At 37.9% G+C, this 70,247-nt stretch overlaps 1 protein-coding gene, 1 long non-coding RNA gene and 1 pseudogene across 3 annotated transcripts; 1 reads left to right on the top strand and 2 right to left on the bottom strand.

The window, feature by feature from the left end:
• Nucleotides 1-17,649: 17,649 nt before the first annotated feature.
• On the bottom strand, nt 17,650-21,301 carry LOC122064812. Its single transcript, XR_006135829.1, has 4 exons — nt 21,156-21,301; nt 20,915-21,011; nt 20,280-20,351; nt 17,650-17,775 (listed from the first exon to the last, which is right to left on the bottom strand). It is a non-coding gene; the product is annotated as an uncharacterized LOC122064812 (long non-coding RNA).
• Nucleotides 21,302-22,102: 801 nt separating this feature from the next.
• LOC122064807 lies at nt 22,103-33,099 on the top strand (annotated as a pseudogene).
• Nucleotides 33,100-58,686: 25,587 nt separating this feature from the next.
• LOC122064814 (putative disease resistance protein At1g58400) lies at nt 58,687-61,055 on the bottom strand. 2 transcript variants are annotated; one of them, XM_042628588.1, is made up of 3 exons: nt 60,574-61,055; nt 59,070-59,592; nt 58,687-58,973 (listed from the first exon to the last, which is right to left on the bottom strand). In XM_042628588.1, exons 1-3 carry the CDS (start codon nt 61,010-61,012, stop codon nt 58,937-58,939), a joined length of 999 nt encoding a protein of 332 aa, XP_042484522.1. In that variant the 5' UTR covers nt 61,013-61,055; the 3' UTR covers nt 58,687-58,936. The 2 variants fall into 2 exon arrangements, with proteins under 2 accessions (XP_042484522.1, XP_042484521.1); XM_042628587.1 differs by having other exon boundaries at nt 59,070-61,055.
• Between the last annotated feature and the right edge of the window lie 9,192 nt (nt 61,056-70,247).

Genomic DNA, 70,247 nt, shown 5'->3' with positions numbered 1-70,247 from the left:
GTAACCCTTGTAAGAGTGACTCTCTGGTCAAGTAGGGAAGCTCATATTATGATGCATCCCTCAGGCTAAGTAGAGAAACCTACTTGTGAGTCTCTCTCTAGCTTTCTCTCCTTTCTTTTACTTTATTTTTATTTCAGCATTTTTTTTTATTTACGTGGGTTGTTTATTTTCAGTTATTTATTTATTTAATTTTAATTGCGTGGCTTGCGTCTTTAAATTTTTAGATGACGAATGGTTAGGACGTTATTTTAGATACATATGTTTAGGACAGTAATTAGAATCAGATCACAACCATTAATCAGTTCACTTTCGCATTATTAAAAGAAAAAAAATAAAGTGGTTGCTCTCCATGTGCTCGACCCATAGCTACACTGATCCGTACGCTTACGGTTATATTTAAAATCTCAAACAGTTGCTCTTTAGAAAATCTTGGAAAATCCGGAATATGAGGCGTCCTCAGAGATCACAAGGGAGGTATCATTGGGTCATTTACAAAATTCCTGGGTGTTCAAACAAATTACGTTGCAGAATGTAGAGCTCTTATTGAAGAGATTTTGATGGCGAAGGACAAAAAGGCGATCTCCCTGTGGATTGAAACTGACTCTGCAGCAGTTGTACTGGCAGCTCAGACACGATCCATTCCGTGGTATATTTATCAGGACTAGATCTTGTGTATTTCTTTCCTTGAGTCTATCCCTTGGAAAGTTACTCATTGCTTTTGGGAAGCTAATGTTGTGGCAGACTATCTAGCCAGAGAGGCGCCTAAATCAGAGACTTCAAGCTACCCGGCAACTTTCCCGACGCACATACATTCTGAAATTGCCTTGGATGCATTATCTAGACCTAGATTTAGATTAATTTAATTGAGTTTTTTCTCCCTACTGATGGCCATGCCAAAGGTGGGGAAAAAATCTCTTTCGCTGATTTTTTATTTTCCCCTTTATTAATGAAAATTTTTCGAGCCTTTAGCGAAAAAAAATTTTCTCGGATTTTGTGGCTTTGCCCAGCTCCTTTCTCTATAAAAAAAACATCTTAGATGGGGTTTTTCCTGTTTGTGTTTTTGAATAAATTATTTGGCCTTTGTTGGTCAGAAAAGATTTAAAAAAAATTTAGCTCATCAAGTGTGTAATAAATTGACCTGATTATAGATATACATGAATCTTTTTTGTTGGATTTGTCTTTTAATATTTATGGGTTCATCACTCTAAAAGTTGTTTATAATCTTACTAAGATTGAGCATAGTTTTTTCTTTGCCATATGGTGAACATCATGGTGTGATTTAAAAGTCAAAAGTGCCACCTCCCCCTTCCCCTCCCATCCCCTCCCAACCCTCAGGTGGCCTAGATCCCCCGAGGTGAATGGATTCCCATTCACCATAGGTGCAGGGAACTCGGTCCATTATGATTTACACTTAAATTTGTATAAGAAAATATTTTTATTGATGGAAAGTGGCATTTCATGCATATTTCGTTTCATCACTAAAGAGAATAGGTTCTGAGCCCTTGTGAGAGGGCTTTGGCGCGTTCATATAAAACCTATCATCCTCCACCCATGGACTCCACAGACTCCTTCGAAGAGATCTCATTCAAATCCATTCCAATCTGGATCAATTTACCGTACCTCCCCTTCACCTCTGGACTAAAGATGCCCCCTCCGCCTGCTGATTTCTAATAAATGGACTTAGTCCAAGGAACACTTCTCTTTTGCAAATCAAGGTGAAAGTTCAGAGTTGGATATGTCTTGTATCCTATGATGGTTTACATAGTTATTATTTGGCTTATACTAGTAATTGGTGGGTATGGTTTGGGATCCATTACAAGTATAGGATAAAAATGTATTATCGGGGAATTAGTATTTTTAGATTCCATATATATTGTTTATATGGAGAAACCCTATCACTTTGTAACTGATCGTTTAGCATCTTTAGGCTCAAAAAGTCAATTTAGTTTATGCTTGTTGGAATATTGATCCTCCCTTATAAATATCTCGTCTTTTTTTGTTGTTGAAATTCAATTTAATTTATGCGTGTTGGAATATTGACCCTCCCTTATAAATATCTCTTGTCTTTTTTGTTGTTGAAAGTCAATTTTTTGGTTGTTGTTAAGAGTTTTGGGAAACTTGGTCCGTACGCTACTCATAATTTGACCGATAATTTGGCTTTTTCTTTTGTTTTTTTTTTTTCTTTTGACTTTCTTTCGTTTAATAATTAATATGTCCACTCTAAGGTCTTTGTCGTCATAAACAACAAAAAACACTTCTTTTCTGATAAGTACAATTGAAACCATTAGGAAGTTGCCGGTGATCATTACTTTTATTCATACCCTTGAGATCCCATTCCCTTGACAGCCAAGTTTTGTTCTTATAGAGATATACTCAATTGACCCTCCAGCATTAAGTCAATAGTGTCCTGACATGTGTGTTCTTTTACTTTAATGAGGTAGTTGAGCCTGCCTTTGGTAGAAGATATTTTCTGGAAGTCAAAGATGTCTTTCATTTTTAAGTAATTATAGTCCAATCATAGAACCCATCCAATCAGCATCTGATCTTGAAGCTGAAATCAATGGTGAGATATCAATTCAAGTTGATTCTACCAATTGGTTGATTCAAACGAGTGTGATTTCTTCCCATTTGTTTATAAATAATCATTATCCAAGTAAAAATATTTTAAGCCTAAGGCATGAAACATCCATTAATGTCAATCCCTTATCCATTTGAAGCTATTAGAGTGGGGGAATGGATAAGCCCACCCCGGATACAACAGTGTAGAGTAATGAGAGTCATCAGAGCACTTCACTGGGTGTTGGATTTGATAAGCTTATAGGAGTCATCCCACTGTGAACCCTTGTGGATCTTCATCTCCAAGTAAATAGAAAATTGGGTTAATATATTTCCATGTTATGGGGTTTGCCTTATCGAAAAATCCCGGCATGGTTAAGACCTAAGGGCGTGTGCTTTAGCTAACTTGGCTCAACCTTCTCTAATAAAGTTGTAAAGTAGTCATTAATCTCTACCAAAAAAAAAAAAAAAGCCACTAATGGTAGGTCGGAGCTTTGCTCCTAAAATTGGAGGAAAGAGCAACTGCTCTAACATGAACAATTGGACAAAAGAATTGTTCAATTGTTTAATTTGCAAGTAAAGGATTATCCGCATCCATTTAAATAGATAACCCTTTTGAAATCATTCTCCCTTTATGCATTAAAAAAATATCCCTATCTAAGTGGGATTATTGGCTTTTGACCATTGCCCAGAAGCCACGACCACAAAAATGTCAAAATATGCATCATTAATGCCGCAAATATGTATCGTGTAAATTCTCAGAAATTGTCGTTTTTCCTTATCAATTCAAATGATGATGAAGATGAATATTATATTTTCCATGAATGCGGAGTAATTGGAACTTTTTTTTTTTTTGCTAAGAGTCAGCAAATATATTATATTAATATAGGAGAAAGAATAAATTTACAATAAAAGAATTGTAAGCCATTGAACCCCTATTCCACCTTGAGCAATTGGAACTGGAAAACAAAGAAATGAAGAAGAAGAAGATTTGAGGAGATTTAATGACAAGAGTCCTTTGTAAAATTTTCCAAACTGAAAAATAAAAGAAAATTTGATTTTACGGAGAAAATTTTCCAGGCCAAAAAAAATGGAATCAATAACTGATAAAAATATGACTATGCACCTTATTCTACAAAAAAATAATAGTAAAAAATTAAAATATACCATATAAACAGTCACGCTAATAGGTCAGGCCAAGTCAGGCTTGTAAACATGTCAAGTCTATTGGGCGCTCGTCAAGCTTATGCGGTGCATCATTACTACCTATTTATAAACGAATTGTATCAGGCTGAAATTGACACCCCTAACGTGAGTTCCCCCACTACGAGGTCTATCATTTACAACAAATAAAATTGAGGACGTTTGATAAACCTACAATTTGACTTTTTTGTTGTCTGATTATTTATTGTGTGCACTCAATTTCCAAGTTCTTGGTCTTCATTCACAACCAATAACATGAAACCATTGGGAATGGTAATGATCATCTTCTCTAAAGCATCTCCATCTGTCTTTTTCTTTGTCTAATTTTTCTCCAAGCTTGATCTCTTTTTTTCAGTTTGATCATTTTGTTTTCAATCTCTTTGAAAGTATACACCAAAAATTAATTTCTTGAAACCACAAGAGAGGTGCTGAAGGGTCTTGTTGTCCATACCATGTCAGTGGTGGGAGCTGGCATCCATGCATGCTTTTAAACTTTCTCCTAAACAAGAGATTCAATACGCTTGTGGCCATTTATGCTTTGAACTTTCTCGTTGGGCTTGAAAGAGATCTTGGAATTTCTTAATAACTAGCTTCCTTCATTATCTTCTGATCAAGAAAGGTATAGTCTTGCCATCATCTATTGGATAAGGTCATGGGCTTTGAAAGTGCTTTAACACAAAGGAGACAATAGGGAGATTTCAACAACGCCTGCTGGAAAATTACAGTTCTGAGGTCTGACTAATCTCACTAAATCCAATTCAGTTGTCAACTCGAATCTCCTTAGTCTGAACTGTGAATTGCGAGAAATCATGTGAACCTTAGCCACCCCCTCCAACAGAGTGACAAGTTGCAGAAGATAACAGAGGAAGAAGTTGATTTGGGCTGGGGTTGGGGTCGGGTTGGCTGCAGATGGGTCTGGGGACAAAGATGGTGTGGAAAGGGGATTTACATGTTGGGGTGAGAGGGGATTGTGACAGGGTGGGTATTGGGGGAGGAAAAAGAGATGCAGTAGGGGATGGGTGGAGGTTGTTGTAGGAAAGAGGAGGGAAAGGGGGCCAGTGGTTGCACGAGGAAGAGGAGAGGGTGGGGGAGTGCGGTTGCACTGGGGGTGGAGTGGTGGTGGTAGTGGCTGCATGGGGAAGAGAGAGCATTGGGTGGGAGCAAAGGGGTTGAGTTGGGTGCAGAGAGCATGGCGGGGGCCAGTGGTCAAGCAATGAGAGCGTGAGAGGAAGTTGATGCGGGGAGGTGGTGATACCAGTGGTGGTAGTGGCGAGTTGTGCAAAGCCAACGGTGAGGAGATTGAGGGGTAAAATTGGAAATATGTTGGATTTAAAAAAAAAAAAAAAAAAGAAGAAAAAAGGAGCTCACAAGGTATCTCAAATGTCACTTTTGAAACTTGAGATACCCTTCTATCAAAAAAATAAAAATTGTGGTACCCTACTAGGTTTCTACAAAAGAAAAAAAAATCAGGGTGTTTTAGCATTTTGACAAGGTGAAATCAAAATTGAACTGAATAGGAATCAACCAAAATTAGAATCGCTTTGCATTCGATCTGTTTTTACCAGTTTCTATTAGTTTTTTAAATTCACAATAAATTTATATATAGTTTGTACTTTGTAGTGCTAGTTTTGGGAAATAGTAATGAAAACAATCTCGACTTTTCAAACCCTATTTATTCACGTGTTCCACATTATTTCCCAGTCTCCCCCACTTATCTTATCTCTCACTGCTATATATATATATATATATTTTTTTTTTTGCTAGAAAATCATGTATATTAAATATAAAGGAGAAAAAAATTACAAATTATAATACATCAAGAAGAGGAAGAGCAGAACAGCCCCAGCCTTTCAAAACAGGAAGAAAAGGGAAAGTACAAGTTCCACCTTCGACATTGCCATCAGTAGAACAAGACTAACCACAGACTCAACCAACGAAACACAGACAATAAAATCACCTAACTGGATCTAGAACGAGGACGACCAGATGCATCCATTTCTAGATCCATTTTCACCAGCGACAGCCGGACTGAGACCAACTAAGAGACTTCAAACCAAGCCGCTGATTTCGACAAGTGATTAGTGACAGAATTTGCTTCCCAATAGAAGTGAGTAAATTTCCAGTCCACCGCTTCCAAGAAAGACAAACAATTTAACCATCTTTGACAAGCTTTCCACGGATGTTTCCTCTTAACAAAAAGAATAACAACTGCAGCAAAGTCACACTCTATCCACAGGCGCTGGATTCTCAGATTTTGAGCAACCTCAATCCCAATCATCAACGCCAAAACCTCTGCCTCAAAATTCGTTTGCACACCAAGAAAATTTCTGAAGTAAGCAACTACCTCAGTCTTATCATTCCTAATAAGACCACCTGCTCTAGACTTCACTGGGTTACCAATTGAGCATTCGTCAGTATTTAGCTTCAACCAGCCAGCCTGAGGGGGACACCAAAAAATTTCAAAAATTTCTCAAGGTCTTCTCCTTACCCTTGAGAAGCCCAATCTTCTAGCACTCAATAGGTCCAAGACTGAGATGGCCGACCCTATGTGAATCAGAGATTGTAAACTTATTTCACTTCTTAGAGCACCAAAGCATTGCTCAACTGATTTGCTTGTATCATCAAACTTTCTTCCATTCCTTTCCAGCCAGAGAAAATAAGGAACCAGGATAAAACCCTTCAGCCAAACCCCCTAAAAAACAATATTCTTCACCTAGGCCTTCCACCACGCCACCAACCTCTCAATCCCATCAAATACATACCGATTTATTTGAAAACAGCCACAGAATTTCTGCCATAGAGAAATCGCTAAAGAAATAGTGGTTTTTGGATTCCTCTGCTCTACCACACAAAACACATCGTGAGGGAACTGCAACCCCTCGCTTTTTAGCATTGTCCTCCGTGGGAAATCTATTTTTCATCATTCTCCATCCAAAAACTGATTGCCTAGGTTGGAGTTGAGATTTCCAAATCAAAGAAAACCAACCTACCTTAGGCGAATCCCGTCTCATTTTCTCCTAAGCTGAGTTAATGGTAAATACTCCAGAAGAGGTTAAACCCCAGTGACACTCATCTTCCAAATCTGAAATAACAATATCATTTTGCTTGCACAAAAATATTTGCAATAAAATTAGAATCCACTTGGGGAAAATTCCACTCACAATGAGAAATTAAATCAGCAACCTTTGTGTGCATCGAATCAAATAGATTCGACTGAAGCCTCGAAAGCTCTTCAATTGATTTATTTCTCAACCAGTTATCCCTCCAAAAAATGATCTTTCGACCATTCCCAACAGTCCACTGCTCTTGAGACTCAAACCATCTCCAGACCTTCTTAACACTAGGCCATACCGATGAGGATAATTGACCTGTTTTCAGCGACCCATCTAACTTGAGGAAACGAGCACGAAGAAAATTGCTCATTAGCGAATTTTCATACTTTATTTGCCATGTTAATTTGGCCAAACAAGCAAAATTCACACCCTAATAGGTTTACAAACCTCTTCGCACTTCACTACTATCTTCTTCACTGTTTCTAAGTCTCCTGACCATATGAAATTGTGCATCCATTTTTCCACCATTTTAATAGAACTCTCTGGCTACCAATAAATCCCAAAATTGTGGATAGGGATACTAGAGATCATTGTGGATAGGGATACTAGAGATCATTGATCTCACTAGTTCCACCCTACTAGCCATTGATAGAAGCCTCCCCTTCCAACCCGAGAGCATTTTCTTGATTTTATCTATCAATGGAAGCAAATGATCCTTCCTTACTCTCCCTTTGAATAACTCCACCCCCAAATATTTTGTAAGGAGCCTCGCAGACTGAATACTCAATAATTTATTTATATATTGCTTCCTATGAGGAACCACAGTCCCAAATAAAAGGCTGTTTTTTTCTAGATTAAATGTTTGGCCTGAGAAAGCCTGATATTTAACTAGAAAATTATAGAGATTTTTCACATACTTAGCAGATGCATTCATAAAGATAAAATTATCGTATGCAAATAGTAGTTGAGAAGGAGTATAAACACCTCTCGGACCTGGAAGAGGCTTTATCTACCCTTTCTACACCAAACTCCTTAGACCTCTGCACAGCACTTCCTCCGCCAGAATAAACAATATGGGAGATAAAGGGTCACCCTGCCACAACCCGCGACCAACCTTAGAAAAACCCATTGGCCCATTGTTCACCAAAACTAATATTCTAGATGAAATCAAAAGGTGATGAACCCAAGAAATCCACACCGAAGAAAAGCCAGACTTTTCTAGGGTAGCAAAAAGAAAATCCTACGCCAATGAATTGTACGCCTTCTGAACATCCAGCTTCAGGCCCATGCCAGCACCTCTGACCATGGCATGCATCAGATTTGATAATTCAGATGCTAAACTGATGTTGGCTGAAATAATCTTCCCCTTCTGGAAGGCCCCCTATTCTTCATATATCAATCTAGGGAGTAAGAAAATAATTCTTGAAGGCATGATTTTTGTTAAAACTTTACAATAGAAATTTCCCATACATATAGGCCTAAACCTATCTAGAGAGGAGGCTCCCTCCACTTTAGGAATGAGATAAATAAAGTAATTATTAATCCCTTTAGGCAACTTCCCAATCATAAAGAAATTCTTCACAGCTTTACAAAAATCACCTTCTATTGTCTCTCAACAGTTTCTGAAAAAACTACCTGGGAAACCATCAGGACCTAGTGAGCTAGCAGGGTCCAACTCCCAGACAGCTTTTTTAATTTCTTCCCTTCCAAGAATAGCCTCCAAAGCTTCCACATCCTCCGCCATCAGCACCCTTGGAATGCAATTCAACAGCTCAGAATGAACTGAGATAGGAGAAGCTTCATGAAACTTTTGAAAAACGTCAGACACATAAGAAGCAATTCCTTGATGATCTGAGATCCATGAACCGTCTTCCTTTTTGAGAGATGAAATCTAGTTATTTGCCCTCCTCAGCTTCACTCACAGGTGAAAGAACTTAGTGTCACAATCACCATTTTTCATCGACCTCAGTTTAGCTTTCTCAGACCAGAGGTTTCCTTGCATCTGAATAGCCTTCAGTGGCACTGTCTTTCCATCAGCTTCCTTACTAAATAATTCATCTAACATTCCCACCATCTTTATCTCATCATGCACCCTCTGAAGCTCCAGTTTAGCTTTCTCTACCTCTAAATTCAAATTGGGAAAAGTTGCCTTTGCCCACACCTTTAACCTCTCTTTGACCTGCTTTAACTTATGAGCAAGAACAAAAACTGGGTCACCCCCTAGATGATCAGCCCAAGCCTCCTCTACAATTGATTGAAATTTAGCATTTTCCATCCAGAATCCATGAAACCAAAAAGGGATATTTTTTGGTTTAGGAACTGAATCAGAAAAAACTAATAATGAGGCATGATCAGATACCGATGACACCAAAACTCATTGCTGAATATTCTTAAAAACATCCAACCATTTTTCATTACAGAAACTCCAATCCAGAACTGCTGCCATGTGGCCCCTTCTCCTATTATTTGTCCATGTATATTTCTTTCCCTGTGAAGGAATAGAAAGCAACATGCAAACGTCGACCATGGCTTGAAACTCTGCAGCCAAACTAAGATTAAACACACTAGGCCCTCTCTTTTCATGAGAGAGAAAAGTAGCATTAAAATCCCCCATTACTGACCAAGGGACCAATACCGAAACATGCGTCTCCAAATCCAACCACAATTGGCGTCGAAAAACCTTAAAAGAACTGGCATGCACAAAAGACATACGCACCTTACTTCCAACCCATTCGAAAACAACTGAGATGTGCTGGTCAGACATCGCAGTGACTACAAGGCAAGGTATCCCAAACTTCCAAATAATCTATAAATTAGGGACTTTATCCTTTCTTTCATTATAAATAAAATCCACGACATATCTCAGCTTACTAAAAAATAAAGCAGGAAAATAACATACTGAGCCATTGGTTCAGCCAAGCATAATACATATGGAGCATGCTCCTTCAACATCGATGGTAAGGCTTCAGTACAAGCAGCCTTCCTGACACCGCGAATGTCCCAATATAGAACACGCATTGATCACTTGTTGGATGATTGGCCTTTGTCAAGACTTCTTTGTCTGACCTACTAGCTTCTTCTTTTGTTTGCCTCTTACCACCGTACCACCACCCACGTTTTCCCTCGCCGCGGCCGCCTTATCCACCTTATTAATTTCAGAACGAACAACCGACACCATGCCCCTTGTACACTCCACCACGGGCAAGGAAGAGACAACATGCTCCTCCCTAAACACAGCCATACCAGGGCGCAGAACACCGCTGATCCCATCTCCCCCACGTCCTCTTCCTTGCCCTACACCCAACCTCCTCGTCGAGCGAGAGGGGTAACGAGCCTCAGAGATTGCAGGAACCTCAGAGGCGTCCTCAGCATCAAGCCTGGAGCTCCCACCACCGTGTGGGTCTTTGTCGGGTCAGAAATCTGAACTGGACGATCCAAATGGTCATCTGGGAATGGGTCGGACTCATATCCAGACCCATTGTCGGAGTAAATAATTTTTTGACGAAAGACGTACACTTGAGACGTGCCTGGTTCAAGCCTCTCAACTTGCACTTCACCAACTCTCACAGCCAGGTCGGAGATATCGATCTCCACCAGGACTCTTGCAAAATAGCCTAAAAGGCCTTCCCTCGTATGCTTGTCTAGGGCCACGGGGCCCCTACTACCTTTGCTATTGAAAACAGTACATTATCATGCCAGTACTCAAGTGGCAGATCTAGAAAACGCATCCAAATTAATTTTGTAAAGGACTGCTTCTCATGGATGTTGAAATCGGGTTTCCAGTGCAGAAAACGAATCAGCTACTCTCCCACCCTGAGCGGACTCCTCCTTCACACCGCTGCCTTATCCCCTTCACACTGGAACTGGAAAATGACAAAACCCTTCCCTAGAGGATGCATTTTCACTCCTTGGCTAAGGTTCCATTTCTCTTGAGCCTCCACTCTCAGCATCTCCAAAGAAATCAGATGGAAACCAACCCAACCAATCAAGGCAAACCGAAAGTGTTGCCTCTTTGCTTCATAATCTTTCTGTTGTATAACAATTCGTTGGATATTCCTAGCCTGAATAGGTTCGGGAAGGGAATCAATCACTCGCCAATCTGCATTTCCTACCCCCTTCTCATATGAACTCCTCTGTCCTACTTCCTGATTATTCTCAGGGCCAACACGCCCTGGTCCAAGATCCAAAGCCTCTCTAGCACCCCCATCTGCATCCTCCGCGGCCAATGCACCACCCCCTTCCAGAGCACCAGACTTTCTCTCTCTTTCACTCATTTTTTTCCCGTCTTCAAAAAATATCTATCTCTCACTGCTATAAAAATAAAAAGAAATCCTAAAAAATCCCTTTTCACCTATGATTCTTTCCATTCATTTTCCTGTTTTCCATTTTTTCCTTCTTCACTCTCACATAATAAATAAGTTATTTCTTCCATTAGGAAGTAGGGTTTTTTTAATCCATTTTAGCATGACCCATAATTTTTCAATTTGTATTTAACATGTATATTATGGGAAAAAGAGCCCTATCAATCTAGCATAGAAAATGCCCGGAATGAGCCGGGTACAAAATGATCACGTTTACCACCCCCTCAAAACTACTATGCCTTGGAGATGCTCCCATGGACTCTTCCATTGGCTCGCACATCTGATTTTTCCTACACTAGATGGCAAGGTCCTTGCACCTTTTTTTTTTTTGGCTAAGAGATAATTGCATGTATTAAAATTATAATAAAAGAAAAAAAATAATGTACAAAAAGAACACTCTCAAAAGCTTAGCGACCTATGAGAGCTTGCCCACCTTCTGCATTGACACCAGCAGGGAAGCTAACCAAAGGACTCTAAACTCGAAAACAAACAACACAGCATATTATTAGAAGCAAAATCTCAGACGACACAAAGCATCCATTTATAAGTCCATCCTGACCAAGGCATGCCAGTGAAGAATTGGAGTGGAAATGGATAATTTCACAGCTGACTTAGCAAGGAAGTCTGCAACTTGATTTGCATCATGGTAGAAGTGAGTAATCTTCTAGACTGTAGCTTGAAGGTAATTATCTAGACTGTATCTTTGCCGAAGATCCACAGAACAATGCCTTTTTGAATCAAAGAGACCACAGAAACTGAGTCACATTCAATCCAAATGCGCTGGATTACTAGAGACATAGCTTGCTCTAGAATAAAAATAACCCCTGAAAACTTTGCCTCAAAATTGGTTGTCGCCCCAAGAGAGACTCTGAAATTTGCTATTATCTCTACTTGATCGTTTCTAAAAATTTCCCTAGCTCCAGCCCTTCCCGGATTGCCCAGCAAGCAACCATTTGCATTGAGTTTAATCCATCCAACCAGCGGGGGAAACTAGAAATCTTCAAAAAGGTCTCTAGGCCTGCGAAGAGGAAGAGTAATTCCAATTCTTCGAGCCCAAATAAGCTCAGAAATAGAAAGGACCTTACCCGTGTTAATCCTCAGAAATTTTATATATTTCATGTTTCACGTATAAATGCAACAATTATTGCTTATTAAATTGAGAAAAGTATTATGTTAGGGTAGTCTAGACATAGCTGGGTGTGAATAGACCCAAATGGGTATTTTCACGCCCGACTGTATTTGGGAATGGAAATGTTAGTCTGACAGTGTTCTTTTCGCCTTAAATTAACTATTATTGTATCAATTAATTGAATTAATAAATAGGTTAGTATTCGAGTGAGAGGTACTAGTTTCTTTTTCATTTTTTTTTTTTTTTTTTTTTTCTGTTCATATTCGATTTAGAACTGTCAATTTCTTAGTGCAAATCAAAATCAAACCAAAAAGAGAATCTTTGAAATCAAGATCCTCTCTAGCCATTGGACATTGGATTTTTTCATAACTTGATTTTTTGAACTCCTTCAAAAATAGATAAGAGCTGACGAATCGGAAATAATTAATAAGAATTAAAAATTTTAATTTTCTTATAAAACATACATATCACTAGGCATGGATCATACCATTGCTTCCACTTTGAATTCCTATGTTAATAGGAATAGGATTTCTCCTTATTCCCATGACAATAAAAAAGTGAGGCATCCGATGACTGAAAGAACCCGACACTCCGCATGATTACATGTTTTTTCCTTCCGACCTATCAGACTTCGAGGTTTGACCACCACCTTTGTTGCTCCTTACCCTTCTCTCCCCCACTTCTTTTCCTTTCTCTAACAAGGCAGCCTCTTTGTCAATAGTGTGTACACCCATATGAGCAACCTCCATTCTGCTCAATGGAAATTGCAGAGGGGCCAAATGCCCTTATTGGATGAGGTATGACCACCCCGTCCTACCAATCCTCTATGATTACCCCCTAGGAATGCCCCAGTTCTCTTCGCACAGGTGACAACCCTCACCGCACCCTGAGAAGAAGGTGCTACTACACGATTTTCCAGTTGCACAGCCAGACCAGGTGTTGGATCAACCTGGTTCAATTCCCCTACCTTCAAATTTTCAGACTGGTCTGATTCCAAACCAGCCTCAGAGCTGGAGTCAGAGCCGGATTGGTCCACCTCAGTGTCAGAGGAAACTTCTTCATACTCAGAATCGGAGGATTCCTTATTTGTTTCTTCCCTAACCTGCACCTCCTCACCAAGAGAAGCTTCCTTAATTGATTTCTCCCCTACATGATATACTCCCAAGTTACCCGAAGTGTGCAGAATAGATTGAGGGTTTGTATCAATTAAATCAATTAAAATCTCTCCTTCCTCCACATTAGGTAACCCAGAGACGTCAGTTATGGGAGTTGATACACCTGTCTCCCCTCTTTCAGCACTAGAAGATTTATGAGAGGCAATATTCAAATTTGAATTTGAAATATTGTGATCATCTCTTTCCAAAGAAGGCATGGCTCGACCAGGTGAGTTACTCGTTACCGAGTTGACTCTATCTTCTCCATACACCGTTCCTGGGATCCCAGTCTTGTCCAAAGTGTTTTGACGTTCATCATAGGCCTTCTTCTCTCGACAATCATTCAGTTGGTGTCCCCTTTTTTTGCAGAAACCACATATCCCCAATGAGTCCTCATAGATCAATTGGTGCTTGAAAACAAATAAGTTTGTAGTCCCAGGTTGCCTGCGTTCCACTTGAATTTCTTTAGGCCTTGGGGCCGCCACCTCATCTCCACCAAAACTCGAGCAAAATTTCCATATATTACATTCCTGGTGCGTTAGTCGAGCCCAACTGGCCTCCCTACCGCCTTTGCCATGGTTAGTAATACCTTCTCGTGCCAATATTCCAACGAAAGATCGGGGAAACGCACCCAAACTAGGGCCTTATTGATCATTTTTTCATGTATGCTGAAATCTAGATGCCATCTTTGAAACCTGATAAACTGATTTCCTATCTTCATCAGACTTCGTCTCCACATCAAAGGCATATCATCTTCTGATTCAAACTAAAAAATTGTGAAGCCCTTGCCCATGGGCACCATCTTCACTTTACCCTCGAGTCTCCACCTCTCACGTGCTTCTTTGGGAATATCATCCAAAGAAAGCAACCAAAAATTGAGCCGGCCTATCAGGGAAAACCGATACCTATGTAAACGATCCTCGTATGCCTCTTGGGGGATGATCACCTTGGTCGAGTCTTTTCCATGAACTGGATCTGGCAGATCATCCACCACTGACGGACTATTACCCACGACATTAGCATGTGATTTTGGAATAGGATTCTCAGGAGAAGCCCCTTTTTCAGATGCTTCAGTATCAGAGCCAACTATGGAGGCAAAGGATTTCATCGCTGGAAGGGGAGGATCCTTTCCCCCATCAGAAGCAGCCTGCTCTAAGGATGACGGAGGCTTCCAAAAGTCTGTTAACCGGAGTTGCCTTCCCCTATCCGGCTGGAGGCCACCTCCAGGATCGTCCCCTGTGTGCATGAGAGGGCTTTCAGATATCGCTTCCCATAGATTTTCCTCTCTCTCCCTCTCTCTCTTAGTAAGCCTAAGAATCACCTCAAGTATACATATTAAAAAAGAAGAAAAATAGAGCATAAGTTTAACGTCTAGGCATTCCTAGATAGATACAGATTTCAATTGATGGAGAGTAGCATTTCATATTTTGTTTCAACACTAAAGAGGATAGGCTCGAGCTCCTGTGGGAGCGCTTTGGCACACTTAGATAAAACCCATCATTCTACGCCCATGGACTCGATAGACCTCCTTCAAAGAGTTCTCATTCAAATCCATCTAATCTGGATCAATTTACCAAACCTCCCTTTTCAACTCTAGACAAAGGATGCCCCAAATGTCACTGAGAGCACGAACCTCTACATGATGGTAATATTGCAAAATACTGGTGGTGAATTTGTAAGATAAATTTCGCATATAAGAAGAGAAACGACCCAATCCTCAACTATGTCGGGCATTGCCTCCCTAACAGATCCCTTTTTTTTGGGGGGGGGGAGGGTTAAAGATAGCAAAGAATGTCATTAATAATCAAAAAATTGAGATACAAGAAAAATCAAAATCCATTGAACTAAAATTCCACCTTCGGTATGGCCATCAGCAGATTTTTAGCCCAATCACAATCTAAATAAACCGAAATCTAGGTCTTCTCTGAAAGTCACAGCTTACATCAGATAAAACAAAAGGATTTGTTAATCATGAAGCAGAAGATTTTGATCTTGCTCCATGCTTTGCCAGCTTATCTGCAGCGATGTTAACTTTCATGTAACAATGTTAAATTACCCAATTTATCTCCAAAGATTTTCAATGCTCAAGATCTCTGCATGATGCTGGCCATGAAAGAAGGCAACGAACTCAGCCATAAAACTAGTCCAATGTCTTCATAGTACGAATAGCAAAGGAGAGGGTTACCTTTATCATCTCGCAAAATTCTTCCTGCACCAGAACATCTCAGGTTTCCAAGGGAACAACCATCAATATTAAGCTTGCAATAAAGAGGAGAAAGAAAAGTCCAAAATAATTCCAAAATATTTTGAGAGGGCACTCTTGAATTAGTAATTTGGAATTTTTTTTTACAGAACTAGATCAGCCACAGAGGAGACCTGGATAGGAGCAAGGATTAAGAAATCCTGAAGATCCTTTAAAACTTCTTGATCCACACAAGAAGGAGGCCTGTGTATATCATCAAGATTTATTCTATTTCTTTCATTCCAAATATGCATGGGAATGATAACACAGAGGTACTGCCATAATCCATTACAGGACACAACGCCAGCTTTTCTTTTCCACCGAAAAAAATAAATCCTCCACAGTACTAGACCATCCAGGAAGTACTGGTGCAGGCGTCTTGACAGGTAGGATGGCAGTCCTGCTAACCGGTTAGCGGGCCATAGGGGTTGCAAGGGGTGCAGAAGGCCCCCCTGCATAGCGCTCTAATTTTTTATTCACTACAAGAAAACACATTTTTTAAGACGGCAAAAAAACATTGCAAAAAATTAAAAACCGTCGCTAAATATAGAGGTGACGATTAATTTTCTATCGTCATTTCCGTCGCCTATACTGCCGCAGCTAAAAATAGGCGATGGAAAAACATGAGATGTTGGGAAAAATAATATTAGCAACGAAAAATATAATTCCATCGCCAAATATATTTTTAGCGACAGCAAATACCATCTCCTATAACTATATAAATAATAGAAAAATTTTATTTATAGCAACAATATAAAAAAATCCGTCGCAAAAAATGTATATGCCAACAGTAATTATCCGTCTCCTAATCCTCATAATAATTTATTTATAGCAACGGTATAATAAAACCGGTCGCCAAATATAAATAAAAAAATAAAATATTTATATTAGTAAATTTTACATATTATCGATAAATTGTCCCTATTATTACATCAATATACATTGTCCAATTTAGAAAATGAGATCATCCTAGGCATCCATATAAGAATAAATTAATTTCATTCAACTTCCAAAAAGTCTTACAATCATAATAAAAATTCATTGTTTGCATTTCACTTTCAAAGAGTCTTACAACCATAAATAAGAAGTCATTGTTTTCATTTCACTTTCAAAAAATTCCTACAATCAATGCATCAAATGTCAGACTTTGCATTCTTCATCGATTAGGTTTGTTTTGCATACTCCTCCAAAGAATATCCACTACCTTTCATAGCCTTGCCTTGCCGCATCAGATTTAACAATATCCTGCAGTCTAGAAAAATTAACTTATGTTGTGTTTGAATGCTAAGAAATTAAAAAAGATTGAAAACCATAAAATCAAAATTATAGACAAAAAGGGTGGGATGTTAGCTGATTTTTGCAGCCAAGTACAGGGGATGTTCCCGTGACGTGTCTTTGACTACTAGTTTACCTTCTTCTCTTATCTCCATTTTTCTTCATTTTAACCACTCTTTTGTGCTTCTTTATTTTCTTATTTCCATATCAGATCCATGTAACCGAACCCATTTAGTTGGGATAAGGTTATAATTTTGTTGTTGTATAATAGACGTCTGTTCAACTTCAAAACCCAGCTTCATTCAAATACTCAACACCCCCTTCCTCTCACACACACACAAAAATAAATAAATAAATAAAAAAGAAAGAAGATGTTATGATTGGGTAAGTTATTATTTAGTCTACTTTATTCAAGGGAGAGTACGTATATGATTTTTTTAAGAAATGACACCGTAATAGTTAATAGTAAAAATACAAAACTATTTAAAATTGTCTAAGCATGATGGATATTCTTATTAGGCTTAGACAATAAGTTATGGTGTCGACTACCAATAACTAGTGGTGAAACAATAGTGAAGTCGGTTGCTTTGAATTAGCTAGTCAGGTAAGTATTGTCAGTGATCGATCGCCAACTGCAAAAATCCAAGACATGAGTTAATTTCCAATGATGGAAAATGGTTCTAGTAACACATCTTGACATGGACAGCCTCAAAGTGAGACGAAGTTTTCAATGCCATTGGTCAAGGAGAGAAGCCAAACAATTGAATTGCAAACTGAGTAGACCCGGTTCCTCGAAAAACAACTAACAAAAAAAGGAAAAGGGGCTGATCAGGTTGCATCGAGGGCATAATTGAGAAAATACAGAACAATTGTTCCAGTTGAAAAGCATCAGGAAAAAATTTGCAATCGATTTACTCAAGGGATGAAAGGATACTAAGTACAGTAGAAAATCCAATCTTATCCTAATTATAAATTATGAATGATATGTCTGATGATTGTAGAATAAGATTCCATAATCTCGATCACCACCCTCACAATGCTATATTAGGGATAGTCTCATCATATTTCTAATGCGTTGAATGTTAGGGATAGTTCTGTCTTAATTTTTCTACCATTTAGCATGTCTACTTTATATTGTTTATAATAACAATGCAGCATAGCTAGACAAAGATATGTCGATTTTACCCTTCCTTTTTTATTCACCTTACCTTCCCAACGTATTGAATGTTAGATTCTAGGGTTTTACACTGCTTATCACACTATATATCAGTATAATTTTTTTTCATTCAATATACTAACCATGTAAAGCTAACTGGATACAAGTATGTGAATTTAATCCCTCTTTTTCCATTTCGTTTGGGTATGTTTTCTTCTATTATGTGTGATATCATGTATATATGACCAAATCTAGCTGACCTATTTATGTACCTATGGTTGAAGTCCGATTTTTTCCTGACGAACCAAAGTTCATAACCCCTTCCTCATATTGCAAACTGACATGAACACTAACTCGTGGTTAGACAATTGGATGGAATCATTTCTTTTTCTTTTAGTTATGGGTCCTAGACCCTGATCTAAGTGGCTACTCTCAATCAATAGAGATTGTCGAACCCATACCTCTCTTTTCAAAAGGAAAGGTCCACAAAACCCCCACTGGTCCCTCAAACTAGCCCCCTTTCTGACCATTTCTCCTGTAAATGACTTTTACCCGAAAATATTTCTCTGAACATTCCTCCTGAAAAGCTCTTTCTCTGTAATCAACATGCACTCATATTGACTCCTAAGCCAAACCAACCCCATTAAACCCAATCCACTTGAATCAACCCTTGAACCAAGTCCTCTTGAACTAACCCTCAACCCCACCTTCTAGAAACCAAACCAAGCTTCTTATTCCTCAATCTAGCTCAATCCTAACCAGTCTAGCCACTTATCATTGAAACTCATAACATTACCGAACCTATCTAGACAATCTTGGATGGCACAAATTGTTGTCACACCCCATTCACACATAACCGGACCGGTGACCGAGTTAACACTTGTTAACCCAAAACATGTCAGGATCATCTGATACAGTAACCACAACACACCATACACGCACACTAAGTCAAGCAAGTTCTGTATTTCAACGAAAGTCTTACATGTACATACCTGTAAATATCCCATTACTCTTGATACCCAAATTATATTACATAGTACGTATACATGTGGGCCCATAGGCATGATATATACACAGGAATTATAATTTAAATGTCCAGAAGACAAAAGGGGTAACATCATAAAATGGTCAAAAAGAAACCTGGGTTGGTATCAGTGTTGTTGTCACACAACACAACTCTCACACAGGCACTCGGCCCCATGCCCAAGATCTTCAGGGACCCACCAGTCCTTAGTTGGGAACTCCACAGTGGGTCCCGGCTCTAGCTCTTTAGCTTGATAATCTGTAAGATCATCTAAAAAGTGGTGCACATGTGGGATGAGCTCACTAGCCTAGTAAGTGAAAAGAAAGACCAAGTAATCATTCGTAATACAAATGCACCTATATGTATGCAAGTCCATTTTTATTATCTTAGACCACCTACACATCACATTTAAGTCATAGATCATATGCTACTTGCAACCACAGTGCACGTATGCCTAGGGTATGAGCCACGAGCCCCATCCCGCGATACGCCCATAGGGTTACCAGAGAAGGCCAGTCGTGGGCATCGAAAAAGTAAATGGGCCTTACCCTGCATTAAAGTAAAATGAGTCTTGCCCTACATTAATTTAAAAGCAGTACGATTGGTCCTCTTGTTATATCCCCAAAGTTGCCGACCGTCCTAGTGATCGGTCAGGTGTACTTCTAACTGCCACCATTGGTACACAACCTCAAGCTTCCCCTCAGTGATATATCCAACACCTATACCCCTGCTAGGAAGGGTCGTAGCACAGTGTTATGTCATTCCTAACTGTATGCTCATATATGAGATAGTACGATTGCATAATGCCACCGCGTCCTATTCCACGGGCCACTAATGCATTCATTTCCAAGTCGACTCCGGCATCTAATCTAGCAATGCATCATATTCAATAATTAAAGTCATCCATCTCAAAATTCAAAGCATGATTAAGTATTTAATAATTAAAGATTTCAGCATGTCAAGTCATAAATGAAATTTCATAATGCACACGTCAATGCATGCAAATGGCACTCGTGGATGACTAGTCCACACACAATAATGAAATGATACCATGGCTAGCCTACAGTAATAATGGAATGATATAAAAACATTTCAAAAATAAAGTCATTGTCCTTTTCTGACTTACCTAATTGTATACAATGATCACCCTTAATACGAGGAAGATTTGGCATGTGATGACGCGAGTTTCTAGTACAACCTATTAGAAAAGAGCTCAAGTTTAGTATGACTCCACTTTAGGTTCACAACCAATGGAGTGCGATGATCCCAACACATTAAGAATCACTAAAGAAGGTTGCCCGATAAATTTGGGCCCATTCGAAACCTGAAAGGTCGGAATGGTGGGTCAACCGATGGGCAAGGCACCCACCAGTCCTTGCTTGTTGCCCGACCCAAAGGCTCTGCTTGGACCGATGGGCCAGGAGCGACGGGCCAAGTGCCCACCGGTCTTGCTCATCGGTCTAGCCAGCAGCTCTACTTGGACCGACGGGCCAGGAGTGGCAAGCCAGTGCCCACTAGTCTTATTCGTCGGTTAAGCCAGAAGCTCAACTAGGACAGGCGGGCTCCGGATTGGTGGGTCTGACCATTTCCAGGCACCCACCACTCAGAACTGGGATTTTTTATGTTCTCTTTCATTCATTATCCCACCTTGGGGAAACCACCATGGGTCAATTCGACCGCATTTTTCACAAATCTAAGGTTCCATAACATAATTCCAACATAAATCTAAGATCGATCGAAGGTCTCAAGCTTGGATCTTACCTCTTTGCTCAAGAACACTTCAAAAACCTCAAATCTTCTCTTTAGCTCAAGAGATCAACAAATGCTTCACAAATCTTGTAAGTTCTTCCTCAAAATCCTTCATAAACAACATGTGGGTCCTTTATTAGACCTTAGATTCACACTCCCAAGAGGGATTAGCAAGATCTAAAGGATTTCTACCCAAATCATAGGATTTCACTTAGGGTTTCATGAGGGTTTAACAAATATAGACTTTACTCACCTCAAAACGTAGATCTCATGATGAGGGTCACTAATCCGGTTTCGGATTCAAGAGGTCTGACCCCGGCGACGCACAACAATCATCTTCTTCCCCATTTCTTCCTTCTTCTTTCCTTCTCTCTCCTTCTTCTCTCTCTCTTCTTTACTTTTCTCACCCACCGTGTAAAACAATAAATGAGGGTGAAGAAAATAATAAATGTTACTTATAGTGGGGTCAAAATATCTAAAAATCAGAGTGATAGGTCACATTGGTGGGTCCGACCCATCCAAGACCACCCAGAAATCGGCCAAAACTTAACTAAATCATTGGAATTTTTTATGACTCTTGGCTCCGACACGCATTTCACTCTCGGTAATTGTTTAACATGTACACTTAATCATAAAATACGGCTACGTACCTTATTGTGTGTACATGGCCCGGTGATACATGCAACTGCATGGATTGGGCACGCTAACCTCACTCGGTGCTGGCTCCAACTCATCTAGCCAATCTGAGTTCAGAGTCACCCTTGTCATCATATTCTATAAGGTACTCGCCTCGGCTCGCTCGGGTTCAGGTCTTGCAAGACCAAATCGAACCAACCGAAAAATTAGACCGGATTTAGAAAGTGGGTATCACAATTGTACTCATTGGGCTCAAATTCAAAGTTTTCTTTGGCGATATGGAATTTGGAAATAAGTTTCTAAGGAAATCGCTACTACAAAGTCCCCCTTCTTTTTTCGCTAGAAGATCATATGTATTAAAAAAAGAAAAGAAGAAAAAGAATGTACATAGAAAAAGAACAAGCTGTATGGAATTAGTTGAAAATTAATCCACCTTCAGCATTGCCATCAGTGGAGAAGAAATCAAAGCTAAAACCCAGCCAAACCAAAAAATAGACAAAGCAACAAAAGCACCATTATTTAAAACGGTATCTAGGCCGATTGTGCCTATCAACATCTAACTCCATGGCAACTAGCGCAGGCCAAGAAGCTACTGGAGAGGACTCTTCCAATTTTGCAGCAGACTTTGCAAGGAAATCAGCCACTGGGTTAGCTTCACGTAGGCAATGAGTAATCTTCCAGGTTATGGACTATAGGTACGGGCCTAAGCTCATCCACCTCTGAAGCACATACCACGGGACTTTCAATTGAGAAATAAGAAGAACCATGGCCACCGAGTCACACTCAACCCATAATTGGGTAATATCCAACGCTCTAGCCATTTCCAAACTATAAATAATTGCTAGGACTTCAGCTTCAAAGTTTGTGTATACTCCCAAGAATTTTCTGAAGGATTGTATCACTTCAGCTTTATCATTCCGGAAGACTCCACCAGCCCCTGCCTTTCCTGGGTTCCCTAGGGAGCACCCATCAGAGTTAAGCTTTACCCATCCTAGAGGGGGAGGACACCAGAAAACTTCTAAGATCTCCCTGGGTTTATAGGGAATTCTAGAAATACCCAGCCGTCTAGCACAAAGAAGTGCCTCGAAAGACAAAGTCCCCCTTCTAGTACTAGTGAATATGCTGATCCTAGATATACTTTAAAATTCACAGACTGGGAAACTAACAATCACAAAATTCTCAGTTGGATTAGCAACACTACTACCTTTTCTATTAGCATGCAATTGGGAAAGTTCGACACAGCAAAAAAAGCATAGGACTTTCTAATAAGGAGGTACATGTCTACAAATTTTATCTGTCAATACAAATTGGAACTGGATATAAGCACCCTGAAACAGCTCAAAGGGTAATCCATTTTTTAATTCCATTTGAAGATATCTATTCTTTGGGCCCAACAGTCCCTAATGGAACCCACTTAGAAATTTCAAGAGAATGTTACTAATTACTATGTCTATCAAGAGTAGTCTCAAATAATACAATATCTAATGGCACTTAATCATTTTAGATCGTTTGGGCTTTCACCATTCTACTGTACTTTTCTTCTAATATCTCACACTCCCAACTTCAATGTGGTTTGGCCATTCTTGGTCTACCTTTGACTTCCATTAGTTGGATTGACTACACCAAAGTTCAATGCAATAAAGAACCTATTTCATCTGAAGTTTCACTATCCTCAGAAGGAAAAAAAATAAAAAATGGAACAGCAAAATCAACATTTAAAAACAACTCCACGGCATACTGTTGCATCTAACTCTGTTGCAACTATCTCAACTGATTTTGGTTCTCATCTGAATACTTCTCCTGTGCACTTCTCTGAAGCTAATGTTTAGGAGCTTTTCAGTAAGGCTATATCCACTCCCAGTAATAAATCTTATGTCTTGTCTTCCACTTCATGTACTTTTTGGTACATCGATTCTGGTGCTTTCAATCATATGACATTTAATCATAAAATATTTTCTTATACCACTCATGTAATTCATTCTCCTTCCATACATATAGTTAATGGTAATATATTGCATGTTAATTGTATTGGTAAAGTCCAAACAACTCCTTATACTTTTGTTCCCTCTTTTCTCTTATTGTTCCTATGAACCTTATATTTGCAGGTCAATCATGTGATCAAGGTTTTCATGTTCTCTTTTCTATCATCTGATGAGCTCACTACCATTCGGTGCCTTGTAACTCATATGGATTCTCCTCCATCAGCAACTATAAGCTCTGTTAATTCTGCCCCTTCTAAGCCAAGTATCTCTTTATCTGGTCATATGATGCCTATCTCTCTACCCCTTATCTTATAGACTTTCGGGCTTCCGATCATATGACAGGTTGATTGTCAATTTTCTCACAGTAGACTAGCTATCCTAGTAATGGTAAGGTCAAGTTGGCTAACGAGAGTTATTCCACTATTTTAGGAAAGAGCTCTGTTAGTGGTACTCTTTCTTTATCCCTTTCTACTATATTTTACATTCTATCTTTTCCTACTAACTTATTGTCCATTAATAGTCTTAATTGTAAAGTCTCATTTTCTTCCCATCTCATTGTGTTTTTCAATATCTGGTGATATGGGAAATGATGGACTCTAGTAGGGTGTGTGGTAGTCTGTATCTACTTGATGATAACTCGACGTTGGTCTCTGGTCAAGCTCTACAAACATTTTCTATGTCACTTCCCATCTCTGAGTCACTATAGTGGCATCGTCAGTTGGGACATCCTCCTTTGGGAACTTTAGCTAAGCTTTTCCTTCTTTTAAGCATTGTACTTCGAGTTATTTATTTATTTTTTTTTTAGGCATGTGTATTAGTCTAACAGACTTGAACTACTTCTGTTTCTACAAACAAAAGTACCACTCCTTTTTCATTGATTCAATCTGATATTTGGGATCCATCCCACTATGTGTGTCAATGGGTATCGATGGTTTGTCTCTTTTATTGATTGTCATTCTTGTACTATTAGGATTTATATGATGCTAACCAAGGGCGAGATCTTCCATTTCTTTCACCAATTTCACCGCATGGTTCAGACTCAGTTTGGTGCTACCAATAAGATCCTTCAAAGCGACAACAGTCTTGAAAACTTCGAATGGTCCTTTCAAGCTTTCCTTTCTTCTATGGGACATCCTTGCTACCTTTGTGAGGTAGCACGCTCTTTATATTTGAGATGCATGTTCCTCCCAGTACTACAGTGACATGGTTCTCACTTCCGCCTTTCTCATTAACTGAATGCATTTTTGCTCTAGTTGCTAAAATGAACACAAATTGTGTTCTCTTTTCTTGTACCACCAACTTAGATTAGGATTTTCAATAGCTAGATGTGAAGAATGCTTTCCTTCATGGGGAACTTAAAGAGGAAGTATATATATATACATTCATTCTGGGTTCATTTGCTACAAAACCCAAGGGATGGTATGCAAGTTGAAGCGTACATTATATGGTCTGAAGCAATCCCCATGTGCTTGGATTGAGCGTTTTCATAAGGCTATGATTATTACAAGCTACTCTTAAAGAAATGTCAATCACACTCTGTTCATTAAGAGATCTGGTGGGAAGATTTCAATCTTGATAGTCTATGTAGATGATATAGTTGTTACTAGTGATGATCTGGTAAAATTTCTCATCTCAAGAGATATCTAATGGTCAACTGAGTAGCAAGGAATGTGATTCTATAGATAAGGGGAGATATCAGAGATTAATGGTGCACTTAATCTATCTTTCTCATACACACTTTAACATAACATTTTTCGTCAACATAGTTAGTCAGTATATGCATGATCCCTACTCAACACACATGGAAGTTGTGTTGCGGTCCTACGTTACTTGAAATCTTCCCTAGGACGTGGTTTATTTTTTTCTCCTCATGATCACCTCAAGGTGGAGGACTTCACAAATGCTAATTGGGTAAGTTCTCCCGATGACCACAGGTCTACTACTCGTTATTGCACCTTTATTGGTGCTAACCTTGTTATATAGCGAAGCAAGATGTAAGTCGTTGTTACCCGGTCTAGTGCTAAAACAAAGTTTTGTGTTATGGCTCATGGCATTTGTGAGCTCATATGGATTCATGTTCTTCTCACATATTTGATCGTCCCTGCTATCCTCCTATGAAGCTCTTTTGTGGTAGCAACTCTGTCATTAGCATTGCTCAGAACCTTATCCAAAATGATCAAACCAAACATATAAAGATCGATTGATATTTCAAAAAAGAGAAGTTGGATATGGTTTTATCACTGTGCCTTTTGTTCCCATTAGTAAACAACTGGATGATGTATTTACTAAAGGTCTTAGTCATAAAATGTTTCATCCTATTATTTGTAAGTTAGACGTATGTGATATCTATGCACCAACTTGAGGGGAAATATTAAAAAAATTATAATATTCTAAATGGGTCTTTAAGTCCTTTAGGGGTTGAATGGCCCTTGTAATATTCTAGAACTTTTTCTCTGTTATTATAAATAAAGAGGGTTTGTGTCATATTAGACAGAAGTCATTACCCCATCCAACAGATATAGATGTTCAGATCCAATTGCCCTTAGGTTGAGAATTTCTTGTAATTGGTTTTTGTGAAGATAGCCTATTGTATACCTTTCCTCAACACCGGTCACATGACTCACCATCCATTGATCAACTACTAAAATTGGTTACCAATCAATGCTCCCCTCTTTCTCCTATAGCTAGCCCTAATCCGGTTAAGGGTATTAATCAGTTCGGTTTTAGTGTATATGGTACGATTCAGTTCGGTTCACATTTATTTGGTTGAAATCAAAATCGAACCATTTACTAAACGGTTTCACTTTCTGAAATCGAAACCGTTTTGGATTTCACGATTTTTAAATGGTGCCGGTTTCAAAGTTTTAAACAGCTTTGATCACAGTTTAATCCATGTGGTTTCTAAATTGTTAGCAATCGATTTGCTAATTTATTCGCATACTTACTGAAATTTGTTTTTGTTGATAAACGCTTCAATCTTATATCAAATTAAATAAGGCATTGAACAAGCAAGGATTTAACTACATAACTACATAATAGAAGTAAATTATTGAATAGACTATTGAACAACCTCTATGGTCCATAATTCTTCCCTAAATTAAACCTATCCTGTTTTGTTAAAATAACCAAACAACTAAGAAAAAATAAAATATTACATGAAGAAAGTGAAATACAAACAAAGCGGCTAATGAACACAACTTATTGTTAGTGTTCTAAAGTTAAAGAGCATGAAGCACCGAAAACACATCAGTTAACCCTTTATTCTATTAAATAGCTATATGGGTTAAACGGGTTAGTTTTGACGGTGTAAACGGTTTGGTTTTCACAGTATCAATTCAGTTTGAAACCGACAGGTTAAACGGTTAAAATCAAACCTACCCATTTAGCTAACCAGTCCTAAACTTAAAACCAGAACCGAACCATTTACTAAACGATTTTGCGGTTTCGATGTAAACAGCTCGATTCGATTTCGATAAATGTTTTTTATTTTAAATTCACATCTCTACCCCCATCATCAATGCAACTACGCACAAGCCTATTGAAGTTCAGTCTAAAATTCAACAAGAGCTTGCTCCCAATGAAACTCCCTCAATGACGGATCTCACAATAGAAGATAATTTTGCCCTATGTCTAGTGAGTCAATTTCAATCTCCCTCATCGTTATCCTATATGGACGAGAACAATTAGTTCTTCTTTATAACTTCCATTGTTATTTCTCTACTTTCTTTGCACTCCATAAACCTACATCTTTTTAGGAAGCATTTCCTAATCCTCTGTGGCAGCAAGCTATATCTAAAGAACTAGAAGCCTTGCAAAAGCAGCATACATGCACTACAAGAAAAGTGGTCAATGGCGGCACTTGAGTGGGGGCCTTTGGTGGCGTTTCCTACAAATGGCATTAAATATAAACATTCAATGGCATTTTCTAGCAAAAGCCGTCTTATATAACACAATAGGCGGCATTTTGTATAGACCGCCGCTATATATTATATACCACACATTTATTACTAAATGCCGCTATATATATGAATATTTGGCGGCGTTTATTTCATAACGTCGTGGTATATAAGACTATTTGAGGCATTTAGTAATAAATGCCGCTGTATATATGAGTATTTGGAGGCATTTATTGAAAAATGCTGCAGTATATAATCCTCTTGGTGGCGTTATGAAATAATGCCGTAGTATATAAGAATATTTGAGGCGTTTAGTAATAAATGTCGTCGTATATATGAGTATTTAGGGACGTTTATTGAAAAATGCTGCAGTATATAATCCTATTGGTGGCATTTATTTCATAACGCCGTGGTATATAAAAATATTTGAGGCATTTAGTAACAAATGCTGCCATATACATGTGTATTTACTGTACACATAATAACATTGGAGGCATTTCCTACTAAATGCCGTAGTATATAAAAATATTTTGAGGCTTTTCTTGATAAAATGCCCCTATAAATTATAATACAATGAGGAAAGTGAAATCATGTTCGTAGCATTTTTTTTGTTTGCTAACAACGGGTATTCAGGCCTTCGGCCTGACTAGTCCTGCGGGCCCATACTGACCCCACAACCGTATAGAATATATAATGTAGTGTTTATGTGTTAACATAATCGAATATTCTGTCCTTTCCCATGCAAAAATCAAGCCCTATTCCCTTCCCGCTCCTCCATTCTTATAACCTCTGCACGTTCTTATAGCCCCTGTATCAAATCTTTCTCACCACTCGTTACCCGCTCTTCCGTTCTCTCTCTCACACTAGTTGACCAAAATGCCCTTATTATTAAGTTACCATAGAGAAATCATGTCATGGAACAAAAATATTAATTTTGTTGTTTTTCCAATAAAGAAGCAAAAGGTATTATTGATATTTCCTAATTAAAGTTGTGAAGATATCAGAAATTGGCAAATGCCCTTAAACCCTCGCTTCTCTCGCTTGTTGCCTAGCCCCATACCATGCATTGTCCTAAGTTATAACCATAATCTATAGGAGACCAACATGCTTAAATCGACTTCCCTTGGTCTCTCTCTCTCTCTCAACCCTAGCTAGCTGATCTCCCCTTTTTATGATTTGTGATTTGATTTGATGCCCTATTTGTTGTCGGGTATATATATATACATTTTTTTTTATCAAACCTTGTGCATGAGACTCCCTCTATTGCAAGGTCTGGGAGGGGGCAAATGTACACAACGTCCAAGTTTTAACCGTTGAGCCACATGCTTGCCACTCCCCTTTTCTTTATTTATAATAGAAAATAAAAAAGAGTTCAAAATAAGATAGGAAACCCCCTAGCTGTTCCCCCTTACAAGCTACACCATTCATTTTAAAAGCCAAAAATAATGTGGAACCAACTTGAAGCTCTCAAGAAAATAAAAGAAAATAATTTGACTGAACCATTGGTAGGGATGTCAATCACAAGCCTGCACCAGTTAGATCAATCGAGCCCGACCATTTGAAGACCAGCTCGACCTGCACCGATTGCTAAATGAGTCGGGCTTAGGCCTAGCCCGTTTATAAACAAGTAGTACACGATGCAAGAGGTAACCCCAATGGGCGCCTAATCGGCCCGGCCCACTTACAAGCCCAACTCGGCCCGACCCGTTTGCCCGACCGTTTATATTTATATTTTGATTTTTTTTTGGATAGAATAGAGTACATATATATATATATATATATTTTATACAATTATTGAATATAAGTAAATGTAATATCTTTTCTAAATTGTTAATGATTTAATAAAATATATTAAAATATCTTATATCTAAGACAATTAAAGACTATTTAAGGGCCGTTTAAGATTTATTGGTACATTACCCCGTTCAAAGCCCAATAGCCCAATTAGGAGAAGATCGGTTAAAGCCAAGAACCCGACGAAGTCCAACACGAGACTGAATCATTTCTTAAATAGGTAGGTCATGGTCCAAGGGTATAATTTAGGCCCGGCTAAGTCTGACGAAGACTGGCCCGGCGTAACCAATTGACACCTCTAACCACTAGACCACCAGTTCAACTGGAACTCAACTGAAAACATTTAAAATAAAATAGAACAAAGCAATTGGAATTAAAACGAACTAAGCCCAGGCCAAGTTAAACCTCTTTATAATAGAATTGGGCAATGTTAGGCCTGGTTCATTTTGGACTTGCTATGATGGTAACCTTTAATTTTGCATCACACTTTGTTGGTATACAATGTCTTATATTCGGTTGTAGTTTAATCCAAGGAATACTGGTGTAGGACCTCCCGCTTGCCCGTTGTGTTTCTACACACTTCTTTGTTTAGGATGAGGTTCTGCATTTTTTTCCCCCTGCTCTTTTGAGGGCAAATTGAAACAATATGGGGGCTTTTTAAAATAGACGCCACAGTATGCAACACCATTTTGGGGCGTATCACGCATAACGCCGTTGTAACCTCAATTTTTGGGGGCGTTTTACAATAAATGCCACTATATTTAAGCTAATAGAAACACTTTCCTAGCCAAAAACCACTCCCGCCTTACTTTTCATAGCTCCTCTTGCGAGCCCAAATTTTTAGGATATGGACTTCTCTCAAAGTCTCTCCAGCTCATGGTTCATGGACACCTGAGAACGCAATCTCCCGCTGCAATCTCTCACACTTCCCTAGTTCTCTTCCTCTTCACTCTCCTGCTGCGATCTACTCCCTCATCGCTTTTTGCCCACTCTCCTACTAAAATTTTTCTTAACATCTCCAAGTGCTAGGTCTAAAGAAAATCGTTTGAAGGGAAAGGGGTTTCTAAGTTTTTGGATTTTGCATAGGTATTCCTCCTATCTTCTGTTTTTCTTCTTATTTACCACAGTTGGTTATCAGCATAGGGTCAATTTTGATACATTATGGATTCCTTTAATAGTTATTTACTTGTCTATTATTGATCCAATCTGGGTTTTCCTAAATCTTTTTTTCTAATTAGTTGGAATTTGTCTCTGTTCTCTCTCTCTCTCTCAGGCAGCGGATTAACCGGCAAGCCTTTGCAGATCCAAGAAAACAGAGAGACTCTTATAGTCCTCGGTTATGTATAATACATCTTCTCTTTTTGCATATTTCTGCAGATTCTTCTCTCTTTCTATGATATCCATCACCTGACTTATGTCATTATCCTGTTGAAAATGTTATGTGTTTAATGCCTTCTTCTTTCCAATCTGGTAAGACAGTTGTTAACCCTAGAAGATATCTTCATTAAAACAAAATATGCTGCTCAAGGGAAAGGAGGACTACCATGCAGTGTGCTGGATTAATGGCCAAGAAAAAGAACCAGATATGACCCATTGATAATTTTTTATCTGCACTGTTTGTACTATTTCTATGAATTTTGGAATGCTTTATATCAAAGAGTGAGGACTCGAGGTCCATGAATTCCATCACAGATCAGCCAGATTGGCTTAGTATCAGTCTAGGTTGATCCTACCCTAGTTGCTTCTAGGATCAACAGTCTTGCTTTCCTTAAAATTCTGTGAAATGGATTGGCCGATCAAGATTGAAATAAATCAGGGACTTGATATATGAAGCCTTGCTTTATATGATTTGTATCATGTGCCAGCGGATAGAACTATATGCCACATTCCATTCTATACTTGATGGTTACTTTGTCAGATTTTTGTGATCTCAGATATTGCTTATTATCTTGCACTTGAGAAATTGTTTTTTGTTTGAAGAAATTTGTGCCTATTGATGTTTCAGAATCAGTTCCAAATTAGTGGGGGAAATAAATTTACAGATTCTTGTCAAGGTCTCCATTCAGAGGACCAATGGATTGGCCCTTGATATATTGCCCTTCTTATTGTATCTGTATTATAAGTGCTTGTATTTTTAATGTTAAACCATCTCTTCATTTGATTCTGTAGTTGATGGGTGTGGAGGTGTTTTTCATACAACATCTCTCTTTTCTTATGCAACCAAGGATCCACAGGTTCATTCCTTTGACAGCCACTGAAATAGTTTTAACTGCTATTTGCATTTTATAACTTTGCTTAGCTATGAATCTTCAGAGCTTTACTTGCTTTAATGCTATTTTCTATACTGCAACTAAATAAAGAACTTTTTCCTATGGTACTCCACTGGACTTCCTCCCCACATCCCTTTTCCCTAGGCTTTGTTCTGCATGATTATATGCTTTTACTCACAATTAATATTGTTTACTCTGTCTTCTGTATGCATAAAAGTGTGATGTTTATGAACTTTTTGTGTTTCCTTTTCCATTAAAGGGAACTCTTAATGTTCTTGGATCCTGTGAAAAAAATCCATTTGTTAAAAGAGTGGTTGTAAGATCCCCTTTAACTGCAGTTTTATTTAATAGAAAACCTCAGATGCCAGATGTGGTTATTGATGAGACTTGGTTAACTTTCAGATCCAAAGCTTTGCAAGGAGTCTAAGGTGTGTATATTTGTGCAGTCTTGTATAGGCCCTTGAGGTCTTGGAGTTGGCTACATATAATGTCTTACCTTTGCTTTTGATATTTTCTGTCACAAATTTATTTTGTTTTGCAATAAGTTCTTTATGTTTTTGAACTAAAAATAAAAATTTACCTTGTAGATTACTTATTTACTGGTCCAATATGTCTAATGAGATTTTTTCCTCTTATAGCTCTGGTATGAACTTTCAAAGAGCTTGGCTGGGGAATCTGCCTGGAAATTTGCAAAAGAGAAAGGGATGGACATGGTTACAATAAATCCAACAATGGTGATAGGTCCTCTTTTACAGCCAACCCTTAATACCAGTGCTGAAGCAATTTGGAACTTAATAAATGGTATGCTAACCTATCATTGAAGTTCTTTTTTCTCTTCCCCCACCCCCAAATCATAAGCCTTTTTTCTCTCTCCTATATGCCTCTCCTCCAATACATCCCAAATAATAGGTTATAGGCATGAATGAGAATGTATTATGCGGGTTATCCAAAGCCTCTTGAAAAGTTTAACATAGATAATCCAAGAGTCTTCATTTTGGGGATTTTACAAAGACAGTTCCCTACTTGTTTGGGACCAAAACTTAACCAGTTAGATGGTTGTGGGGTCGTCTATCACATAGAGCCACTGATGTTTGCCACATGACAAGTTGTAATAGATAAAGACATTGTGATAATCAGTAAAACCAGTATAATTAGTATCTTTGGTTTCTGTAGTATGTCTTTACAACTATGTTTGCACTCGTAGTCTTAGGTGGGTCACAAAAAGTCTATTATTTGACACTGGAAGTTTCAAACTAATTCCATAACATTTAGTAGAATGTTGCATAGAATCAGATTTGCAACTTTTTTAAGATAACATGTTTCCTAAAGTGTTTTTTTTTTTTATTCAAAAAATAAAGTTCTCTAGCAACTAAATATTTTATATTGAAAAATGTCATTCTTGTGACATTAGTGCCAATGTTATTTGTTGCAGGAGCACAAACATTTGCCAATGAAACATATGAATGGGTTAATGTCAAAGATGTTGCTGATGCTCATATTCTAGCATTTGAGACTCCTTCAGCCAATGGAAGATATATAATAGTCGAGAGATTGCTCATTATTCACAGATTGTAAAAGCTTCGCGTGAACATCCAACTTTGCCCCTTCCAGAAAAGTAAGTTTTGAAAACCCATATGTTTCCTTTCCATCCTCATTTTTTGGATTTCACAATGCACTTAAATATATGTAATGTTTACCTACAAAAGTTTTTCCTGCCATCAAGGATTAAAGTATCGGTATCGATCACCGTATCGGTCGGTCAAAATTAAGATACGTATCGGAGGGTATCGTATCGTATCGGAGATAAGCTAAAGATATGCACATAAATGGATAGGGAACACATTTTTATACACTTTTGCATAAAAAAAAAAAGCAGTTAAAAAAAGCTATATATAACATGTAGAATGCATAAATACTTAAGTAGAGGGTATCGTATTGATAGACAAATATATTAAGTTGAAAATGTTCAAAATGATGAGGTTTGAGTTTTTTCTTTCCTCATTGCCATTGCCACTGTGATGAGTGCCGTGAAGAGTGTCGTGGTGGTTCAAATCCTTGGCTAGGACCTTCTTCTTCAATAGGAGCAACTACAATGATATTCTGCACTTGTCAAATATAGGCACAATATTTATCCCAGTCGAAATATTTATGGTAATGGGTCTCCCATTCATTGTAGAAAAATTAAATTTTTTTTTATAGAAGTTGTAGATTAAATGTTTTTAAAGAACATATAAAAAATCAACAAAGTGTGGACCAATATATTTGAGTAGATCTAAGAAATAAAAAAAAGAAAAATTGAAACCCTCACTTTTTTGGGGGAAAAAATGTGGGTTTCATTTGAAATCATGTATTTAGTAATTATAAGTTATGACATTATTTTTAAGAGTTGAATGAACTAAATTTTCTAAAAAAAAATTTTTTTGGGGGATTTTTCTTTTTTTTTTTTAAATTAATTTCGGAATAAAAAAATTAAAAAAATATTTTTTTTTTTAGAAAAATCAAAAATTTCCATGGAAGTTGTAGAACACTTGTTTTTACATAACATATAAAAAATCTAAACATTTTTAACCATTGAGTATGAGTAGATCTAAGAAATTTGAAAAAAATTGAAACCCTCATTTTCTCTTGAAAAAAGTTTGTAAATCCTTATAAATCCAATGATTTCATGTAATAATGATACAAAATGTGATTCTGAGTATGATGAACCTTAAATTTATAAAAAAACTTGAAAATCTAAGGTTAAAGTTGAAAAAAGTGAGTAAAGATTCAAGAACTTACTATTCAAATGTTTCAACTTTCAAGTTCAAGCCTTCAAGGTTCTTCTTGGACTATGTTTCTCTCCTTTGAGCCATTCACTTCCACAATGTTTCTTTTAATCTATCATTTGAGTCTCCAAAAATGTGTGTGAATCAAAGGGGAAGAAAGAAGCAAAATATAGAAAACTGTTGGTGAGAATGTGAAGTGTTTGTTTCAAACAATAAACAATTCACACTTAAGTAGCCGTATCGTACCGATACAGTACGATACGGCTCGATACTACACGATACCTTCGATACATACGGATACTCTCGGGAATTTTTAGATTTTCAAAAGTTCATATCGTAGAGTATTGTACGTATCGATACCGATACGGTATGGCACGATACGATACGTATGATACGCCGATATACAAAAAGAGGCCCAAAATTCCCAGTAGCATATCGGTATGTATCGTGCCGATGCTTATCGATAAGGATATGTATCGGCCGATACGACACGATACGCACCGATACTTAAAACCATGGCTGCCATCAACTTGCTTTTAAACCAATGTAATTTAATAGATTTAAGACTAACAAGGTAAAAACACCAAAAAGTCTTTTAATAGATGTAAGCTCGAATAGTCCCAAACCTTGGGATTCTTAAACATTGATCATGAACTTGGAATTTTCAACAACATATGGAATTATATTTTTTTTCTAGGATTGTGAATAGTACTTTGAACACTAAAATGAATAAAAAAGAAGAGAAAAATGAGGAGGGTATGGGAGATGAGCTCACAAATCACACACTTTCACAAGATAAATTATATTAACTATGTAATCTGATAAGGATGGTAACATCCTTATGTAACAAAACTAAAAAATAGAAACCTACTTGTGAACAATTGCTACTTGTGAAATGTATGGAACTTTTATATATCTTTAACAAGAAGTTGACTAGTATTTTTTTATTTTTCCAGGTACTTGCATGGATTTTGGCTTCTACTTATCGACTTGAGGATTGACCTAGCTACCATGACTTGTGAACTTTTATTTTGAAAAACTTATTATGTTACTATGTTACTATGGATATGGGATTTTTTTGTCTCCATGATGACAATATGGTTTATTTTGTTCCAATTGAACTTTTGTATGGAATGGATAGCCATTTATCAGATTCTTGTGTATTGTCTTGTGAAAATCTATCAATTTTTTTATGATATCCAGGATGAGAACAAAGAATGTAAGCATTGCTTCAACAGGTTACATAATGAGATAAATAAACAATAATATGTAATTAAGAGAAAAAAAAACATTTAGCAGCGTTTACTAATAAATGCCACTATAGGTCTTTTGTTTTAAAATAAAAAAAAACACTTCTTATAGTGGCGTTTAGCCGTTTACTAACACACGCCACTATATGTTCATTTATTAAAAAAATATATATATTATATTTTGCGGCGTTTAGTAATAAACGCCACTATATGCACCCGTGTTCATTAGTTAACAGCACTGGAATGCCTTCTTATAAAGGCGGATGTAACATGATAGTGGCGTTACAATAAATGCCGCTATCCATAATATTGTAGTGGCATTTATAAATAAATGCCGCCGAAGTATTTTAGTGGCATTTATAAATAAATGCCGCGGAAGAGATTTTACGGCGGCGTTTGCAAAATACGCCATAGTTCTTTTGCGGCGGTGGATACAGTGGCGTTTGGGTGGCGTTTTCTATAACACCGCCATAGACATAGCGGCATTTGCACACTCTACGGTGGCATTTAAAAACGCCACCATAGACCACTTTTTTTGTAGTGATGGGACTTAGTCCACTTGCCTCCTGGTAAAACTGCCATTAGGACCAAACGGGTGTACAAGATCAAAACCAGATCAGATGAAACAAGTGAGTCGTACAATGCCATTGTCATATTTTGTGTTTATGGGTGGTAAAACTTTTGTTTATTATTTAAATTTGACAGAAATTGAGACCACCTAATCCTTGAAATCATGCTACGAGAGTATGACTGAGAGTATATACAATACCAAATTCAAAGTCCTTACTCCCGGGCCACACTAAACTTCAGAATATTTAGGCACTCTAGGATTGACCAGTTTGTTTATTCAGAAGCCAAAACAAAAGTAAAGCAACTTCCAAATATAGTACAGAACCATTTGTTGATTTGTATATCATATTTACATTGATCAGATTAATGATAATAATGGTGGGGTCATCAATGACTCTGAATCTGGGACTCGTAGACTCGACCGGTGGTTTGACTTGTGAGAGCAGGTCTCATGGTAACAATGGCAGACTCATTAGCTCCAGCCCTTAAGGCAGCTCTTCCAGCTTCCAAAAACCTGGCCACCGTATCCTCAGCATACCGGTTGGCTTCAGCCACTGTCATGCTATTGCCAATGTCTGGGTAAGTATTCAGAACATGGTCGCCATTGAGCTGGGCTGCAAGCTGAATCAACTCCAACTGTGTTGAAACGCAACCCTAAAACGATGTAGAAGATAATGGAAAAACAAAACAAATAATGCACATGGATTTTACGAGGTTCGACAAGGTTGCCTACGTCCCCGGTGAGATGAGATCCTGCTTTACTATCAATGTAGAATAGGGTTACAACGCTCGTCCTCGCACCTCTCAGTATTGCTTGCATTACAGAGAAAGAAACCCTCTCTACAAATATATATAGCGAAAAAACCCTAATCCGGTGCTGCCTGTCTAGGTGCTGCACCAGTACTCCCTGGATTAAACTGCGACGGAATACAAGACATCATACACCAACAATCTCCACCTTGGCTTGAATTCTGTCGAGCCTCCTGTAAAGATAACTTGTAGACGTCTTCATCATTGTACCTCATTAGAGGTACAAACCCACACCTGTTTGGTGCGTCCCTCATCTTCAACAATGAGTAATATTAATCAAGTCCAAACAGGACTCGAACTTCTCTGTAGTAACTGTCTTTGTAAACATATCTGCAGGATTGAGATCTGTATGAATTTTTCTCAAGTGAATACTGCCTTCTGACACAAGCTCCCTGATCTTATGAAATCTCACATCAATATGCTTTGTCCTTGCATGAAACACCTGATTCTTTGCAAGATGTATGGCACTCTGACTGTCACAATGTAACACTGTACCTCCTTGCTCCAACCCCAACTCACGAACCAGTCTAGCCAACCAGACTCCTTCCTTGGCAGCCTCAATTGCTGCCATGTACTCTGCCTCTGTAGTGGACAATGCAATTGTAGACTGAAGCATCGCCCTCCATGATATAGGTCCACCAGCTAACGTAAACACATACCCTGTAGTAGACCTCCTCTTGCCTAAATCACCAGAATAGTCAGAATCAACATAACTTACCAATTCTGTAGAACTTCCCTTGCCACTGAACATAACACCTATATCTTTAGTCTTGCTCAAATATCTGAAGATCCACTTAATTGCATTCCAATGCTCCTTCCCTGGATTACTCATGTATCTGCTAACAACACTGACTGCATGAGACAAATCCGGCCTGCTACAAACCATAGCATACATGAGACTCCCAACTGCACTAGCATAAGGAACTTGAGACATCTGCTCCACCTCCTCATGTGTTGTAGGGCATTCCCTTTCAGATAACTTGAAGTGGCTAGCTAACGAAGTGCTAACCGGCTTAGCCTTTTCCATATTGAAACGCTCTAGCACCTTTTCAATATACCTCTTCTGAGTTACCCAAAGTTTACTTGCATTTCTATCTCTAAGGATTTCCATGCCAAGGATCTTCTTAGTGGCACCAAGATCCTTCATCTCAAATTCAGCACTCAACAAAGACTTCAAAGAGACTATATCATGTTTGTTCTTTGCAGCAATGAGCATGTCATCAACATAAAGCATCAACAAAATAATGGAATTATCACTTGATACTTTATAATAAACACAACTATCACACTCACTTCTTGTATAGCCAATCTTCATCATGTGGGAATCAAAGCGCTTGTACCACTGCCTAGGAGATTGCTTAAGGCCATAAAGTGACCTCTTAAGCAGACAAGCATGGTCTTCCTTTCCTTGCACCTTGAAACCTTCAGGCTGCTCCATGTAAATCTGTTCTTCGAAATCACCATGAAGAAATGCAGTTTTCACATCAAGTTGTTCAAGCTCTAAATCATACATGGCCACCAAAGCAAGTAATACCCTGATCGAAGTGTGTTTCATCACCGAAGAGAATATTTCATTGTAGTCTATCCCCTCCTTCTGTGCATAGCCCTTGGATACAAGTCTGGCCTTATACCTTTCATGCTCCTTCTCAGATGCTGCCTCTTTCTTACGAAAGACCCATTTACACCTTATGATTTTTCTTCCCTTGGGTTTTTCCACAATCTCCCAAGTCTTGTTATTCTGTAGAGATTCCATTTCCTCCATCATAGCTGTCATCCATTTATCATGTTGTGCATCACTCAAAGCATCATGGTAGGAAAATGGATCATCTGTACCTACAGTGAGGGCATAGGCAACCATGTCCTCAAACCCGTATCTCATAGGTGTTTTGTGAGTACACTTCCCTTTACCCTTTGCCACAGTAGAGGGAACTTCTACTGCTTCCTGTTGTCCTGGTAAGTCACTTGATGAATCATTCTCTCTTGTTGTTTCTAACTCACCTAACTCCACCTGCACAGTAGAACCTTCTTTATTTTCATCAACTGCTTGTGAATTGTAATTTGACTTCACTATATGAGACTCATCAAACACAACGTCTCTGCTAACCACAACTTTCTGTGAACTTAGATCCCACAACTTGAATCCCTTTACACCTTTCTTAAAACCAAGAAAGATACATTGCTTAGACTTTGAGTCTAACTTGGAACGCTGCTCACTCTCAACATGCGCATAGGCTGGACAACTAAATATTTTTAGAATAGAATAATCTACTGGTTTTCCTGTCCATACCTCTTGAGGAATTTTACAATCAATCGCCTTTGATGGAGACCTATTGATGAGGAAACATGCCATGTTCACTGCTTCTGCCCAAAATCTCTTGTTGAACCCTGCATTCAGCCTCATACTCCGAGCTCTTTCTAGAAGTGTTCTGTTCATCCTTTCAGCTACACCATTTTGCTGTGGTGTCTTTAGAACCGTGAAGTGACGTGTAATTCCTTGAGCTTTGCACAATTCTAGAAATAGCTTGTATGTGTACTCTCCTCCATTATCTGTTCTCAAGTATTTAATTTTCTTTCCTGTCTTCCTTTCTACCTCAGCCTACCATTCCTTAAATTTAGTGAATACCTCATTTTTATGCTTCATGAAGTAGATCCAGACTTTCCTTGAGTAATCATCAACAAAGGTCACGAAATATTCTGCCCTACCTTTAGATTTTGTTGTTGGAGGACCCCATACATCGCTGTGTACATAATCAAGCACCCCTTTACTCTTATGTTTTGCAGTTTTGAAACTAACCTTGCACTATTTTCCAAACATACAATACTTGCAGAAGTTCAGTTTACAAGTTTTTACTCCCTTCAACATTTTCCTTTTATGAAGCTCCATCAATCCTCTTTCTCCCATATGCCCTAACCGCATATGCCACAGATAGGTATCATCTGTATCAAATACTGCATCTATAGTCATAGATGTTCCACCTATAACTGTGCTCCCTATGAGTCTGTATAGGTTTCCTGCTAGCTGTCCCTTCATGACAACCATTACACCCTTAATAACTTTGAGAACTCCACCTTCTGCTATGTACTTGCAGCCATTTGAGTCAAGTGCCCCAAAGATATTAAGTTTTTCCTTAATTCTGGCACATGTCTCACATCTGCTAAGGTTCTTACTATCCCATCAAACATCTTGATTTTGATAGTGCCTATCCCAATGGTCTTGCATACGGCATCATTCTCCATTAGGATAGACCCACCATTATATGGTTGATATGTATCAAACCAATCCTTATGTGGACATATGTGATATGAACATCCAGAATCTAAAATCTAAGAATCAGAAGGTTGATTCTTACCTGATGATATAGAGAGTACATCTCCATCATCTCCATCTGAACTGTCAGCCACGCTAGCTTCCTCAGATGCCTTATCTACACCTTTCTTCTTTAAGTCCGCCTTCTTCTTCAAGTACTCTCTCTTCATATAACCTTCCTTCTTGCAATAGTAACAAGAGACCTTTGTCTTTGCCCCTTTTGATTTCGATCGACTCTTCCCAGATCCCTTCTGATTTGATCTCCCTCTTTCCTGCTCCTTGTCACCTCCGAAAAAACCTTCTCCTTGAGATTTTGTACTACTAGCCTTCTTCCTTGTATCATTGGACATGAGGGCAGCTGCGACTTCATCCATCTCAAGGGTCTCCTTCCCGTACAAGAGAGTCGTTACTAGGTGATCATATGATTCTGGGAGCGATGACAGCAATAGTAATGCCTTGTCTTCATCCTCGATCTTAATCTCCAGGTTTGCAAGTTTACTTACGATCTGATTGAACATGTTAAGATGCTCTAATAGATCCGTACCTTCATCCATCTGTAGAGAATACAATTGCTTCTTCACGAACAACTTGTTCGTTAAGGACTTCGTCATATAGATGCTTTCAAGTTTCGCCCATAACTGCGATGCAGATTTGATACCCACAACATATTGTAGGGCATCATCAGAAAGATTTAATCGAATAGCACTTATCGCATTTTCCTCCATCTCTTCCCAATCTTCGTCAGTAGTTTTTGCAGGTTTCTTTGACTTCCCCAACAACGTTTTCGCCAAACCCTGCTGTATCAGAAGATCCTTCATCCTTTGACGCTAGAGGGTGAAATTGTTCTTCCCATTAAACCTCTCGATGTCATACTTGATATTCGATCCCTTTTCTGCCATCGTGATATTAAACCCTAGAAAACGGAAACCTAGAGCTCTGATACCAATTTGTTGAAACGCAACCCTAAAACGATGCAGAAGATAATGGAAAAACAAAACAAACAATGCACATGGATTTTACGAGGTTCGTCAAGGTTGCCTACATCCCCAGTGAGATGAGATCCTGCTTCACTATCAATGGAGAATAGGGTTACAGCGCTCGTCCTCAAACCTCTCAGTATTGCTTGCATTACAGAGAAAGAAACCCTCTCTACAAATATATATAGCAAAAAAACCCTAATCCGGTGCTGCCTGTCTAGGTGCTGCACCAGTACTCCCTGGATTAAATTGCGACGGAATACAAGACATCATACACCAACAAACTGGAACTCTGAAAGGCTCTTGTCTTCCTTCGGTCCCCCTGGCCTCAGCGAAGTCCTAACCTCTGGCAACTTTTCTGCAGACTAATACACATTAGGGGTTTTCTAAACAATTCCTGCAAAACTAATAGGATAATAAAAAGGTACCTTGCCACTCCAAAAATAACAATAGGTATGCACCCAAGATTTGCATTAGTTGGATGACTATAGCCATATGTTTACGAAGGATAATTTTACAGACTACAGCCATTGACCACCGAAAAGAAGGTAAATGATTTCATGTTTCAAATTAGTAAAACCCCTAGCCAGTCAGGAAAATAATTTTGTTTCAAAAATAGGAGTAAAAAATGAAAGACTCCAAACCAAAATCATCCAGTACAGCCACAGTTGGGTGTTAGAGGGTTGGTAGGGTTTTATTTATATATTTCGACTTATATTTGTCATTTGATGTTTATTAAATTTTTATTTTTGTTTAGCAAGTCGATAGGTAAGAATGGAGTTTGTTTCAAACTCTACCACTGTTTTAGAGATTGTATGGGATAAGCAAGGCCTTCCAACAATTGAAGATAGAATTGAATAGTGATTTGAAAGTTGAGATTGGTTCCACATGGTGGAGTGTGTTACCTTCTCTCCCCTCTCTCTTTCTCCCAACTGGGTTAGAGCTTCCTTCTTTCAAGTAACCTCTCCTGCTCCTTCCTTTTCCATATTTCTTCGGTGATTAACCTCCCTAGTTGGAAAACAGATTGCTAGAACTCCACAGTTCCTTCAAGTTGTGGGCTGATATTTGGAAATTTGCTTCTACACAGGAGGGTGACCTGAACCATAGGAAATCATACTTGAAAGCTCTGAAAGCTCCCTCTGTACTAAGAACGAAATCAGAGATTGATGTTGTTTCCTTGGTTTGTTTTTGGTGTTGGTTTGATAGAGGAATGGATTTCGAACCTGCCCTTAAACTTTACTGTGATTTGGCGCATTGATTGAGAGGCTGAGTAGATCAGGAAGTGCCCTTTGCCACAAGTTGTGTTTGGGGTCAGGAGGTTGAAGATGGAGTTGTTTGTCTAATTAATACTAAGGCAAGGCAACTACCACAAATTACAAACAAGCCCCTGATTCTTGAACCTTGATTCCATGTTATTCTCGTTTCATTTTTAATTTCCAGAAATACCCCTACTTAAACATTTGTTTTCAATTGGGTCTCATCTTTAACAATCTTTCCTAAAAGTTGTTAAAAACTTCAATTTAATTACAGGATTGCCATTGCTTATATTTGGAAATTTTATTCACTTGGGCGGGCCCATAGAAATTCCAATGTAGGGTTTTGTGACCCGGGATCTTATCAATTCCATTCTGCCATTCCACTTTGCACCATGCCTTCGTTACGTCAACCAATTCACTTTTGCCTCATTGTTGTCTTGTAATGCCTATAAAAATATAAATTGCACCATATCACTTCTCACTACATGGTTCAAAGTTATGAAATTTTTTTGTTTTGACTTTACGAAATGAGTGTCAACCCTATAAGCATGCAAAATTTCGACCAGAACTTTCAAGTTTAGGTCGAAATCTCAACAAGTTTCGATGATTAGGTTTCATAGTGCTGAAACTCTTACAATCCTTTTACTTGAATACCAAATTTCCATCAAACAAAGTTGATCAAAACCTCGGATTTTGACACCAAACATTTGGGATTGAATTTTTTTGTCATTCCACTTGCAAATCTTGATGGAACATGTTGGAAAATCTTCTACAAGTCATCTACAGTGAGCATTTGGTGGATTTGCTCAAATTTGCTCGAGAACTGACACTCCCATGCACAAACACTCCTGCATGTCTCATCCATAGCTAAAGTAAAGGAAAGCATTATCGCAATAGCAGGAGACATCTTCTTTTGTTGGGTTCTAGTCCTCCAAATCCAATGGAGTACTCTTGGTTCATGATCATCTTATCTCTTTGTCTCTGTGCAGCAGCCACCAATGTTTTCCTCATCCTCTTCTCTCAGAGCAAATCCAAGAAAACCAAACTCTCTTTACCACCTGGCCCTCCTTCACTGCCCGTAGTAGTTGTGTTTGGTCCTTCCTTTGATCCAATCCCGTCGAGAACGAAAGGAGAAGATCAAACAACAAAACCAAGATGAGAATTTTTCGCCTACATCGATTCACTCTTCGATCTCGAATTTTTTCATCTGTGAGCTTATGGATGCAGGAAGTGACACAGTATCAACTGTGTTTGAATGGGTCATGGCACACCTTGTGAAGGACCAAACCATCCAAGAAAGCTTTATTCTGAGATCCAAGAGGTTGTGAATTCAGAAGAAGAGATCAAAGAAGAGGACATGCCGAAGATGCCATATCTGAAGGCAGTGGTACTGAGGTTAAACCCACCAACCCACTTTGTGCTGCCACGTATTGTGGAGGAAGATATTGTGTTGAATGGCCATCTCATCCCCAAGAAAACTATTGCGAATTTTACGGTGGCAGATATGGTGAGGGACCCACAAGTTTGGAAAGATCCTATGGAGTTTAAGCCAGGGAGGTTCTTGGGTGAAGAAGGGGAAGCAGTTGATATCACAGGGAGTAGGGAGATTAAGATGATGCCATTTAGTGCAGGGAGGAGGATTTGCCCTGGACTTGGGTTGGGGACATTGCATTTGGAGTACTTTCTGGCAAATTTTATCAGAAGTTACAAATGGGTGCCTGTGGATGGACAAGATTTTTTTTTTTTTGGCTAAAAGTTCATTTTTATTAAAAAGATGCAATGTACAAGAAAGCAAAACAGCAACATACACAAATAGACTAAAAGAAAGGAAAAGCCCCCACCTTCGGCATTGCCATCAGCAAGGAAGCCGCCCTGACCTTAGACTCCTAAACAAAAGCTAAGGGAATCGGTATCTAGGATGGGCAGCATCCATATCCATATCCATAGACACCGACCTTGGCCAGACTGCCACTGGAGAAGAAATTTCTGAACGAGCTGCTGATTTAGCCAAGAAATCGGCCATTGTGTTTGCTTCCCTGAAACAATGAGTTACCTTCCAATTTATAGAATACATAAAAGGTAAAACGCCCCTCCATCTTTGCTGAATAAACCACGGAATCAGACCTTTAGATAGATGGATCACCACAGTCGCAGAGTCACATTCAATCCATAGATTTTGAAAGCCATGATCCTTAGCCTACTCAAGACCAGCCATGATCGCCAAAATTTCATCTTCAAAATTCATTTTAATATCAACGAATTCTCTAAAATTCAGGATGGACTCTGCTCTCTCATTTCTAAAGATTCTTCCAACCCCTGCCTTCCCTGGGTTACCCAGAGAGCACCCATCAGTGTTCAACTTCACCCAACTAGGGAAAGGAGGACACCATAATACTTCAATTATTTTCCTGCACTTACGAACCACATGGGGAATGCCTACCCTTCTAGCACATAATAGATCGGAAATCGAAAGGGGCTGCCTAAGATGAACTGAAGAGAATTTACAAAATTCGCCCGTAACCATTGCAAGGCATTGCTTGTACTACTTGGCATCACTATTATGACATCTAGCATTCCTCTCCATCCACACAAAGTATGGAATAAGGATAACTCCACAGGGCCATACCTTAGAAAAAGTAAGGGTCTTAGCTTTCCACTTCCACCAATCAAAGAGGTCCTCCATCCTTTCAAAATATGGCCACGCAACACCGAATAAATCACAAAATAAACTCCACATGGCTTTGATGTAGTCGCACTGAAGAAACAAATGAGAGGATGTTTCCTCCGCTTGACCACACAAACTACATCTAGAAAGAATCATCACTCCCCGCCTACACACCTGGTCATCAGTTGGAAGTTTGTTGTGAACTAACCTCCATCCAAAGACGGCTTGGCAAAGTTGCAACTTGGTTTCTCAGATCATAGAAAACCAAGGGACTTAAGGAGATGCTTTCTAAAAATTTTGTCCAATGAAGATGTGGCTAGTCTAGAAGCGAATCCTGGCAGAGAAGAAATCAAAAAAGCAGTGTGGGATATGGATCCTGATAGTTCTCCTGGTCCTGATGGATTTCCAGGAAAATTTTTTAGGAAATGTTGGGAGATAGTGGAGACGGACTTTGGTAAGGCAGTTGTTTATTTTTTTCAAATGGGATACTTGCCCAAAGGAATAAATAACTGTTTTATTTCCTTAATTCCAAAATCTGATGGTGTTTCCTCTCTGGATAAATTTAGGCCAATATGCATGGGTAATTTTTTCTGTAAGATTCTATCTAAAATTATGTCCTCCAGGCTTATGCCTCTTTTGCCGCGATTGGTCTCAGATGAGCAGGGTGCATTTTAGAAGGGTAAGATTATTTCTTCCAATATTAGTCTGGCCTCGGAGCTGGCAAATCTTATGCATTCCGCTGTGAGGGGTGGAGGAATGGGATTGAAATTGGATGTGCAGAAGGCATATGACTCCTTATCATGGAAATTCCTTTTTGCCTCATTGGTAAAGTTTGGTTTCTCGGACAAATGGATCTCTTGGATCCAGCTTCTTTTAAGCTCTTCCAGGTTATCTGTTTTAGTGAATGGAGGGCCAGTGGGTTTTTTCCCAGTGGGCAAAGGTATGAGACAAGGAGATCCTATTTCTCCATTCTTATTTATCTTGGCAGAGGAGGTGTTCTGCAGAGGTTTGAAGTTGCTAGTAAGGGATGGGAAGCTGAAGTCTCTCCCGGGACCTCGAGGTGTGTCCATTCCCTCTCATTTATTTTTTGCAGATGATATATTTATTTTTATGAATGCTTCTGCAAAATATGTGAAGAATCTCCAAGATTTCCTAGAAAAATATCAAGCTTTTTCAGGGCAGAATTTCAATCTGGATAAAAGTAGCCTATTTTTTGGGAAGGTGGCACCCCACAGGAAACAATATATTTCTTCTCTGTTAGGTATAAAATCAGAGAGGCTTCCGACGAAGTATCTAGGCGTGGAAATTTTTAAGGGAAGAGTGAGAGGATCTCATCTGTTACCTTTGCTAGATAAGATAAAAAGTAAGCTAGCTGGATGGAAGGGTAAGCTGCTCTCAATGGCGGGACGAGTGGAGTTGGTGCGCTCTGTGATCTCTAGTATTCCTGTACATAACTTTGCAGTATATTGGTGGCCAGACCATTCTATTAAATTGGTGGAGCGGTGGATGTGTAAATTTATCTGGTCAGGTGATATGGAGGTTACAAAGAAAATAGTGGTGAATTGGGACAATGTGTGCAAACCAAAACAGGAAGGGGGGTTAGGTATTCGCAGACTGCGAGATGTAAATTTTGCCTGTTTAGCAAAATTGACTTGGCAGATTAAGCATGAGGAGTCCTCTATGAGTAAGTTCTTCCAGGGTCGTTTTCTAAAAGCAGACGGATCTCTAAAATCTAGCCATATATCCTCTTCGATTTGGCCAGGGATAAAGAAAGTTTGGAATTTTGTGACTTTAAATGAGCAGTGGACAGTAGGTAATGGGCAAAAAATTGATTTCTGGAAGGACAGATGGTTGGATCATCTCTCCATTGAAGAAATGCTTCTGAATGATGGCGGTCACAGTGGGAATTTAAAGGCAAAAGTCTGCGATTTTATCCATAACTTTAGATGGGAATTTCCTCAGGTAGCATCTAATTTCATGAAAAATATTACAAATAAAGAAAAATTGATCTATATTTCAGGCATGGAGGATGAATGTCATTGGAGCCCTTCTTCAGCAGGAGTTTTTTCCATAAAGTCAGCCTGGGAAGCCTGTAGAAGAAGCTCGCCTAAGGTGAGCTGGTCATCTTTGGTGTGGAAGTCCTCTATTCAACCGCGTCAAGCAGTTTTTGGATGGAGATTGATCAGAAATAAACTTGCATTAGATGTGAATGTGAAAAGGAGGGGTGTCTCTCTGCCCTCAAAGTGCAGTTTTTGTGGTAAGTCGGAGGAGTCTAAAGATCATTTATTTTATGAGTGTAGCTTTGCTAGCTCGATATGGTCTCGGTTCTGTCAATGCTTTGGTGTGTTGAGACCAGTTTTTTCTGATGAATCTCATCTGATTTCTTGGTGGAAACTCCAAGCAAAATCAATGTCATTGAAAGGGGTGTGGAATAAGGGGTTTGCGTTAATCCCTTTTTTTATTTGGATGGAGAAAAATTCCAGGCAGTATGAAGGAGTCTCTTATTCTGAGCAGATTTGTTTTTTGAAAATAAAAAATGCAATTCGTTCTCAGACACTAGCCCATTCTGGGATGGCTGTTTCAATTGAAGATTTGATGTGCGCTAGAAGGTTGGGATTTTCAGGGGTTCAACGCCGGCAAAAAGAATTATTTGAAATTTTTTGGTGTACTCCAACAGGATGGGTCAAATTAAATTCTGACGGCTGCTCGTTGGGCAATCCGGGAAAAGCAGGTGGGGGAGGTCTTCTGCGCAATGAGAAGGCTGAAGTGTTATATAATTACAGAGAGTTCCTTCAAATTGGCACAAATTTTGAGGCGGAATTCCAGGCTATTATTGCAGGAATTGAAGCTGCAAACCGATTGGGGGTGCAAAGTTTATGGATTGAATGTGACTCAGTCGCGATGGTTCATCTTTTGCAGAAAAAGAAAATTCCTTGGAAATTTCGACAAAGGTGGATTAATTGCTTACCCTACCTTGAAAGGGTGGAGTGGAAGATCACGCACTGCTTTCGTGAAGCAAATTCTGTAGCGGATTTCTTGGCAAAGTCTGCCGCTCGCTTTGAGACCTCTTTACCAGTGACATCTTGGCCGGCCTTGGTAAAAATGGATCTAGACATGGATGCCTCGGGTCGTCCGAGATATAGACTGCTATAGCCCTCTAATTCAGTCTTCAAATCATTGTGGAGGAGAGTTGGTTGATGGTTTTTTTTCTGCTGATGGCAATGCCGAAGGTGGATTAAATCTGTCTCTGCTCTTCTCAGTTAAATTGTAGATTTTTTGATTGGGTATTTTATCCCTCTTGTATTATATTTTTATCTTCTTTAATACAAATGATATTTTAGCGAAAAAAAATGTGACAATTTTCCTCATTATTTTAGGTAAGAAAACTGAAGGTGGTTTTAATGGCAAAGTCGATGGAGCTCCAAATCTGATCCCAAGAATGTAATGTGTTAGTTCATCTATGCTTATTCTTTTCCCACCATATACCATAGATAGTGGCACAAAAGGCTAACTTAACCACAGGTTTGCAAATTAAATTCTCCTTAAATTCCTTTGGACCCATCTCCATTCGCCCAAATGGAACCATGTGTCCACAACAAGGCCAGCACTTCAGAAGCATCCCACTTCAAACTGTCATAAAAAACTTGCAACTGAAAAAGGGATGGTCTATGTCTTGCAAGGTGTGCCAACAAAGACTACTTCACCTTCCAGAGTGAACCAAGTCCCATGCAGAAACTAAGGAGAATTGGATAAGTAGAGGTCAACTAGGCAACATCACCACTACTTGAAGGTCTTCTTTGGAACATACTCAAATGGGGATTAGAACTGTGAAAGATCCACTAAGGCAGCGGTCCTGGGTTCTAGAGGCCAATAGAAAGAATTAGAAGGGACAATGGCCATCTTGTCCGACCCTGCCTCATATCTCCTTGATGTTCTCATTGACACTGGAGTGACCCACGCTATCTGTCAATGGTATGCAATTCCTGAATGATACTGGTAAAAAATGGAAAAACTAGTTTATGCCCATGGTGTTTCAGGACCTTTGGTTACTTTAGAGTACAAAGCTCATAAAATACCACTTTACTTAAGTGGAAAAGAATATATTATTCCCAAAATATTTTGTTTTCCATTTATGCACGATGGTTTTATATTAGGAAACACCTTTGTTTACAGAATCAACTACTTACCCTCATTCTGTCAAATTAACTCTTTCTTCTCAAGAGGTAATGAAGATGATAATTTCCATCAACAAAAGAATGAATAAGAACCTGATATGGATGCCAGTTATCAAGACTTTATAGTGTTGTTCCCTTCATCAACGTCACTTTTGATAGTACCCAAAGCTAAAGGTCTGAGCTTCAGAAGCTTGTCCTATGTCCACGCTGCATCTAATCCAATGAATCAACAAACCGACTTCCTTAGTAACGTTCCTCCAACCCTACTTCAAAAGATCTACCTTCTTTTTTTTTGTTAACCAAGATGTCTGGGTTAGGTTACGCACACCTCGACTAATCCTAGAAAAGATTAGCGTAGCAACCCACCATCACAGTCTCCACTTCAATCGCAGATGCACAGATAGGGACTTGAACCTGAGACCGTCCGCCTATCCACACAATCCCCAATTCGCCCTAACCATCTGTAGAACCCACGGATGGGTCAAAAGACCTACCATGTGTAGGTATCATGGACCTCCGCCGGGATCGTGATATGGCGCGTAGCGCCTGTACACACGCTAGGGGTCGACCCTAATGAGATGAGATAGTATCCCCTGGTCATCAAATGCCAAGGGGGTGATACACGTTATGGGTAAAAGGGAGTCGCCACCTAGAAAGGGTCTAGGACCCATAAATGTCTCCCCCAATCAAGGGAGAGAGACTAATGACTCTGATGGATAAGGCTGGTTTGCACCAAGATTCTAGACAAGTGTCAAGTGACAAACTGGGAAGGTGTTAAGCAACCAGTCTGCCCGGCCCTAAGGCTGGTCTCTTTTTGTTTAACCAAAGTTTATTTGTACCCTACTAACTAGTCCTAAATCTAGGTCACTGAAAACCCTAAACTAGGTATCTAAGCATGACATGTGAAAATCCTAAGCCAAGTGTCTAAATTATGCTAGCTAGGTTATGATGCAAATAATGAAATGATTACGCGAATTAAAAATTAAAAATTAAAAACGCTAAATGATTTAATCAATGAATTATGAGTCTTAGATTAAGATAATTAAATAAGCCTAAACCTAGGATTAGTTTAACAACTTATGAAACCCTAAATTAAACTAATTCGATTAATTGAGCCTGACCTAGATGGATGATCAATGAATTTGTGAGATCCTAAATTAAATGAATTAAAATGGTTAAACTCAATCCCTAGTGATTTGTGAAATAAATCATTGTAATCCTACTTAATCTAATTGGTAAAAAGATTTATAAATTAAATGAGATATAATTGATTTGTACAAGTGAAATGGATTAATTACATTAAATGAATGCATTTTTACTAATCTACCTAAGCTAGTATAGGAGGATTAAAATAAACCTAAGGTTTAATTAAATTAATTATAAAACCTAATTGGACTAATTATGTTTACCTTGAGCTAATCCTAAGATGAGTTAAACATTTTTCAAAACCCTAGTTAAGCTAATGAGAAGAGAATTTTTTAACTAATTAATCTAGTTAATTATCCTACATTAAATAACTAATTAGTTGATTGATTAAAATAAACAAACCACTAGAGGGAAAAAGATTGGTAATTACACAAGTTTAATAAATTGAATTGAATGAAGAAATCAAATGCAGTGATTTAAAAAGCTGAACTAACAAACCACAATTAAAAAAACAACAGTTGAAATGACTAACTACGTTACTTTAATCAATCTAGATTAGTACTACATTAATGCGAGTGAGGGTTGGAGTGCAAAAGATAGGAGATAGTAGGAAAACCTAAATCCCCAATACGCACTTAATGCTACGAGCCGGTTTGAGGGGGCCAGCCATGCCCTTACTAATATGCGCCCTAGACTACGTCCCATACTTTATTAAAAGGGAAATAAAAGAAAATCATTTGATTTTAAAGTTTAAAATTAGGGGAATCCCAATCCCAAATTTTAGGTCCGGATACATTACAGACCTGAAATCAAACCAAAATGGATAAAATAAAAATAAAGAACGAAAGGAGGGGAAGATTCCAAACAGAAAATAGAAATGAAATAATAGGTTGTGGGTATTACAAATATGGACTATCTAATCAGCAAATTAAAGAAATAACAAAAAACAAGAAAATAAAATAGGAAGAAGAAGAGAAGACGATGGGCTAGAGATGGATTTTGGCAAAGGGAAGAAGATGGGAGCTGTAGTGGTTCAGATTTCGGTTATGAAAAAAGGTAAGTGGGAAGAAGTAGAGGATGATTTCAGTTATGGAGAAAGGAGGGGGAGAAGAGGAGAGGATGAAAGAGAAGATGAGAAGAAGAAGGTTTATGGATTCAACAGCAAGGAACAGAAGAGAAGGAGAAGATGAGAAGAAGAAATAGCAGCAAGGAACAGAAGAGAAGGAGAAAATGAGAAGAAGAAGAAGAAGAAGAGAAAGAAGTTGTAGGTTTATGGATTCAGTAGCAAGGAACAGAAAAGAAGGAGGAGAAGAGGAGGGAGGTGGCTGATTTTCTACTACAGGGAAAAGAAGGAAGAAGAGATAAAGAAAAGGGAGAAAGGATTAGGGTTCTTGGATCCTAATCCAATGGCCGAGATCTAAAGGATAAAACAATTAATAATTAAGTAGAATCATAAAGCCAAATGCAAATTCAAAATCAATTTAGATTAAAACAAACAAAAAAAAAATAATTAAGTCTGAATGAACCTAATTACATCTAATTGAACTGGATAAAACTAAAATGAAACTAATTAAATCAATTAAACAAAAATCATATTTAATTGAACCAAAAGACCTAAATACACCTAATTGAATCGGGTTACATCTAATAAACCATATTAAACCAAATTAAAACTAATTAAACCTAATTAATCTAAATGAACCAATCATTAATAAATTAGAACCTAATCTACTAAATTAGATAAACTAGTTCTAAATTGCATTTAGGAAAAGAAAAATACCTTAAACCCGGCTTTAATCAAAACAAGGGGAGATAACCCTTATGCTTCAAGCCCCAAATCGAACTGAACCGGACTAGATCTCCCGACTCAAAGAAGGATTAATGTGTTAAACTTTTAGACTTGGAGAATATTTGATTTTAGAGGGAAGAAGTTAGCCAAAACCTTAATGGGGCCATCCTCTCTCCCAAATTCTCAATTTTTTCTCCTCCCCCCTTTGGAAGAGAGGAAGGGCTATACGTATAGCCTTGGGACTTCAGACAATTCTCTCTTATTTTCGATGTGGGACTAAAAACTAGAGAGAATTGTCCAAAAAGGTTTGCTTTTGGACAAAGGGATTTGGGCGCCATGTGGCACTCGGTTGCTCGGAATGAAATCTGATTCCTAACTTTGGAGTCAACTTCCAGGGGTCATATCTTTAAAACTGTTAGTCAGAATTCAATTTGTAATATGTCGTTAGAAAGCTCAGTCCGAGCACTATCCAATGATGTGAGACACGATTGTGGTCTCGACTAGAAACCTTTACGAAAATATGCATAAAGTAGGGACCCGGATCAGATAATGAAAGAGAGAATCGGGCGTCGATTCGCATAGTTCTCACATTAAAGTGTAATGTCCGACTGGAGGGGACAAACGACAATAATCCATAACATCAAATTCTAATTTTTGAAAACATTTTCTTCTGAAATTTTATAGGGGAAAAATGATCATTTTCTACTTTAAGCTTGAAAATTCTCCAGGTCTAAAATGTCTAACATGTAATTCTTCATATTGTCATCAATGCCGGGGGGTGACAAAATTCGATGTCTACACCATGTTAACTTCTTTCACCCCCTTAAACCCAGTCAACCTCTTTCTTAGGGAGGCAAATTGCAACCCTACTGATAGTATGCAAAAATTTATTATTATCACTCTCCTTCAATAGAAAAGCACAGATAAGTGACTCAATCTTTTTTATGATTGATCCAACAAGCCCAAAAATACTTAACCGATAAAGATAGATGCTTTTATAATTGTTCGAACAAGCTCTAGCTACCAGCAAAAGAGAGTGTGTTAATCTTATAGGTTCCGGTAATTGGACCAAATCTTCGAGATTTTCATCAATTGTGAGTTTCTGTTGGAATAATCCCACATCAACTAATTGTGGAACCTTAGATGATGACATATCTTAGTTGTGTATTTCCACCGAATAGCTTAAGTCTATGTGTTTGATAATTCAATAAGGTACCAAAACTACTAAATCCACTATGTTAATGATGCATTTATGTGCGTTCGCATAAAAAGATGCCGCTAGTACCATGTGTACTCCCTGCCCAAATGACGGATGACACGTTGGGGGTGGTTGGAATCTTCCACATTGACTAATTCTAGGACCTTCGATGACTTCATATACTAGTTAAGCATCTTCACTTAAAATGAAAGGAAACAAAGGAGAATGTTATGAACATCCCACATTCATTAGCTTTGGGACCTTATAGCTTAATCTCTTAGGTTAGTGTGTGTGTGTATGGATGTGTGTGTGTGTACGTGTGTATTTCTTTAGCCTTCATAGATATTAACTAATGATTATTCACAGGCAATTTACTTGCTCTCCACCACAGATGAGAAGATGAAGCTTTATGAATTTGTTATAATTTTTGGAGGCCTGATGCTGATTTTGGCTCAAATACCATCATTCCACTCCCTAAGGCACATCAATCTTATTTCATTATTTCTTTATCTTGCAATTAGCACTTGTGCTGTTGTTGGTTCCATCCACATTGGTAAGAATCTATGATCTGGGCATTGAGGTGTAACTAGATTCTACTTAAGATGACAAGCTTATAATATGTCTCTTTTTTTTCCTTTTTGCAGGAAAATCCAATAATACAATACACAAGAATTATTCTGTGAATGGTCATGGTGCAAATCTAATGTATGGTGTTTTTAATGCCATTTCCATCACTGCTACCACATATGGAAACGGAATCCTACCTGAAATACAGGTTTTATTCCTTACTAAGCCATTAATTTCAAATTTCAAAGTCAAACATTTTAAAATTATAAGTACATCAAAGGTCCAAAGACACATTTAAAAAATTTATTTCATATGAAATTTCCTTATTTATTGTGAACCCCTAAGTTATTTATTCTTGATGGATCCTATTAGGATGTGTCTGGTTACAGTGAAAGTAAACGAATTAAAGCATAAATTATCTCCCCTCACATTTGGTTGCCTAGGTAACTGTTATGTGTGTTTGGAATTCTTGACCCATTTTAAAGATTGACCCACTCAGACATATTTTGGTTTTTTTCCTGAGGTCTGTGATGGTAGTAGAGGGCTTGGGCCTACCGGAACCTATCAGTGATCTCGTATAAGGGTGAGGGTGCGAAATGGTAAGACCCGACAAGATGTGACCCGACTTGAGGAGTGTATTTTTGTACTATTGTCTTATTGTGTAAACAACTGAGATTTGGGTTTTTCAAGTTAGAGTTACTAGGCTAGTGTTCTTTCCATGAGTTAGGGTGTTCTTGTGAGATCTCCATTGTAATATTTTTTCCAACATAGTGAATTATCTTCTTCTTCTTCGTTAGAGGGTATAGCACATCACATCAGTGTGTGAACCTAGTTAAATTTCTGCATCATCAGATGCGGAATTTATTTTTCTTTGTTTTCTTTAGTGTTTGTTCTAACAGTAACAAATTTCAACTTGAAAACTAATTAAACCCCAAAAGATAGCACTTTTGCATCATTGAACTTCTCATTTTGTTTTGATGGATAATAATTCTCTCTTAAAATTTAAGAGCTATAGACATTCATTCCATTTCTTTCCTACTTTCCAAGTGAACCATACACAACAAGTGACGTCTGTAGAATAGTATTTATATCTATTATTTATATTAAAAATATAATTTATCCTTATTGAATTGTATGATTCTTAAAATTACTTCTAAAAAAATTATAGTAGACCACATTAACTCAAGTTGTTTGCAGGCAACCATAGCCCCTCCAGTAAAGGGGAAGATGTTCAAAAGATTAGGTGTTTCTTATGCAGTAGTAGCAGCAACTTTCTTTAGTGTTGGTATCTCGGGGTACCGGGCATTTGGAAATCAAGCTCAACCAAGTATTCTCAGCAACTTCATAGTTGATGGAAACCCCTTAGTTCCCAAGTGGTTTATTTTAATGTCCAACATCTTCACTCTTCTGCAAGTATCCGCTGTCACTGTGGTATGTAGACATCGAAACAGGATCACTGTATTCTCGCTTTCCTTACTCCCACAATCGTAGTTTTTTTAACTGCTTGACTACGCATTGATTCTTATTATAATTAGTCATAACCCGTTAATCTTTTTGCATGGATACTTGTACTCATCCTTACTTGAAATCTCCATGTAGCCAAAGTCATTAAATTGAGATAAGGTTTTGAATGTTTTTGTTGATTGAGCATTGGCTCTTTTGGACAGGTTTATTTTCAACCAACAAATGAGATTTTTGAGCAAAAATTTGCAGATCCAATGAGCTATCAATTTTCAATCCGCAACATCATTCCAAGGTTAATTTCTCGGTCTCTTTCAGTGGTTGTGGCTACAATCATCGCAGCCATGTTTCCATTCTTTGGAGATATTATGGCCTTCATTGGAGCATTTGGGTGCATTCCCTTGGACTTTGTTTTACCAATGGTTTTTTATAATATGACATTTCAACCATCCAAAAGGTATCTTATCTTTTGGATAAACACATTCATTGCCGTAATCTTCTCTGCATTGGTGTTGTTGGGAGCAATATCATCTGTTCGCCAAATAATTCTTGATTCCAAAACTTATCATTTGTTTGCTAATATGTGAAGACCCTGGAGCCAACATATGCAATCTTAAACAATGCTATATGGTCATTTATTTAGAATTTTATCTGAATTTGGATAGCTTGTTTGCTAATGTGTTTGGGGCTTTGGCACCGATATGAATAATTCTATTGCTTAGCTAGATTGAAGTTTTATCAAAACAATCACTCTTTAAGAGTTTTTATCAAATTTGGAAGGGGTCTTGTAAGAAACCATCAGTATGCTTCACTGCCTTACCATATTAGTACTTTCCTTTTTTCTTTTCGGTACAGTTGCAAGTAAAAAGAAGTGAAATCAGTTTTGAAAAGAATAATCGAAATTTTGTAATCCTGATTGTGTAACAGAGACACAAATGACATAAAAATTCAAAATATATATATATATATATATATATAAGAAAAAACTCCATTTTTCTTTTGGAAAGAACCAGACCATTTGTCTTAATAGTTTGATAAAAAATCCAGAGATGTTTAAAGTGTTGTTCAACCAAGTTAGAAAAAACGAGCACATCATCAATATAGACAATTGTAAATTGTCCATGAGGATTGAAAATGTCATTCATTGTATTCGTAGAACTCTTGGGTCTTTGTGGGGGAGAAAGTGGAAATGCCACCCTTGGTAAAAAATCTTTTGAGCAATTTTGAGAGGTGCGTCTACAAAATTTGTTAGGACATCTTCAATGATAAAAAGGTCTTCTTTGAGAGATTTTGTAAAATATTGGCTTTTGGCTTTTGCTTGGGTAGTTTGGAGACTGGAACTGGAGCGAGTGCTGGTTTGTATTGATGCTGAAGAGAGAACAACAGCATGGGAGTAAGGAAGAAGAGAGGAAGCAAGGGTAGTTTGGCTTTGGGTGACCATTTGGTTTTGGAGGGCAGCAATATCATAACTGGATTTTGAGCGGATAAGGGAATTGGAAGCGGTGGACTCCTTGGGGGGAGCCATCCGAAGGAGGTTTATAGTTTGCTATTGGCCCTGTAAGAATTCATGACTAAGAAAGTCAGGGATAGAATTTGATTCTCTTTTAATATATTCAATTGTAAATTCAAAGATGGAAAGAAGAGCTTCCCATCTTGCAAAAATTTGTTTTGAGGCAAGATTTGAAACATCATTTTGTAAAACGTGGAAGTAGACTCATAGTGGGTTAATTCATGAATTGAATAAAATGGGCATTTTTAACTCAGCGGTAGAGTCACGTAGCTTTCATATAACATTAGTCATTGGCTCAAATCCGATAAAGAGCTTATTTTTTTCACGAAACTCCAGTCTTATTCTTCATTTTTAGTAGAGAAAATAGAGATTTTTGAAAGAAAAAAAAAAGTGTTGTAAGCATTGTTATTTATTAGTTTTTCTTAATTGAACATTTTCTCATTATGATGAGTTATAGTCGATTGGGAGGACTGGTATGTCACTGACAGTACCCTTAAAAAAAGCCATTACCCAGTGCACAAAGGCTTCCCTCACTTAAGCAGGGTTCTGAGAAGGTATATAGATAGACAACCTTTCCCCCTTTTACAGAAAGGCTGGTTCCCAGGACTCGAACCCGCACCACTGCCAGTACCCTCATGTTCCATTATTCATATTTATTGTTATCTAAAATTTTTATTATATCTGTAATTATATAGTGAAAACCCATCTCTCTCTCAAAACCCGATCATCTCCCATTCTTTCTCTCAAAACCCGATCATCTCCCATTCTCTATCTCAAAACCCATCTTAAGCCAAACTCCCAACTCTACATTGCGTGTAAAGATGATGAGCGAGCCTTCTTTCAAAGAAACCTTTTCTAAAAGCACTGCTTTTAGCTGTTTCTCTCTCATAGATTTAGAATCATCCAAGTTTGTGACTTTGGCGTATCTGCTTAATTAATTAATTAATTAGGTGAGAGAAAGAATGTTGAGAAAAGGTTGACTTGGTGCCCGTTATTAATCTCTCCAGAAGCTCAGAATCAAAATAAAATGAAAAAGGAGATTACTTGCTTAATTAAGGAACCTATTTGGACTGAAGGAGCAAAGAAGAGAAGAGGAGGAAGATTAATTCGAAGTGAGACTGAAATTATGGGTAAGAACTAAAAGAGAGTGTTGTTAACTGGGTTCTGGTGGTGGGGGAAGGTGTAGGACAAGGTAGCTTTTGTGGAGTTGAAGCTTGGAATTAGGGATCGACCTATCTAATAATTATGTCATCTACTACTGGAGGTTCCATACGTTGCTTGGCCGATTAAATTCCTTCCTTTTTGTGGGTCTTATTTTATGTCTCATAAAACTGAGTATAAATCTAATTAAAGATGAGAAGAAAATTGTTCGTCCGGTGTATGATATGATTCTGTTCATATGATTGTAAGGTTAGTATGCGCCATGTGTACTTACTCTGTGTTGTCTTTTGTATCAGTGTATCTTTTTCTTTATTAGGGAAAATAGTTTGTACCTCTCATTGATCGAATGCCACGTCGAGCATCCCAGTGGCTGGAAAATACCCAATTTCATTGACCATTTTCCATGCCAATCTAAGCCACCTTCACCCTCTTCCCTTCCCCATTCTCTGTATGGATTTATGGATGGTTAAGCTTACTCGTAGGTGTAATATTCTTCTTGAAGTAGTGAAATTTCATAGCAAATAAATAACGATGAGTTTTGGAGCCACACCTGACCAATCCAAAGAGAGGTGTTCCAATATAGAAATGGCTTTAAATGACCTAAAAATATGAGATATATTATATATAGACTTTCAATTCTAATAAAGTGTTTATCGAACAGAAATATACTGTATCTGTAAGTTCTAAGCTTGAGAGCCACCATTTGAAAATTAGACCATTCCCAAAACCTATAAAAAAGTAGGTAAAATCACCGAGAAATGGAGAGAGTATCGTGAACTTTTGTAGATTTTAATCTGATGCCTCCTCCATGAAAGCAACAAAACTGATCTTGGACCACCAAAGAGCCTTTCAAAGTAGTAATTTTTGTAACTTGGCTCTACTGCTTCTACAAATAACCCATCAAAATGAATTTCAAATCAGATCGTACATCAATCCTAAACAGAGTTATCAATCATTAATAGATGACTAGGAAGTATAATACCTTATTAGTGGAATGTGCTTGATCTTGTAATTCTCTTTGCCTCCATCAGGTTTCAACCTCCGTTCAAGATCTGGGTGCAAGGCAACGATCATCAATTCTTTTAGTGTGGTGACATATTGCAGTCCTTCTGGAAGATTCATCAACCGTAGACAATTTTGGAAGAAGAGGAATGCTAAGCTTGGGAATGCCCCCTTTTCTATCTCAGTCCACTCTACTAGATCACGTGAACAGATTCTGAGTGTCTCTAGCTTTGGAAATCCACCCACCTTGCAAAATTCCTTGTTTATTTGTTTGCTGTTGCAGGCTCCACCCAAATTTAGATGCTTCAAGTTAGGAAGAAACTGAAGTACATAAATTGCTTCCTCAGGTAGAAAAGAATAGGCTAAGGTTAACTTAGTGAGGCCCTCCATGGAACAAACCCAATCAGGAATATCAACTAGATGCCCACATAAGCTGAGGTGTCTCATAAACGGGGGTGGCGAAAACGGATCCAATGTGGGCAACATTTCATTTTCACCATATCCTGAATCCATAGACAAGCAGAGGAGTCCTGTCATCTTCATAATACAAGCAGAGAGCTCACTCCCATGTTCTTCTGATACATCCCTCAATTTCAATTTCTTGAGTTGAGTCAAACTTCTTAACTCTTTGATGATGCCGGGTCTTATAAATAAATTAGTTAAACTCTGGAGGTTTGTTAATATGCCTATACCTGAGGGAACTTTTATTCCATTCCTTGGCAACATAAGGTGCCTCAACTGTGCAAGATTCAGAACTCCACTTGGCAATACCCTCGGCCATCCAGGCCATCTAATATCCAAAGTCTGTAGATTTAGAAGATTGCCTATGCTCTCTGGAATCTCATCCAGTGCTGAACTTGTTAAGCCTAGATACCTTAAGTTTATCAGATGTCCTATTTCTTCTGGCAAGCTCTTAACTTTAAGATTATGAAACTCCAAAACCCTCAAAAAATTAAAGGTATGGAAGGCACTTCTTATGGAGGCCCAGTGATCATCAGGAATGCCTTCAACCCAATACTCATAGGGAACTAATCCTTGTGAATACCGTGTGCAATAGACAAATAATGATCGAATTGGATCATCATCCAAGCTTGTCCTGATAGTCTCACCGTGATATTGGACCAAAACAATGCTGGAACTCTCAGGCAAATTAGAATCGGAACTCAGAAACCAATTGATAGGTTCTCCTTGTTGCAGCTTAAGTTGACAGATTTTACGATAATGGTGGACAACTTTAAGTTCATGTTCATAGCTAATTTTAATTCGAAGCATTCCTTGTTCAACTAATTGGTTGATATTTTCTTCAACGATATCCTCCATGACTTCCCCTGCTCTTTCTTGGAAAATACCTTCAGCCACCAATAGCCGAACCAATCTTCCTCTACGTATTCCCTTAGGGAAGAGAGAACAGTAGAGTAAGGAGGATCTGAGATAAGAAGGCAAGTTTCTATAATTTGATGCAAAGGGGTCTAGACATTCCTCACCTATTACATCAACACGATTGGTAGAAGAACTTTCCCCAATTTCCTCTTTTGCTTCCGATGTCGGCCACGACGGCATATTGGATTGAGACATTGGGCGTGAAATTCCGGCAAGGCGTGCATCGATCTTCTCTAATTCACTGCGAAACTGCAGAATTGACAGTGCCTGGTCAGACCCATCTCGACTTGTAGTCTTAGTGACATATTGATCGATACAATTGTTGGCATCATGCACTGTTTCTATCAAATTGCTCTCCCAATTGCAAACCAATCCTTCATATTGTTTGCTACTAGTATCTACTTCTCCAGGAAAGTTTCCAATCTCCTCAACTCTGTTCTTGAGCTTTTGGATTTGATCTTGCAGACCTGGAGAAGCTTCATTCTCTTGCAATTTTAGGGAACTTAATCTTTGCAGAAAGGATTTCACTGAGGCCTCTGCCATCTACAATCTATTTTTGGAGATGATACTGATTCAAGATTATCATTATCTTTTTTTTGATCTCTCAATAAACAATTATTGTTTCTTTCAAAAAGTCAAGGTCACTATAAAAACTGAGGAGAAGAAAGTCATAATTGATTATTGTTTCTTTCAAAGAAAGTATAGGCCATCGTAGAAAATTAAGTAGAAGAAAGTCATAATTCAATTATTGTTTCTTTTAAAAAGTCCAGGCCACCGAAGAATATTTGTAACTCTTACCAAAAAATTATAACAATGATTTATTCAATTATTATATTATATTATATTATTTAATAATTTTTTAATTTATAAAAAATGATTTATTTTTTTAATATTAAATATTTTTCAACTACAGTCTATAACATGAACACATCAAATTAATTTTCTATTCCTAATTGTCTACTAGTTTGACTTAAGAAGATGATTTAAAGTGTTTTACAAATTTTTTCCTTATTATAGATGACGAATAAAGATTTCAGTATGGTTCAAACCCAAAAAATAAACCGATTTAAATCGATATCAACGATTGTAAAAACCTTGAAATAAATCAAAATCATACTAAATTGAAACTAAAACGATCGAAACCAAAGTTCCTTAATGATTTGGTTTAGGTCTCCCGCATTCCTAGGTTGAAACGGAAACAACCATTCAACACCCCTAGATCAATAGAGTTTAGAGCAAAATCATTGTTTATCACTATGAGGAAAGATAACTAATATTGAAACTAATGGATATCTAATTACTAAGAAGACAACTAATATTGAAACTACAAAATTAACCCTACTATTAATTCATTCATTTAACCGTCCAACCAATTCTGCAAAGTGAACAAGAAGATAATTAATATTGTTTCCCTACTCTCTATTTTTATAGTAGAATCAATTTCCCTATTCATAACCTCATATTCATTGATTTTAACAATTTCTCTTACAACAAAAAATTTTTTCATTAATATTAGAATTAATGGATAATCAATTCACCAATTCATAAATTCATCATCAATGATATTTTTGTATCAGCTTTCATAAGGTTTGGTTTGGTTTGGTTTTGGTTATCTATCGATTTGATGTGGTCTGATTTTCAATCGGTCTTATCATACCTTAGTCCAAAACCGGCCCAATAAGGATTGATTCAGTTCGATCCAGGTTTTTTCAGTCGGTTTTATTGATTCGGGCTTTGTTTTGACACCTCTAATTGCCAGTGGCAAGCTCACTATCCCTACCATGTGATGCAATGTTCATGGCTTAGATTAGCCATTCAGATAAGTCCAAACAAGAGTAGTCATGAGTAAAACAAGAGCAGCCCTGAATTCTTTGTTGTTTCATATTTTCTTCTTTTTTTCAATGCCTATTCCTCATTTTTTTTTTTTTTATCTTATTTGTTATGGTTTTCATCAAGGAGGAACTATCTTGATTTAGTTAAGGAATAAGCAATGCAATTTTGATTCTTGCCAAATGTCAAGCATCCACATCTAGTGCCACTCTAGTCAGACTGACATCTTGGCATGCGTCACGCAACACTATAAACGTATTATAGTGAGTGTCATGGGTAGACACTTGAATAATTCACCTATTTAAGACTCTTCTGGAAAACAGTGGGTTCCCCCCACATGGAATGCCAGAGAATCTTTTCGTGGCTTATGGTCAGTCACACACCTAGACTACAGACAATATAACTTTTGGCTGAAGCTTATCAGCTTCTGACAAAGACCCCACACCTTATTAGGTGTCCCAACTTTGTGATAAGAATACCTTATCTTTAGGCTATTCCCAAGTCACCTTTGATTGATTAGATGCCTATTCAACGCCATCTCCATTAAGGCCCATCAACATTCCTCAACCAAATTTTGTTGAAGTTTGGTGTCCACCATCTATAAGAAGGGAGCTCCTCATTCTTGGAAGACACCACAAAATATTTACTACGAGAATTTCTACTAGGTCTTAGCATTTTTTTCTTTGTGTGTGAATATTGTGAGTTTGTCTTTAAGAGCTTTGTAATTTTGTGTGCTATCTTCAAGAGTTCGGGTCCAAATCTGTAATTCGAAGATCATATGTAAGTCTGCCTTTTATAATTTCATTTTCTATGTATTATGTTTGTAATTAAAAGGTTAAAAGAACAGCTTGCTTAGTTAGATAACTTGTTAGAAATTTCTTCTTCTTATATTGAGTTTTATTTGTTTTATTATCCTCAAGATCCTATTTACTTTTCTCAGCTTCTGAACGAACAAACCATTAATCTTGCTGAACTCCAATCTAAGAAAAGGCAAATCTTTTACTTAATTGCTTCCCTCACCGTTTAAGTCCGACCTCTCTCAATCCAGGTTCCAAATGATATTAGAGCCAAGTTGAAAAGGTGCCAAAGTCGTAAAGACCATTAAGTTGGTAGTGTTTCTCCTTTGTCATATAAACCTACACCCAAGTCGTGTCAACCTACACCTAAGTCATACTCAGCTGTGTTGCTGTGGATAGGTGTTTGAAGGCGTAATAGTATTGACAGTAGGCGGGATTGACAGTGGGATATATTGACTGAAACCTTTGTTGACTCGAACCTCTAAACAATGGCTTTATACTTTAGGTCCAGTTCAAGGAGGTCATCCTCTTCTGAGGCTAGCACATTCGGAAGGACTTATGACCCAGTCCACAATTCCGAAGAAGTAGTTTTCAGAAACTTAGAAGCTACAATTAACAATTATACCATTCCCAGAATACTTGAATCTGAGGTATACCATAAAGGAGCTTTTGCTTTTCATAGTGACTATGTCATTAAGACTAGTGAAAGCACTCATACTCTTACCTCTGATCAAGAACAACTTCAACTCCTGACCAGTTCTTAGATCCAGAAGCATAGAGAACATAGATTTAAGTTTATCCACATCGGATTAGTTCAAGTTGCTTTGAAACCCTTAACTCTGCTAGGATTAAATAGCGCGGTTTTTGCTGCCGTTAGAGATGCTAGAATGCTTAATTTTAATGAATCTCTAATGGGTTTAATGGAAACCAGTCTCTGTGAAGGACTCATTTATTTTCAGAGTAGACCAAATCTTTCCATGTCCTTAACAGATCCAAATATTCTTGATGGTGCTGTCATCTCCTTAAAGACATATGGATACAATATAGCTCCGGGAACTCAGAATCTCGTAGTTATTTATCGTATCTATTGCAAGGTAATGACTACCGTTGCCCCTAATGCTAAGGTTATAGATCCTCGTGGTCAAACAGTTTGTTTCCAGGAAAATTCTAACCGATCTCAAGTCTTTATACCCTGGTGTATTAGATGGTCAGAGATAAACCTTCCTGACTCGTGGACTTTAACCTCTGTGGCTCAACCTCAGCCACCCATTCGGACTATTCCATCTTGCATCACCCAACTCCCTTCAGGTGATGTTGAAAATACTTTTGATCATAGACTTGATAATTCACGCAGATCTACTTCTTCTGTAGTTTCTTCTTCTTCTGAATATCCAACGTTTCAAGCACCCTCTCGTGCTTCAACGTCTAGAGTTCAGAATGAGAATTTTGATGAAATAATCAATTTTCAGGGTACAAATCGTACACCTTCCCAGGTTAATCAACCTGTCTATGGTCCTCTTCAAAGAGAATCTCCTCCGGCTAATAATCAGCCTCTTATTGATCCTATTGATATGGAAAATAGGTCTTCATCACCAACACTTTCTGATATGCAAGCACCCGGTATTCGTATGCTTCATATCTCTGAAGAACCCTTCCAAATAAATAAGAGATTCCTTATTCAGAATATAAGTCTGCTAGGAATGCTAGAAAAAGAAGAATTTTTAAAGAACACTATTCAAATTCTGAGCAGCAAGTGCTTCATGAAAAATGGGTTAAAGAACACTATTCAAATTCAGTGGTTAAAGATACACCTTATGGAAAATTCACCTAACCCTCCACAGGGGAATGTGATCAAGAAGGTATCAACCACTTATATCACCAAAGAAGGAACATAAATTGAATCTGTTCATTCTCCTTTCCAAGTCTTAAAGGTAGGCACAAATCAGATGGTTGTTCCCCTCAAAACATCCAGTAACTTCATCTCTATTGAGTGAATTTCATCTTAGTCAAGTTGTTGAATAAAACAACTATACTAACTTATGTCTTCAGTCTATAGGAAGTCAGACGGATCATATTGAGACAATTGTAGACTCCTTAAAGGCCTCTACTCCATCTACTTCCCATGCTAAAATTGAGCATACCCATAAAGCCATTTGGCCAGCTTTTGCTTCTCAACCTAGAAGTAACCAAAAGCCAGTCCCTGCTTCTCAACTAAGAAGCAACCAGTCTGTCCTTTTTAAACCTTCTCCAGTTTTGGATATTCCAACTAAAAGGACTGAGTCCACTATTCTTGATGAAATCGTTACTCGTCTCAGTCAACTTCAGGTTTTAGAGGACAAAGAAAAATAGGTCATACCTTTCTCTAGCAGAACCTTCTGATTCTGAAATAGAACTTGCTGAGAAAGAATTCTAGTCCATCCTACCTCAACAGGTAGCAGTTCCTGAGCCTATTCCTCAACTAAATCAAGTTATGAGGAAAGCTCGTAAAGTTATGCCTACCGCTCCGACAAATTACTATTACCCTTGACCTCTCCTGTAGATCTTCAATTTGAAGTTGAAGGAGAATCTGCTAATTTTTTGATTGATGGTAATACAATTATGGAGTGAAATATTGATGATTTATTTGAATACCAAATCATCAATCTCTTTAATTAGATGCTTATGTATGCCACAACGGCTAAACTTAATTAAGCATCTGATTCTGATGTTGCTAAAATGATAGCAACTGGATTTTCTGGCCAACTTCGTGGTTGGTGGGATTTTTATCTGTCTGAAGAAGTTAGACATCAAATCATAAATGTTATGACCAGTGTTCCGCAACAACAAACTGAACAACTTGCTGATGATAATTTTGCCCAGTGAACTGTTTATGTCAATCAGGAAGATGCGGTTAATACTTTAGTTTATACTATAACTCTTCATTTTGTTGGATTAGCTGAAATTTTAGCTGATCGAATAAGAGAACAATTAATGAATCTCTGTTGTCCTACACTATCTCATTATAGATGGTATAGAGACGTCTTTTTTGTTAAGGTCTTTACTAGAGATGACTGTAATAACTCCACATGGAAAGAAAAATTCATCTCTGGTCTACCTCCTTTATTTGCTCAAAAGGTAAGGTATAGACTTAAAGCAAAGCAAAACGGCACTACTCCCTTCGAACAATATACCTACAGGAAATTAGCTGCTGAAATATACAATGAAGGTCTTCAACTCTGTACAGACCTCAAGCTCAAAAAACAATTTTCTAAAGAGAGACAAGCTAGATTCTGAGAACTTGGAGGTTTCTGTGAACAATTTGGATTCGAGAAGATTCGTCTTCCAGGATCCAAGAAGACTCATAGAAAACTCTCTAGGTTTTTTAAGCCTAAATATCAGGCTAAACATTATAAATCTAAGCCTTAGTGTTTCTTTAAGAAACGCTTTTTGAAATCTCGTCTTCAAAACACTTTTCCTTCTAAAAAACCTCTTGTTTACTATAAGTGTGAAAAAAGAGGACACTATAAGAATAATTATTGAACTAAGGCTCGAATCAATGCCTTAGAAATTGATGATTCTCAGAAGCAAAATCTTGAGAAGGTCTTACTATACAGCTCGACTGACCTTGAGTCTAACAGTGAGTCTGACTCAGATCAAGATATTGCTCAACTTGAGTTCAACAATGATTCCTCTGAGTCTAAATCTCATACTCCACATTGTAGCTGTGATCCTTACCAAGCCTTGCTAAAAGAAAATGGCTTAATTTTTTTATTAACCAAAGAGTCATTCCTCTTGAAGGCAATTGACCAAGTCATCGATCCTACAACTAAGGCTCAAATCTTACATGAGTATATTACCTTAGTAAAGGATACTACTCGGTCAAGCCCTGTTCCTGCAACTAAACCTGCGGTTCAAGATTATAGTTTCAAAACTATAATCAATTGAGTCAAGGCTACCTCCCAAACTCATGAACCTACTATTCAGGAACTTTGTAAAGATCTAAATGAGGTCAGGAATGAAGTTAAGAGTCTTAAACAGAGAATTTAGACTCTTGAACTTTATAATGAACAACATTTACTTGAGCCAGACTCCGAAGAAGAAGCTTCCTTCAAGGATCTACTAGCAACTCAAAATACAATAGCTAGTACCTCTGTAACTCCTGCTGTAGTATCTTCTGAAGACGCTCAAGTCTTAACAATTCAACAGGTTCAAACTCCTCGATGGCATATTATGATTGACATTGTTATTAATCGAGAGTTTAGCCTAAAAACCATTGTCTTAATTGATTCAAGTGTAGATATTAATTGTATTAATGAAGGGCTTGTATCTTTGCAATACTTTGAGAAGACTACTCAGAAATTGGTTACTGCTGACGAAAATAGAATGCGGGTTGAGTATAAGCTCCCATCTGTATTTATCTGTAACAATGGACACTGCCTGAAGACTCCTTTTATTATGGTAAAAGGACTTTCTCAATTCGTACTTCTTGGCACTCCATTCTTGTCCCAGTTGTATCCATTACAGATTGACACAGTCAGTCTTCATTCGGTGGTTAATAATCATCCTATAACTTTTCACTTTATCGAATCTCCTAAGGTTCATACAACGAATGAAATCAGGACTCAAATACAGTCCAAAGAAAAATTTATATGCTCTTTATCAACTGAAATTCAACAAAAGAGCATTCAGAATAAAATTGATGACCTTACCTTTCAAGTTAGTGTTCAAAACTTTCAAGCTCGACTTGAAGAGGAAGTTTGTTCTGAAATTCCTACTGGATTTTGGTCTAGGAAAACTCCTATTGTTACTCTTCCTTATGAAGATAACTTTTTCGAAAACCAAATCCCCACAAAAGCTTGGGCAGCCTAAATGCCTGATCATTTAAAGGAAACATGTCAGAAGGAAATTTCTGAACTCCTTGCCAAAGGTCTTATTAGACCTAGTAAATCTCCTTGGACTTGCACTATATTTTATGTAAATAATAATGTTGAAATTAAACGAGGTGCACCCAGATTGGTCATCAACTATAAACTTTTAAATAAGGTTCTTAAGTGGATCTGGTATCCTATCCCTAATAAGAGGGATCTTCTCAACCGACTATACGCTTCGAGCGTATTTTATAAGTTTGATATGAAATTACGATACTGGTAAATTCATATTGTAGAACAAGATAGGTATAAGACAGCTTTTGTTGTCCCATTCGGTAAGTACAAATAGAATGTTATGCCTTTTGGTCTTAAGAATGCTCCATCTGAATTCCAAATTATAATGAATCAAATCTTTAATCAATATTTATGGTTTATAATTGTGTATATTGATGATGTCCTTATTTACTCTCAGGACATTTTTCAACATTGAAAACATCTAAATCTTTTCTTCTCTGTTATACGTCATGCAGGGCTTGTTGTCTATATAAAGAAAATAATTTTATTTCAAACTAAAGTTCACTTTTTGGGACATTACATTTCTTTTGGATCAATTATTCCCATAGAACGAGCTATTCAGTTTGTGGATAAATTTCCTAATGAGATAACAGATAAGACTCAACTCCAAAGGTTTCTTGGTAGCCTAAATTTGCTAAATTCTATAAGGATTTAGCAAAGGATGTCATACCTTTGTTCAGTTGGCTTAAACAGCAGCCTGAACCTTGGACAACTGTATATACTGATTCTGTCAGAAAAATTAAGTTTAAAGCTAAAGAGCTTCCATGCTTAAGCTTAGCATGACCAGATTGTTTTTAAATTGTTGAGACGGATGCATCCGAATTTGAATACGGTGGTATCTTGAAGCAAAGATGTCCTAACTTTCTCAAAGAAGTTTCAGTACATTTTACTTCTGGTACTTTGAATTCCACCCAACAAAAGCATTCCACAATAAAAAATGAGATTCTTTCACTCGTTTTGTGTATAACTAAATTTGAAAGTGATCTTCTTAACCAACATTTTTTGGTTCATGTCGACTGTAAAGTGGCTAAAGATGTCCTTGAGAAAGATGTGAATAATTTAGCTTCAAAACAGATCTTTGCTCGATGGCAGTCACTACTTTCTGTTTTTTATTTCAGTATTGAATTTATTAAAGGTGATACTAACAGTTTACCTTATCAAGAACAACTTCAACTCCTGACCAATTCTCAGATCCAAAACCATAGAGAATGTGGATTTAAGTTTATCCACATCGGATTAGTTCAAGTTGCTTTGAAACCCTTAACTCTGCTAGGGTTAAATAGTGCAGTTTTTGCTACCGTTAAAGATGCTAGAATTCTTAATTTTTACGAATCTCTAATGGGTTTAGTGGAAACCAGTCTCTGTGAAGGACCAATTTATTTTCAGAGTAGACCAAATCTTTCCATATCCTTAATAGATCCAAATTTTCTTGATGGTGTTGTCTCTTGAAACATTCAAGAAACAGGGGCTTTGCCATGTAGCTAGTGGCCAATTGGATCCTCTCCGAACCTCAATCCTAAGCATCGATTGATCTCCCTTGAAACTCACTGGTGAAGATTCCATTAACGTGCTTAGAGATCACAATATATTTCTTTCTCCCCCACTTATATATATATATATATATATATTCTTGTAAGGGTGATTGTTTCTTGCATTCTTAATTAACAATTCTAGGTAGCACGGGACTGTGTTATTTATCAAGGCTAGGTGAAGGGTATTGCAGCCACTCTTATCTGAAGACTCCATTGAGGCAGAGCAGGCATCTAGTATAGCCCAAACAGATGCCTAAATACTTATGTTGGTGGCAACTAATAGAGGCAAGAGCCCTTTGCATATGCATGTAGAAGAAGCATCCAACCTCAGTAGCAGAAGCATTATGTTGAGAGAAGTTTCTAGTGTTGCATAGGATAGAGCTGTTTTTCCATATAATTTTTTTTTCTTTTATGATTCTTGAAATCAACTTGTGTAGAAATTCTATGCTTTCTGTGGCAATCTCACACAAAGCATATACATTTAGCATCAGATATAAAACTAGCTAGCAATAAGATTGGAGAATAGTATACATGCAATGGAACTTGCCATTCAACTATAACTCTCTCTCTCTCTCTCTCTCTCTCTCTCTCTCTCTCTCTCTCGGATCTGGCTTGCCTCCAATTCTAGCCTCCCCAATTCCCATCCAATTCCCTTTAAGATTACGACATGTGTCCTCTACACAATCCAACGGATGGT

This window comes from Macadamia integrifolia, unplaced genomic scaffold (genome assembly GCF_013358625.1).
Source record: "Macadamia integrifolia cultivar HAES 741 unplaced genomic scaffold, SCU_Mint_v3 scaffold1775, whole genome shotgun sequence".
Lineage (NCBI taxonomy): Eukaryota > Viridiplantae > Streptophyta > Magnoliopsida > Proteales > Proteaceae > Macadamia > Macadamia integrifolia.
The sequence above is the reverse complement of the archived record's forward strand: the minus strand, read 5'-3'. Positions and strand labels throughout refer to the sequence as shown.

Coding starts and splice junctions, on each gene's coding strand:
- LOC122064814 (XM_042628587.1), bottom strand. CDS start 61,012: ATGGCAGAGGCCTCAGTGAAATCCTTTCTGCAAAGATTAAGTTCCCTA. Junction 58,974..59,069: donor AAGCACATTCCACTAATAAG/GTATTATACTTC, acceptor GGTTATTTGTAG/AAGCAGTAGAGCCAAGTTAC.